The following is a 57,636-nucleotide window of genomic DNA, read 5'->3' as shown; positions in this document are numbered from 1 at the left end:
AATTGCAGGGCACACAGAGAGGAACAACCATCCGCACTCACACTCATACCTAGGGGCAGAGTGTTCAATCGACCTGCCATGCATGTTTTGGGATTGTGGGAGGAAACCGGAGTACCCGGAGGAAATCCATGCAGGCACAGGGAGAACATGCAAACTCCACACAGGAAGGCCGGAGCCGGGATCAAACCCATGACCGCTGCTGTCTCTCACTGTGAGGCCATCGTGCTAACCAGTCGGGTCACCGTGCCGCCCCACAAACAAACAAAGCAAAAAAAAACTTTGTGGCATAGTATCAAGGGGTTTAAGAATACTCCTACATCTGTGTGGAAATCAAAATCACAGATATCCAAAGTTTTCCCAGGGTGGGGGTTGGGGTGGTGTGGTTTAGTGAGTGACAAGGGGTGGCCATAGCCGCATAGCTCCATCCCTGCATTATTGAATTGAAATTTTTAATTAAATGTGTACATGCAGATCTGACTGGCAGACAAAGCAACTCCTTCTTTTCCTTTTTTTTCTTTACGTTCTTGAATTTTTACCAAAAAGTAAATTCCACTTTGTAGGAAATGTTTGGTAGCCACTAGACAAAAAAAATAAATAAAAAGTGGCAACTTACTTCCTGATTTTGAGGCGAGCGCTTATAAGACAGAGGAGGAGCAAAAGTCTTCTTGAAAACATGCTTCATGTGTGAAAATGAAGTAGAGTCAATGTAATGGAGCAAGGGACACTTCAATGGCAGTGTTTTCATTTTAAAAGGCGACAGTAACCTCCAAGTGCCAAAACTGAACAAAAGAAGTCACAAATTGTCTGACAATCAACTTCCTCTGGGTGTTACAGGGAGTGGTACTTACTTCCAGCATGATTAAATCAGCACCATCTGATTAAAACCAGACCATGCAACAGACTTTTAATTAGGGCATTTCCAACCTGAACCTGATTTGGGCTTGAATAATTGTCCATGAAATATTGCTTGATCCGTGGGGAGAGCAAACATTGAAAATGCTGGTGGTCACAGGCCAAGGTCATGGTTTACTTCCACAATACATTTATTTATTATCTAAAAATGTTATGGGCATCAAATATTTGTAAGTTATTGAAAAAAGACAAAACCTATATCATGCCGGTTTGAATTCATTTTAATTTTCTAAATATCCCAATATAACTACCATATTTTCTATTAAATGCTTCAAGCACTTGATTTTGATTTTGGTTATTTCAATAGATACATCCTGTCTTTTTTACCTGTATTTTTCTTAATAATACATTATAGTCCTTCTGAAAAGTATTCACAGGACTTTTTATTTTTTACAGCCTTGGTCCCAAGTCGAATAAATAAGTTTTTTACGGTACGTCTTCATGCTTTTCCTTGAGTGTCGCACACATTATTTGGTGGTGTTTTCACCTCAGTTTTGGTGTCTTGGAGTGTCACGTCAAACATAACGCACAGCTTCAAGAGAACCTCACCGTGATGCATCCTTTCTCCTACAGAGGAGAACGTTTGAGGGACCTTTTAAATTTGAAAAAGCAGTGGAGCAAAACCTCCCTTTGTCACCCATGACTGCTGTGAACTCATGCAGGACTGAGCATCAGTCCAGGCTGCCAAGCTCCGCTGGAGCCAGGGAGGCCCATCAGTCGGGCCTGTGGGCTGCTTTCACACCAGGTTAATCCACGGCATGGCGATCAGGGGGATTAAAGCAGTAACTGATAGTAACAAGCCTACTCACCACCTCGTGAATATGCTGTCAACGCTCCTGACTGAAAACACATGCACTGAGCAGTGCTGGAAAAGCAGACACTGGAGGACGAGTGTCTTCAGGAAAGGTGTGAAACTCCGGTCCTCAGTCTTTCTCCAATACACCTGATTCAAGTGATCAGGATTGTCATCAGGCTCCAGGAGAGCTTGCTGATGAGCTGGTCATTTGAATCAGATGTGTTAGAAGAAGGAAACTCAGCAAACGGGAGGGAACAGGAGTTTGACACCAGTGGTCTTCAAGTAAGGGTTCAATTTCAATCAACTTGTTTTTTTTATTTTTTATTGATTCTAATACTTAAATTATTTTTTGGGGTGGAAGAAAGTCAGCAGTGTGCTAATGTTATGTTGCTACTATGCTTAATGAACAAAATATTAGAAAGGAACTCTGTCTGATGATTTCCACACCCCTAAAAATTACAAATAGCAATGCAGTTTTGCCTATTATTACCTCCCTTACCAGCATTATTAACTTTGTAAATGCAGATTTTATGATACAGCTCTTATATTGATTTCAGTGCATTGTGTACGTGTACCTCACATTGTGGCTATATACGCCGTATGTTAATTCATTGATAATTTGACTTTAAAATGAAAATTGTATCTTGAGAATTATCAGCTAATCTTAAGAGTCAGCTAATAGCAGTAAAAAAGGAAAATCTCTCATTCATGACAAAATTCAAAATGAGATTAGATGATGGGATGTTTCATGATTATGGTTTAGCCTATATTGGACACAACATAATGGCCACATGTACAATAAGATGTCCTATCGATAAATTGGATAAAAAATATATGCTTCTATTAAGATAGAAATACTCACATTTGATTAACATTGTCAGTGAGGTATTCAACACTTTTTTATGATGTTATTATTATTATTAGGAAGTTTGCAGTGGTACTGAGCTGCTGAGAGTTCTCACATTAATAATGGTATTATAAAGGCTTTTTGTTTTGTATTTGATCTAAATTGATGGTGCAAGAGGTCTTCTGCAGATTTAGCATTTATCATGTAGAAAATTGGATTGAAAATTTAGATTGTCTAAGATTATCCACTTGCAATTGCCACAAAAAATCTCCTGTATTACACTTTTTTAGCTAAGGTAACAATCTATTTCAGTGCCATTTAGTACCTTTTGAACTGAAGAGCATTGATGAAAGGTAACATCTCAGCCAGTGATTTTCATCAATTTGTCCCTGAAAGAGTACACTCAAACACACCGTACATACACGTAGTACATAAGAATCTGTTGTCTTGATTCATTTTTGTATAACATCAATGATCAGAGGTCACATTTCAACCATCTCCATCTCCTACTATACGATATGTTAGAGTGTGTGTGATTATTGTGTGGCCTTGCACTAATTCCCCTGTCCCTGTGTAAACAGAGCACGCAGAGTGGAATAGGAAGTGTCCCCTAACCCCGGAGTCCCTCTCATCCCTCCTCCCCCTCTGGGAGGTTTTGTAAAGCGGACAGGAAGCTGATGGCACCGGCTGACCTCTGCTTTGTCTCTGGACTCATCTCACATCTGGGCACCCACACAATGTAGGAGACAGCAGCATTGAGAGTATCACAAAGCCCGCGTCTTATCTTCAGAGCTGCACATCAACCAAAGTCGAATTAATGGAAATGATATGAGACGCTGCATTTGGATTACAGTGATCATGATGCACTCGAACAGGTACTGCGATAAAATATTAGTCCCTTGTACATTCTGTTACAGCTACTGTATTATCAAAACCATAACATACAACTGGTCAACTTCATTTTCACCTCAGATTATGTTTATGTATTTTTATGGAAATGCATTAATTGATCTCAAGTGTGAGTATCCACATCTGCATGGAAAATACAAAATAATGTATGTAAAAATGAAGCCATAGTATATCAAACAGTATCAAAACAAAAAGAAAACATTTGAGGTTTTGTGTTATTTTTATGTATTTGCCCAAAGATTTAAAAACAATTATGACTGTAAGTGACGCAAATAAATGTATTGGCTCAAAGGTTTTCAGAGAAAGAGTTGATTTAAAAAATATATTACCTGGGTGTTCATTTTTTCCTGAATATTGTGACTAATGATTAAAGTTTTTAAATGTAGGAACTCATGATATATTTATTAAATATATTTACACTTCATCAGAGAAAAGAAGGACGATAGGTGCGTCTTTAAAAACACAAAGTAAGACTTTACAATGTAAAAAGCTGCTTTTATTTCCAGTGTACAGGCTTAGTAAGTTTTGGATCATCCTTTATGATTTGAATGCTTGTAACACATTAAAAAAGACACATCTCAGTATTATTTTCCAGATTTGATAACTTTGAAATGTGAAGAAGGTTGTCTTAAGTAACATAAAAGTAAATATTTAAACCAATATCTCCCATTATGTAAGATAAAACACAGTACAAAGTCTTGACTTTGCGTGAACTGCTTTAAGAGATTTGAAGTTATCACCTGAAAAACAACTAAGAGTTCACAAAAATATTTGTATTTTTTCCCCCAATACTTTCTGCATTTTGTTTTCTAAACAGTCTACAAATTCACCATTTGATCTTTTTCATTTTGAAGACGTATCAGAGGTGAGATTCTTTGGTTGCAAATAAAATCAAACGATACGTGAAATATAAACGGATACCTCCAATAATACGATAAAATGGGTCAGATAAAATGGATTAGTAAAAAAAACAACTGTTCCTTTATTTTTCTGCACGGCTCTTCAGTATAGAAGTGGAGGTGTGCAGGATGCGACTTTTATTGTATAATTAGGTCGTGTAAAAATATATATTTAAATAATAATAATAATCAAAGCAGGTATGGCAGCATTGACATAAAAACATGTTATTAATTAATATCTTCCTGTCGCGAAAATTATACGTCAAACTGTAAAATGTCCATTCACTTAGGACCGTCGGAAATGATTATCATACATATCACACATTGAGACAGTTCTACAATAGCTTTTGGTTCGTTTTCGAGTTTGACTGAATCTGGATCTTTAGTAAGAACTATTGATGCCAAAGTCACGACATAATTTTGAAGGCCAAGTTAAATTGGCAAGTTTAAATGTGTGTGTTTTTTTTTTTATTAAAATGAATCATCTCCAAAACGGAAAATCCCCCTGAATGGAGTGAAGCGCATCGATGCACATTATGACGTTTAGTTGTGGGCCAGTTTTGTAGCCTTTTAAAAAACAATATTTATCATCAACGTTTCTGCTACATCTTATAGCGCCCCGAATTAAACAGTATATGGTACATTTTAAATGGATGACAAATGTACGCGTATTGTGGATATGTGCCTTTGTTTGTTGCGCGCATGCTGCAGGCGAGCATCAGTAAAGAAGCACACAATAATTCAGGTGCTTCCTGCCTGCACACAAAGGGGAGGCCCTTGCACATCTCGTTGTACAACTGCCAAATTAGCGTTCTTTATTTTGCACACAGAGTTTAAAAAAAAAGTCAATTATGAAACTTATAGAAGAGTTTTACAATAAATTTGAGGTTATGGTTGATTGGAATAATTTGATTTTGACATGTGTGCTTTCCATTCACATTTTCTTGGGAAAAAAAGAAAAAACGGAGTTGGATGGCTGAATTAGCATATTTTTTGTTCTAAATAATGTACATGAGTGAAACTTGAAATGCAGCGGATTTATGTATTTATTGTTTGTTTATTTGTCTGACTGTTTGTATGATTGTTTGCTTGCTTGTTTATTCGTTAGTTTATATGGACACAGGAACAGACCCGCCTGCATAGGCTATCGCAAAAATTTACACTGAGACTGTCACCTGATTTAAGGTTTAAGTTCCGATAATGGAAGTAGTTGATAATTAAAATTTGTAATTTGCAAAACATCCATCAGCAAAAGAACGTAAGTGATAACGCACTCAGAATTAACTGAAGCGAGATTATTACGTCATTTGAGTTTTCGGTTTCCAAGCATAAGAGTGTGCGTGCGTGTGCGTGTGCGTGTGAGTGTGCGTGTGTGTGTGCATGTGATCGAACTGAACTGGCCAGGCCTGACGAGCTGATGACGGGTTGTGCTCCATAGTCACGTGCTCCATAGTCATGTTTTATTTATGTTGTATCCATTCCACTCAGAGCTGTTGCCTTCGACCTCATATTGCATTTTATATACATATATATATAAAAGGTGTTAAAGCATTTAACTTAGTATTGGTCTAGGAAAATAACCACACACATTCTTTCGACAGTGGGATGGGGAAAATATTCATGAGAAAGTTAAATTGTTGTTTCCTTCCATGTTTAGCCCTGTACATTATTATTTTCTTAAAAGGCTAATAATGAATTATATAAATTATATATATTTATATTTATAAATATATAAATTTGTATCAAAGTCGCGGCCTATATCATTTCATATTAAAATGTGACGAATTTACATGTGTATTTTTGGTGACAATTTGAAGATGTCAATAACAACACAACAGTTGTGGGCTTCTTAAAATAAAATTCAAATGTTTATCTGATTATTATATATTATTAAATAAGTTCTAAATGTGTGGAATGAGCATTAATACAAATCATTAAAATTGATTATTATTACAGTGTTACATATTGATTATTTATTTTTTTTAATCCATCCATCCATTCGTATTGTTTTCGTTTAGTTTTTTTCTCTGCAATTTGCAATAATGATCTACAAGGTTTGTTTTATTTTCCACCTATCATTTGAGGATATTTCGTCGGCTTTAAAGTTAACAGCGACATTTTTTCGGGTTAACTGAACCGAGCAAACGTAGGGGCTGGACCAATTCAGCCTCCAAGGAATTCCGGGAAGGTCACGTGATAGGATCACGGCATCTCTATTGGTCCAAGGCACGTGTCCAAAGCGCCGTAGTACAACGAGTCTCAGCCAATCAAAATTTAGAACCAAATCCTTAGTGAAAGTATTTGAGCGTCGACTGCTTCAGAACGGTTTAACTGCTGAGCGCATCAAAAAATGTGCGCTGGGATATCGGGGAACTCTTAAAAACAAAGCAAAAATCACTTTTTATTAATTTGAAATCGCTTAACAGAGCAAATGCGGAGTAGAATATTTATCTGAAACTGAACTATGATTTTTCTCACTAAAAAACGGCGCGCTTTTTGAGTAAATACAATTCGTTATACTCTACCCAAAACCTTTTTGCAGGTTTTTCTCGCAGTAAATATCTTGAAAATATATTATATCATTAGATTGGAAAAATACTTTGTTGCACAAGTTCTGAGGAGGATCAGTCTTCATCATCATGGAAGAAAATGCTCGTCGAGAACCGGAGCGCCCAGAGGACTCCGGTGAGGAGTCAAACAGAGCCATCCTGCCTCTTATCCTGCCACCTGGCAACCAGCACAGGATGACCAACTTTTACATAGACAACATTTTAAGACCAGATTTTGGTCGGAAAAGGAAAAGTGGGATTCTGACCCAAGAGGGGTTGACAAGAAGAGATGAGATCAGAAACGACCGGAAACGTGTCAACCCCGATGTGCAGGGAAGAGCTGCTGGAGTGGAGGACGACTCTCAACCATCCGACGACAACCACCCGGACATACTAAGCCGGAAGAGTGAGACGATAGGCGGTGAAGAAAATGAGAAGGTCCGAGCAGACGACGAGAACCGCTGTAGCAGCCTCCAGGCCAGCGCAACATCTGAGGGGTCCAAACAGATGCTGTGGCCAGCCTGGGTTTATTGTACACGCTACTCAGACCGTCCGTCGTCAGGTTGGTGCAAACATATGCACGTATTCGTTTTAATAAAGAGGGAAAAAACGAATTTGAATATGATAGATTAAGAAAAGAATAGGATTACATTCAAACAATTATCTGTATAAATAATGTGCAAAAGCATGTATTCTGAGATTAAAGTTTTTCGAAAGTTTGACTACCCCCCAAAAAAGGTTATGAATTATGTGTTTCATGTCAGAGCAATATATTCATCCCGACCGACTTAATAGACATATCACTTGCAACAATTGACAAACCAATTATTGCACCGTCATAGATTTACAGACCTTACTTTTAATGTGATTATAACAATCGAATAGTTCACTTTTAACGTCTCTAAATCTCTTTTTTTTTTTACATCTAGTTGTCTTTTCAAAAACCAGAAGAAATTATTATAACAATGGCTTATTTCAGAATATAATTTCTCATACATAAATAAAAAAATTCGACGGTTTTGTTTAGTAGTTCACTAGAAATAACGGTATATAAGAATATACTGTGGAAAAAATGAAGTTAAAATGTAGAAAATTAAGTAAAACCAAGTTTAACGCCATTGTTCCCGACTCTTCTTTGTTAATATTCTATTAGCATATTTTTGACAATGGAGGGTGCCTAAAAAGTGAGAGTGGTGAGTCCTGAAGAGGTGGATTAGATGTGAAATGCGCGTCACAAAATTACAAAAAGACGAAAACATGCACATAATACCTATATTAATGTAATTTTGAATAAATATGCAACTTTATTATCAAGTATTTGGCACGACGTGAGACCCTCAACCAAAATGTTTGAGGCTACGTTCGCTTGCAAAAATGTATAAAAAAAAAAAATACGTAGTTTTCCTCCACTTAAACAATTATTTCTCACTCTAAGATAGTCAACGCAAATATTTTAAATGCAACTTTTTCTTCCTTTCTTTTTTATTGTGTGGTGTATGTGAAATTCCGTTGACACCCCCACCCCAAAATCTCTCTCCACAATAAACAGATTGTGACTAAGACTGCTCCGGAATTGTGATACAAGGTAAGAGTGAGACCCAAAACAATATGAAATGTTAAAATGTAGTTCTATTGCACTTTGGAGCGAGAAAAGTTTTCCTCAAGCTAAAGGAGGGCTTATGGAATTCACTACATTGGGCCTTTAAAAGATGAAGGGAGCTGCAGCTTTTCTGCATTCGGCCTACAAAAAGTGTCTAGAATGGGAATAACGACTGACGAGACAGAAATGCATCTGTTTTTACAAGTGATTCTAAATGGTCAACATCTAAAAGAAAAGTTATTTGCAGACAAACTAAGCATGCAGATTTGCGGTTGAATGATCCTTCAGACTTTTCTGATTTTAAACAGTTGGATAGCACAATTGAATTACAACAAACAATATTTTGGCACTTTAGAACTAAATGACACTCATCGGCTAATTGGACTTTCGTTTATTTGCGATGTCGATAGCCCAGAAATCAGTAATAAATGGAAAACATGAGTTAATCGTATCCTTTTATGAAATAAAACGAAAATGTAGTTGAGGAATAGAGGGCATGGGGTGCCTTCCTCTCCCTCCTCCATTCCTCCGGCCCCACCCCCATCTGTGGACCAGCTCCTCCTCCTGCAGGCTTCACTGTGCGCTGCAGCGGCTATGGAGGACATCCAGACACCTTGTATCATGCGGCCTCATTCTCATTTGGTATATTCTGCAACCCCCCCTATACTGGAACAAAAAACATAATTGTGTGGTGTGTTTTTGGACCCGACAGAATTCGCCTTGCAGGATCATGTTTCACATGGCTGAAGTGGATTCTATGATGATGAAAATTGATATTCAATCATTTGTATCTATATAAAATAACTATCACGTATTTTTGGGACAAACTATCCAGGATACAGTGGCTGACAGCTGGCGTTTAATTACTTAGCTACTAACAGAAGTAAGCGTCGATTTTGGGTACATAATTAGTGTAGGCTTATATTAGGACTAATTTAAACACTGCCGCGTTTACCAAAATGAACTAAAACCACCCAACAAATGTCAAAGTCCTATAGTTGATTCAACTTAATTAAAAACACATGTGTTCACAGTAGATGAAATGAAATGTTCCATTTGAGGCAAACATTTAATGTCAAACCAGTATTAGAATACTTGATTGAATAACATTTCTCCGCCTCCATTCCCACCCCACCCAAGGGCCCAGATCCCGCAAGCCAAAGAGGGCTCGGACTCCGACTAAAGAAGACAAGCGACCCCGGACAGCCTTCACCGTAGAGCAGCTCCACCGGCTAAAGACGGAGTTCCAGAGCAACCGGTACCTGACTGAACAGCGGAGGCAGGACCTGGCCCGGGAACTTGGCCTCAATGAATCCCAGATCAAAATCTGGTTTCAGAACAAAAGGGCCAAAATAAAAAAGGCCACAGGGAATAAAAACTCACTGGCGCTGCATCTGATGGCGCAGGGACTGTACAACCACACCTCATCCAAGGACGCCAAATCGGACAGCGATTAGCCGAGATGACGCGTCTCTCGTTGAACCATGCAATAAAAACCACGTCAACACCAGCATTCATATTTAAAACAGAGACAACTTTTAGATGAATCAAATGTGTGTATGTGTGCGCGCGTAGAGGCTGCGCGTCCTCAGGGCTATTGATGGTGATTGAAACAGATGGTGCTGGTAAAACTAGAGGCAGAACGTTGCAATGTTGGATTTTCGGTATCTGCCGTACACCCCACTTCATATTGGAAAAATAATGAGCAAATGTGTTTTTATTACAATATTAACTATCTCTTTGTTAATAAATAATTTAAATTGCTGTTGCGTGCTCAGACAAAAATGTAAAATTTCATTCGTTTAATTGAAACACCCAGGCACGCTTTATTTAAAATATCTCGCAGGTCACATGACCTGGACATTTTAATGCGTGCGCAGAAAAGTAAACTCGGAGTCAATTGGAGTTGAGAGACTTCTGTGGACTGACTTGATGAGACAAGTGGCCTCCATGGACAAAGACGCGTCTCGCTCAGGACCGAACCTCTGTAGCCTGCTTCACACTAGTGATTATAAAACAAACAAACAAACAAAACCTATATGCTGAAGTCCAAAGATTTTTTTGCTGCATTCTGATATCTCCGTGAAGAAATTTATAAAATGTGTTTTTGTTTCTTTTGAATTTCTAATCGATTATTTTACATTTTTCTTTTGATCATCAGCCGTTAGTGTCTTTCGTTTGCTTGTAGTGCAGTCGCAGTTTACCTGCAGGTCTGGTTGTTTAGCTCTGAATTTAGCCTGCTACAGCCTTTTGTGGGTGCCTAAGCCGAAATTCGGAAACCACGCATTTTGGGAACATATACGAGCGAGCGTGAGCACGCACACGGCATATATATATATATATATATATGTGTGAGTGTGTGTGTCCGTGTGTGTGTGTGTGTGCGGGTACTCTTGATTAAATTTTTCTATTTCATAAGAAGGCTGGTGAACAGAGCTGCTCTCCAGATCAGAATTGGCATAGAACACACTGCACAGAACCGTCGTTCTTAGTTTGAATGAGCCTACTTTATGCAGCAGACGTTGACCACTAAAAGTTTTGATTTTGTTCATTCTTTTAAAGGAGAACGGTCCTCACCAGCACCCTGAAATTCAGCTCAAATGTATGGATGAAATCCCTTTAAAAAGTCCCATGAGTTGATCTCCATGCATGCGTTCAGGGAACATGCTTTTCATTCAAATGTAACAAGCTAACGAGGCACCGAAATTTATGGACCTATATGGGCTATATTTACATGCATCCACGAATGTTCAAGCAACCTGTTATTATTCGTTTTAGAAACAAACAAATAAACAATGTAGCCTATTCATATTTATAATAAAACAGCCATGTTGACTCGCGTTTACATAAGTTATTTTTTTTTCTGTAATGATTGTTTTTGAATGCAAAAATCTCAAAGGCCTTTTGCTGAGTAGAGTAAATGGAGTTCCAAACCAAATGGTGGTCTTACTATGCTGTGAATGTTTTTTTCCTCTATTTTTCTTGACTGCTGAGAAAGTTGTCTGGCAAGTCAACTCATTTGCCTTAAATTATGTAAATATAAGCTGAAATATGTTGCCGTGTTGTGAAGAGAGAAGGATTGCATTTTCTATGCGGTAAATGGGACTTTGACATACAAAAAAAAATAAAAAGAATGAAATCAGTCATTTGCTCCTCTGCCAGTTTAAGTTCTTTTTCATGGTCCTAAATGTAAATTTTTTTTTAAAAGGATGGTATGTGGGTGAATAAAAACAGTGCAAAGGGCTTGTTGGGATTTTATTTGAAATAACAAGAGAAACAAGAAAACATGGAAAAAAAAGAAAGTTTGTATATAGCAGTAAATCGAGTTGATGAGTCTGTCATCTGAAAAACAATTTGCATAACAATAAATGTAGCGATGGACACAGAAAATAGCTCTACCAGGTGCACTACTCGGCAGATGGCCTCAAAGGAGAAACTTTGAAAAATATTAACTATTATAATTCCGACAAACACAGTGTGCTATATTACGCATGTCTTCAAGGCTGGATAAAGTGCATATTTTAGGGTTTCCAGAGAGCCCGATTTTGGTTAAATGAAAACCAAAACCTTTACATAAATCAAGTGAAAATACATTTCAGTAGAATTTAATCTTTAAAATCTAACCATATACTAAAAGGTCGGTTATGATAACCCATATCTCCAAAAGATGAGGAAATATAAAACTAATATACAAACTCGATCATAATAAAATGTACATTATAATCAAATGATAAAAAAAGGTGAACAAAATCCACAAATATTAGCAATAAGAATTTGAGTGAAAGTTACTAACTTCTTTTCAGGCTGGCATCAAATGAGTCTTTAGTAAAAATCTATTTCAATTTGAGTAAATAATAAAGGATTTCTTGTGTATTCAAAATTGTTTGGTCTTATTAAGCCATCAGTATTTACTCACTTACCAGGTTAAAATTCTCTTCTTTTTTTCAAAGTCCTTCAACTAAGTTTGTAGCACACACAAGAAAAAAAACCTCTTTCTAATATAATATGACATGGTACCTTAAAAAGATAAATATTTCTTGAAATTCCATTTACTTGAACTTGGTGGTGAAAACACAGACAAAATCAAAAATAGGCACCCCAAAAAAGGATATAAAATTTGTTCAAAACTAAAACGCCAGAGTTCTCTATGACACCTCAGAAGCTTTGACTTGGCCTGTGTGAATGGCTGTTCGAGGACCTCATCTGCATTTTCTTTTATTAGCTGTCTTGTATATGGAAGTAACACCCAACGCTCGCTGACTTGATGAGCTGAGCTCTTGACTTGGGACTGGGAAAGGGGGAAGGCGGCGAACAGAGCCTCTGTGCACAGTCTGCGTTTGTCAGTTGAAGGGCTGCAGGATGTGAGGAGACGGCAGAGGGGAGAGGAGTAAAATCACCAGAGAACCTGGACCAAGGTCAAAATACTTTGAGTGTCCATGCAAATAGCAGCAGGTGCCTGAGCTGCTGCCAAGATCGGTGAGAAAAGGACATCAATCTCCTCAGTGGCTTCAATTGTGAGGATTATTTCATATTCAAATGCTTCCTGGAGCTAAATACGCTGCACTTGCTCTTTCCCTGGCTCCCCAAATGTGACCAAGTCAGACGTATTACATAAATGCATTCAATATAAATGTTTTGTAACTGCAGCATCATTGAAGATTCAAGCCGGTGAAGTTTACTGAAATACTTTTAGAAGGAAAAAAATGGTCAATGGATAAAAGGGTAGCACATTTTGCTGGTCTATTCACAATGTTTGCTTATCAAGGCAAAAGAGAAATCCAAACTTTTCAACAAAATTGCACATATCCATTTGTGATACGGAAATGCTGTAGTTTCTGAAGCTGACTGAGTTACACTTGCCGTTTTAATGCAACACTTTGTAGGAAACATATAGTTGTATTTTCTGTTTGTGATTAACTGCTTCTGTTTCTTCTCAACGTTGGCAACATTGAACAAAATTTTACAAATCTAAATAAAAAATATTGCAATTGCTTTTTCCTTGCGTCACCAAGTCATCACGGTCACTGTGATCATTCTACAATTTGTCTTAACCTGCTATTTGTAAGCTGTAAGGACAAATATTTCTGAATGTGAAACAGTTCAGTTTTTTTTTTTAACCGTTCATGCCCTTTCACTTGGCCTAAATGCCTCTCCTTCAGCAAGAGGCAAATGGCAGACAAACAGAGAAAAGAAAAGTACATATACAAGTGCTGATGTCCCCTGTGTCTCTGACAGACAAAAGATGACCCATCAAGTTCCCCTTCCCCCACTGAGTAATTTAGCCATAGTTCTCTAAAACGCTTCCTAGTCAAACCTGAAATATGGAATGAAGGGGACGGGGGCTTTGTGGCGGAAATATAATTACGGCCCTGAAAGCTGCAAAAGATGGAGAATGGGGGATGACATCAGACCAATTTCACACCCAGGCTTTGGATGGCCAGGCCAAGCCTGGGCCTTGCTGCGCAACACTGATCAAAGCCTGCTGCAGCCGCCCCAAAAGCCAAAAAAGGGGAGACTTAACTATGCTAATCTCCAGGACAAATATATTTTAATCTTGTTAGAATACAAGTTAATGCCACAGCTCAGTGATCAAACTTCATACCATTAGGATACAAAATCACACTTTGTCTCACAAAGAGTTTTTTCTATTCACCAAGAGTGAAAATGGTGTAAATTTGTAAACCAGTGTCACTAAAAGCTTAAATTATTTCCCTCTCAATGAATCACATGTTGTTTCCTTTATGTAACAAACAGTGGGATACACATATATTGCTCATTTATTTATTTATTATTATTTTTTATAAATCAGCAATTTGGATAAAAACTATATGTCTGAGCCAAACCTTTGTTATCTAAGTACAGTGTATGATGGCACACGATAACAACAACATAATCAAAATATGCATCTAGCTTGATTTGACCTAGAATACAAAAAAAGTAAAAACAATAAATAAATAAAATAAATTGTTGGGCTACTTTCTGTTTGATCTTACTTAAAAACCTAGCGACTTACATACAGTATAAAATATTGCAGTAAAGTCGCAGTCAAAGACTAAGGAAAGTTATTCAGCAAATTTATGGAACAGTACATCTTTGCTCCTACAACTATGAATGACATGACCCTGATATTGCCAGTATTTGAACATACACTGCTCATTTTTTTATTCATGCATTATACTAGCCTAATTTAATGAAAATCAACTCGCACATAGATCTGCTTTCATCGGAACTCTACCATAAACATTGAGAGTACCTCAATCACGGCCCATGCAAAGATAGTTTGTGGGAAATCGCCAACAACAGCTGTGAAGAGTGTCTGTCAGCCCTTTGTCAGCACTTTTGTAACCCTTGATCTGTCATGTGTAGAAGCTGAGCTCGCTAACATTTCCAGACAGGCAGCTACACAAAGAGTTTGCATGGATCCTACCGTGACTTTAATTACAGGATCGAGAGGAAACTTAAGCAGCAAGGAGGGAGCGAGGGAGGCTGTGAGTGGAGCAGAAACAGGAAACCAAAAGGGGTGTCTTTGCACTCGTTCTTTTTTAGGATGAAGAGTCATGTTAATAATTTTGGATTAGTGAGTGAGAGGCATGTTTGATCAAAGTTTGACGGTTTGTTTGTTGGTAGGATTATGCAAGACTCCATGAAGCTGTGTAATGTGGGTATCCAGTAAGAACTCTTGCATAATACTGTTATGATGTTATGATTTATGTCTGTAAATTCTTATATTGACTTCTGTTGTGTTTTGATTACAAGATGGTATAGAATATTATGCACAGCATACAGGAAATATAAAAAGTCTACAAGTACAGATCCATATTAAAATACCAGAAAGAGGCAATCATCCCATCACAAAGTTGCTGGATGGATGATGAAAGCATGTCTAACAAATGCAATGCACTTACTTTATCACTTAAGTAAATATTAGAAGTTGTTTGTAAGACTTGCACTTCTGTTGAAGAAATTGGTGGTATGCTTGTGAAGGTGTGGTTTCTCTGAGGCACTGAAGTGCGCATGCTTCAAAATGCACACGTTTCTAACTTTGGTCGTTGGATTCTTTTAGTTCACCACTAGATGGCAAAGGATTTGACACACTATCCCTTTAATGCAGGGGTCTTCAATCCTGTTCCTCGAGGGCCGGTTTCCTGCCCGTTTTCCACCTCTCCCTTGTGCAACACAACTGAGCAATCGTTATCTAGCTTCTGCAGACCTTGCTGATTATCTGATCATTTGAATCAGCTGTGTTTCAGCCCTCGAGGAACAGGATTGAGGACCACTGCTTTAATGTGACGTACGGCATGTCCAACTCAATTCATCAATCCATCCGTCTAAGACGCTTATCTTCACAAGGGTCGCGGGCATGCTTGAGCCTATCCCATCTATCTTCAGGCAGTAGGCGGGGTACACCCTGGACTGGTTGCCAGCCAATCCCAGGACACACAAAGGTAAACTGTTAACCATTCGCGCTCACAATCATACTTATGAACAATTTAGAGTGTTCTCTCAACCTACGGTGCATGTTTTTGCAATGTGGGAGGAAACAGGAGTACACGGAAAAAACCCACGCCTGAACGGGGAGAACATGCAAACTTCACACAGGAAGGCCGCAGTTGGGATCAAACACTGCACCTCCAAACTGTGAGGCGGTCGTGCTAACCAGTCGGCCCCAACTTCATGGACTTGGATTTTTATTATATATTTTTTTGCTCTAATTCCAAAATATATGTTTGGTGTGCAAACACAACACTACTCATCACCAAAAGAACACCATCCCCACTGTAAAAAGTGGTGGTGGCATGCTCATGCTTTTGGGTTCTTTTTCTTGAGCTAGAACTGAGGCGAATCAAGGTCAAAGGAATTCTGAACAATTCCATATATGAGTCATTGTTATCACAAAACATTCAGGCTTCTGCAAGAAAGATAAACTAAGAGCATCTTAACTTTATTTGGGGTTAAACAGAGGTACTTTAAATCGGGATTTGACTACCATTCAAACATGCACTTGGGTTGATTCTGAACTCAGACGATGGAGGAGGGTATGCACGCAGTTGTTTTTATATACAAATATTTAACAATAATATTTTTCTCTCTATTGTGTCAATAGAGGTTGGAGGTCAAATTAATGGTGAATCCAATTTTGAAAGGATTATTTTGGTCTCATTTTGTTTTATACCACAAGAGTCATTCAAACAGAGGTGTGTAGACTTTTTATATTCCCTTTATATGATTGTATGATGATTACATTTTCTTTTGCGTTGAATGAAAGGCTACTTTAGTCACCCAAAAAAAAAATCATACAACTGAAATTAAATTTGAAAAAAATACTTTCATTAATGAAAAACAAAATCAGTGCTTAAAAAAGAAAATAAACTATAATATTCTTTAAGTTCATAAAACTATAATGTGTCCTTTGTTTTCATCTGTCAGTGGAAGGGATAATTCATATATGTCAATTACAACAGTAAAAGTTAATATTTTGTCTATAATTAATTAAATAACCAATATTTTTCCATGTACATTGACTATCTTAAAAAAGTACTATATGATAGCTGGCCGCCATGTAAATTAAACATGGCACTAGATAACCGTTGCATGTGTGTCAACTTTGGACCAGACAGCAAAATGATATACACACACAGTTATGCTGAACAGAATACATCTATAGCATTGTTCCTGAAAGAAAGAAGCCATATCGTTTCAAGACAATACTATGAAATAGGGCTGGGCGATATGACCTAGAATCAATATCGCAATAAATTGAGCAATTTTACCTTGACAACGATAAATGCACAATAAATTTCCGCCCGTGGACCAAAATCAAAATAAATGCAGGAAATACATATTAACTGTTTTTTTTATTGACCAACTGGTACACATTACTAAAAGTACAAAAATCATTTGCATAAGCATTCCAAATATCTTACTTTGCATGAATTGAACAATGTCACAAAGAACAGGAGAAAAAGGGTACCTCTCGAAAAATATTTTCTGCAAATTGATTGGCCAAGGTGCTGTAATGCCATGTGCAAAGGCCTAGATTTGTGTGAAGGTCTCTTGTAAACAATATCAATAATGCCATGTGCAAAGGAGCTAGTGGGGTCGGTAAATAAAATGCTAAATAAAATGGGGAAAAAAGTCAATGCAAGTAAACAAGTGTGCATCATCAGGAAAATGTGCAGTCTCGAGTACTCTGGTGCGCAGTCGCCACTTGTCGTCTATGTAATGCACCGTCAGGCTCAAATAGGGATCCATGTTGCGACTCGACCACAAGTCGGATGTGGATGCAAAATGCTTGACATGTCTAAGCTCCCGTCCCGATGTTGTCCATATTAGGGAGTACAAATATTTTCGTACCTCTTGTCGACTACTTTCATGAGGCGTTTAAATCCTGTGTGCTCCACTATAGCTAGATGAGCTATATCTTTAACTATGTGCTAGGCTATCGCATCCATCTCTGAGACGTTCTGTCGTATGGCGTCGCCTCCGTTAATGGGCTGTTGTCACTTGTCAAACCTTGCTTTTCACTTTGAACTTTCAGCACAGCGTGGTTGTGTTGTGGGTGGTGAAAAAAAAAAGGTTGGACGCCGTGTTTTGGGTGCTTACGACGCACTTTGTAGTTTGTGTTCTTTTCCTCAAACATCGTCTTTATGGAACCCAAAACATTTCCAAACGACAGATGTCGAATTTCTTTTCGGGACAAGCACAACAGGAACAATTTCAACTAACGTTACTTCGTCCTCAGCCGTGTCAGCCGCTTCTTGATTTGAATCGTCTTCTGTTTTCATTCTTGTTCGGATGGGTGGAGTCACGTGACTACAGCTGCTGTAGCCGTCTTAAAGGGGGATGAACAGAGCCGCAGACAGAAAATACAAATTTTTTTTTTTTAAACACCGAATTTACCGACATGGGCAAAATGATGTTGGTCATTGTATTAAATTTCGGTAACGGTAAATTTTGGGTTTATCGCCCAGCTCTACTATGAAATACATTTAAAGGGTACAATTCCACTTTTGCTGAGAAAGATACAGTGCCGGATGGCACAAAATACACATTGGAGAGCAAGTGGATCAAAAAGTGCAATAGACATTGTGCTCGTTCGCGTGCTACGTACGCATGGACAATGACGGAAAAATGTCCTCCTACCTTGCTCACATGATGAACAGAGTACAGCTTTGGGCCGGTGTCTCAGTGGCTTCATGTACGAGCGTGGACTTCACTCACATTGTAGACATAACCACCTAGAAGTCACCTGCGCTGGGGATGGCGAAGGTGTGACAGGAGGCATAGATCCTCCTCTGGCTCGTTAAAAATACTCGGCACAGTGTTGGTTTTATTTGTTACTTGCGTGGCGTGTCCTTTCTCAAATTGTAAATGACTCCTTTTCGACTAGATGTTTCCGGCACACGGTACACTTTTGGTAAAAAAAAATAAAAAATTGTGGAATAACAGTCCATCTTGTTTGCTGCCACTGTGTTAATGTTCAATTTAATCTTTTCTCTATTCATTGCAGGGCTCGGGCCTTAACCCTTATGAATAGAGTGGGATTACAGTATGTATGTATATGCATTATTGTACGGGCCACTGTGTCCCTCAAAGTACAACAGTCTTGCCTAGACATGTGCCTAGCCACAAACCCATTGTTGGAGAAGTTTTTGGAGTGAAGCAATGTGGCAACCCCACCACTAGGGTAGTTGATGACATCAGCATTTGTTGCGCCCATATATCAATAACGAATGAAGCACAGGTGGGGGAAACGCTGGTCAGATACCGTTTTTCAACCGCACTTACTTAAGACGCATTACTTACTATACACAAACGTGGTGAAGACAGAAAATAGAATGTTATATTGATTACCGCTTATGTGTGTATGTTTTTGATTTGAAGACAGTACGCATTTATTTATTTTACCTGACCACATGGCATGACATCTGGACTGAAATGACAATAATGAAGACTAACCCTTGACTGTTTGACGACACATTCATAACCACACATCAACATCAAAGACCAGTGAAGCCAAGCGAACATCATCGCAACTTCAACCCATGGTAAGAGAGTGCGCGTTAAAAACTTTCTTTCACCAGCGTATCATTGAAACAGGCAATAACACCCATCTCTTAACTCCTCAGGCACTAACTTGCCGGTATGGTGTGTTTTTTGTTCTGATATGCTTTATGTAATCGCATTCACCTAATCACACTGCAAAGAAAATTAATATTATGCAATGGCAGAGTCAGTGGTCATTCAGGCACAGCAGGTTTTCTTTTCTTTACAGAGGACAAAATTGAAAACATTCGCACAAAGACTCACAAACTAGCTGCATGTGAAGGTGGCTGCAGTGAAGGCATGGCAAACGTCTCCAGGAAGCAAAGAGGTGACAACCATTTGCTCCAGACTTCCCACTGGCATGTGGAACCTCGGTTTTCGAACGACTCACAGTTCGAACAAATCGGAGTCCGAACAAAAAATTCGAGAAATTCTTGCTTCGTAGTTCGAACAAAAATCGGAGTTCGAACGCCGGTACGACGCGTGAGTGTGTACGCGAGGGTGGGATGCTGAGTGGCGTACGGGTGTAGATCGCTCTCTTCGTGACCAACTGTTGTTGTTGTTGTTGTTGAGTCACTCGAGTCGCCTGAGGATGATCCTCAGAAGCGCTAGACTCGCTTGTGGGAGGCGCCTTAGTTCTTCGAAAGAGAACCCCAACTGGCGATGGTATCGTGCTGACTGGAATGCAGGGCACCGCAGCCATAGATGCTCGGCCGATTCTTCTTCCTCACCGCAGATACGGCACCGATCATCTTCGCTTTTCCCCGTCAAATCCTGCCATCTTCGGAGGGCAGGATGGTGACCGGACCGGAATCGGATAAGATCGACTGTTGTCGCGTGCGGACATGCTGCGTTTTGCTCTCGCATTTTCGAACAGGGTTCTGGAACGGATTATGGTCAAGAACCGAGGTTCCACTGTACTATGGATCCCCTGTAAATGGACGTACTTTGCTTAAAATGCCTGAATGTCTCTCTCTCTCTCTCTCTCTCTCTCTCTCTCTCTCTCTCTCTCTCTCTCTCTCTCTCTCTCTCTCTCTCTCTCTCTCTCTCTATATATATATATATATATACATATATATATATATATATATATATATATATATATATACATACATATATATATATATATATATATATATATACATATATATATATATATATATATATATATATATACATACATATATATATATATATATATATATATATACATACATATATATATATATATATATATATACATACATATATATATATATATATATATATATATACATACATATATATATATATATATATATATATATATACATACATACATACATATATATATATATATATATATATACATACATATATATATATATATATATATATATATACATACATACATACATACATACATATATATATATATATATATATATATATATATACATATATATATATATATATATATATATATATATATACATACATACATACATACATACATATATATATATATATATATATATATATATATATATACATATATATATATATATATGGGGGAAAGCGATATGTGAGGGTCTGTGAAAAAGCAATTGAGAGCCAAATTAATCAGAATCAGAATGGCCTTTATTGTCATTGTACTCAGTGTGCAATGGGATTAGACATTTTAAATTGTGTTTAATGTCAGCAAAAGGGATACATTGCATTAAATACAACCATCTCTACAATGCGACCCCGTTCTGAGCACATCTGTGAATTTGCCTCGTGTGACAACAAGTTTCTGAGAAAGATTCCGGTATATAGATGCTTTCAACGTTGATAATATAGATAATATCCCTTTTAATAACATGGAGACCAACAGCTATTCCTCCAATGCGGCTAATGTATGTACAAATGTGTTTTTATGGCTAGGTTTACCTATTGCTAAAATTGGCCTTATTGGATTTTCATCAGGTCTGTTTTGTAGTCTGGAAATTCCGGTAAGGCGGTGTGAATAGGAAATTAGCCAGCAAATACTGGTTACGAATTATTAAACTTCTGCCGAACGTTTTTTTTTTCCTTGGGTGGTGGATTTGACCGGTGATATGCAAGGACATGCAGAAGTGATTTAAAAGGACAAAGGAGGGACAGGTATGCAGAATTATTTTATGAATAAGGACGGAGGGGCAATAACGGAAGGGTGCACAGGTCGCGGACGGATTGGCAAAATAGCACAAAGTGCCCATCTCTGGCTAAAACACTCTTTGAGCTTTAAAGGCTACTATACTTCAAGATTGAAGCACATTGAGGGATTTGATTATCCTGCTGTTTTGACAGGCCCATTTTTTAATTTAGGGGGGAAAAAAGTATACAAGTTGACATTGTACACAATTTACTACTTGAACTGACAACAAAAAAACAAGGGCAAACAGACTTTGCAACAGCTTTTACAACGCCTTCTGTTATGTATTTGTATAAATGGTTTGTGAGCAATAAAGTAATTGACCAGTGTGTGTCAAACAAACATTCATCCCACTTAGTCTGCTTCTCCAGGTTTGAAGACAGAGACAGTCAGAACATATTCATACAATTCACTATCCTAATTACTATTATTGTTCATGGAATTTATGGGATTCTAAGATTAAATTTAGATGTCCTGGAATACACCTAAAAAGTGATGATATTTGTTATATCTGATACTAAAGCAAGTCGCTGTTTTTATATTTTTTATTTATTTTATTTTTATATTGTTACCTTTATTTTCTGCTTCGGTTTTGCAACAGTTTAAGTGCATATGGCTAGATTGCGAAACAATATTTGTGCACAAAACAATGCCCCCCCTCAAAAAAAAAAATCAAGGAAAAACTTACAGATACCTCCTAGTGCCACTGTGATTTTGTGAAGTTCTAGTCTCAGCGTAACCAAACGTCTACTGTTTCACCTGAAAACATGTTGTCAAAATGCTTTATTGGAAGATGGATTTACATGTTGTGTGCCAAATCTGTTATCGGCCAATGAGGTTACAAAGCAGGAGGTTGCTGCACCCCAATGGCATCCTACATACAGCCATTTTGACATGCAGTTAGTTTCTCCTTCTACAATGCAAAATTGGAGCTCATCAATGATCCAAAGACTGACTTGGAGCCAGTCAAACTATCACATCGACCTGTGGTGCTTTTTATTTTAATTAAGTAAGTAGTAGCCACAATATCTGTGGTAACTCCCAGCAAATTGGGGTCTTGGTAAAAAATCTCAGGCTTAATAAATCCACCAAAAGTGTGCGCAATCTGTTTGAGCAAACACAAATGTCGTTTGAAGGGTTGGGAATGGCAGTCCTGGGTTTTGTGCAGAAGCAAATGTGAACATTTAAATTATTGAAAGTGTTTTTAAACGAGTCACTGAGATGTTCACACACTGATAAATGGCCAATGTTGCCATAAAAGGAAAGTAAACGGCGAAAGAAATGTACAATACCTTGCTCAAAAATACATAGAACAGGGGCTCAAACCTTACAACCTTCTATTTGAGGGATGGCAGTGATGACCACAAGTACATGTTTTTTCCTCCCTTTTCACATTATAATTTTCGACACTTAAACTGAGTATTTATGAACTGCACTTAAGACAGGCAACCACATCAGACACACCATGGCTCCATCCACTGTGCTGTAGTACTGCAACTACAAGTATGTTATATGCTAGGCAAAACCAAATGAGCAACACAATGAGCCAAGACTACATATTTGCATGAAAATAAAAATAACAACAACAAATCTGACAAAAGTACCATCATACTGCTAATATTGCACATGAGACCAAAGAAAACAAGAGCATTCATACAGAACAATGCTTAAAATATTTATTAATTCTATAAATAGTGAATAATTTCTGTATTTTTTAAAATTTGAAGTCCTGACCTTTAATTTGTGAATTATCTTTTGAATATTGACTGACTTTCAGAAAAACAAAAGGTGACAGAAATATATTTTGGGTGGTGGATAAACCGAAACAAAACAAAACAAACAGATTTAAATCAGCCGATATTTGCACATTAAGAGTGGTTAAAAAAAAAAAAAGCAAAATTAATGGATTTGATAAAAAAAAAAAAAAAGCACACCACATAATGCGTGCACTGTTCAAATTGCTGAGTGATACAGCTCTGTAATCCCTTAACTGACAACTGAACTGCCTTATTGAACACACATATCAAAATAAATGACTATGGAAGAAGGGGGGGGGTAAGAAAAAATAAAATACTGCTCGCATACACTTGGAATTACGACCTGACTGATTATTGATTTATTTTACGTGTTTGCTAGTTAGGTGTTGGAATTACACATTAGCAAACAAAACGTCCATTATTTTATACACATATCCATTTCACAAAATGTGTCCACCGTAATTAACGTAAACATATACATGTTCTTCATAGAACTACCAATGGCTACATTTTAAGTATAGTAGTTTATCACTAAGTTGGGTGTGCAAGACGATCAATTATAAACCTCACACAAATGATGACAAAATATTTTTTTATTTTTCAGAAGTTCGTTAAAAAAAAGTCTAATTTTCAACTTGATTGAAACAAAGTTGGTCATACTGTTCTAACCCTAAAAAATACGTAAAAATTATAACTCATTTCTGTTACCAGTATCGTGACAGTAGTCTGAAACAAAAAGCAGAAAAAAAACTGAATAAATATTTGCCAGCAAGTTGATCAATTCCTTATGTCTAGGTACATAAACGCTATACAAAGGTTTTATTTGCGATACCACAGTCAGAATATTATGGAACTCTATTGTGGAGCTCATTGCATTTCTTTTCAGCCAAATAACTGCTCATCAGCAAAAGCATTTTTTGCTATAACAATAATAATCATACACTTTTTTTTAAAAAAGGATTTAAAACAGAGTACAGTGCTATCAGCATCTGATTTATAACTTTGGAACTCCATTTGTAGTGGTATCTCTTCAACTAGGTGAAATAATAATAATAATAATAATAATAATAATAAAAGAAGAAGAAACAAAGACAATTAATTTAAAATAAAGATATATGTATATTAAAATAATTATCTACAAAGTGTTCTCTTTTGGATCATAACAACACTGAAATAATTCATTAATTTTAAATACAGCAGAAACTAATAGAAAAAAAATCATCTAAAAATATCAATTTAATAATTAAAAACAAGACTAACAACATTACCAAGTGTCAACACTGAATACTGCATTATTGTACTGAACTGAACTTGGTGAGATATTTGAGGGCCTTCATCATTCAACTGCTGCCATCAAGCTCTTTTTCCTTCATGGAGGCTTAATTTTGAACTATAGATTTTAATCTCACATAGCCCCTGAAGTGCCTTCATGTACCCGCAGGCATGCGTGTACCCAAATTTGAGAACCACTGAATTCAAGAACTCAATATGATTTCATTTAAGTAAATACGCACGCCAAAAAAGGTAAATGTTAATTTCACTTCAGTACTTACATGCATTTCGTCAAAAATATTTAAGGACTAAACAGTATTGACGCATTGCGGAGCTGCGCTGGCAAACTGATAGGAAAATTGCAGCGTGAATATTCAAGACAAATGACACGTGGTTTGTCCTCCTGATTATGTTTAGATGGATGCATACACATGTAATGTTAAAACCAAACTTGAAGTAATGGATCATCGCGATGGGCAGGCAGATAAATAAAAAGTGGAGTCATACATGTGGTAAATGATGTGTGAAGGAGCTGTGGTACCTGAGACAATGTTGCATAACTCCTTTTGCGGATCCTCTGCGTTCTGGCTGAAAAGAGCGATGATATCATCCTCTAGCTCCTCGACGATGATTTCACACTGAAACGAAAAAAAAAAACATAAGAGCAGAACACAGACTTGGCCTGGAGGTAAAAGTAGCAGCTTGGGCATGCGTATGCTCATACACACACAGTATTGTCATGTTTTTTTTCACAGTTTTTTTACACAATGGAGGGTCGCTGTTTGCGGGGCTGTGGCCATTTTCCCCCCACTGCTGGCCCAACTGTTCGGCCATTTTGACTGTACCGATTCACAGCAATATGCTACTGCCTTTCACGCAAATGGCACATGTTTGTTTCCAGGCTATTACCACAATAACTAGCCACTGATGGGACAAAAAGCAGCTAGATTGTGTCAGGGTAGCCATCCAGCATGAAAACGTGTCGCTCAACTTATAAATTAATAAACAAAGGATTAAAGTACAAACCTAACCTGCTGAGCCGCTTTGAATAAAGAAGTGTACATACACTTTGAAACGTGTTTGGGCTTAAAACTTCACAGTGTATATTTCCAATTTTTGCCCTGACATCAATTCACCTTTGAACTGTGTTCAAAGGTCAGAGTAGCCATGATTTTGCGTTTTCGTCGCTGCTTTGCTTGTACAGTTTTTTTTCCGTAACAAAGCTGAATTGCGTTTGTGAGTATATCCTCACTAAAGTCAAATTTAAAGTGCTGTGTTGGTGATGTTTAGTATAGAACATGTTACTCTGAAGTAGGTTGAATAATGAGCGTAGCATTGTCATGCAAGAACAATGTGGGCAAGCCTGAAGTCCTTAGGTACAAGCGCTTAACGTGTTCTTTGTCTCAGTTTTCAGGAGAATAATTTATTGTAAAAACGGATTACTGGCCCATAATCAAATCAATCAATCAATCAATCATGTTTTCAGCCTTTTGAATTAGTATAATCTTATTATGGCATTCAGCCTACTGATTATGAATTAGTTCAACATCTAAAAACAGATTTAAGCATAACAACAGTGATTTCCATTACACAGGTTTAACATTATGATATCGTTGATAATATTGTATTTAAGAAGCGGCCTCAACCTTGATTACACACATTTTGGACTAAAAACTGATCAGATAAACAATGAGGCGCTCGGTTATAATAATTTTTTTTTTTACGTATCTACCTATATTATATGAGGTATGGCCTTCTCTGAGATGAAGGTTGTGAGAACTGTGAAGTTTTGTGGAAAGATGCCAAAAGAGGAATGAAGATGAAATCATTTTAACAATTCTTTGGTAAAAGGAGAATGTTACCCATCAATATAATTGTGCTGGGATTCTTCGGTTGAAAAACAGTTCTTTCATCGTTTCAATTAAATTAGCCCTTGGGAGAAATACTTGGATGTTGAATATATAACTATTACAATATTAGCAATTATTAATGGTCAAGTCTAGACTGGCGACTTCACCATACAAACATAAATTGAACCAGAATAGAAAATCCAAGTGTACTATTCCAGCAGATAATACATTTCAGCATGTCATTTTTTTTTTAATTTAAATGCTTAATTTAACCAGGATGTAACTTAAACATTTAACGGAGACACTTTTAAAATCATAATATGGACTTGTGTTTTTAATGATACAAATCATTGGGTCTACCTTTGTTCTAACTTGATTGATGACCTTTGGACATATAGCTCAATTGTGCAAACGCATAATTTGAAAAATGCTTTGAAAAATGCTTTTCTTTTAGACAACATTGGAAAGTAATTAGAAGTTTACCCCTAATAATAAACTATACTACTTTATCAAGTTAGTTTCTTAAAATCTGTCTAAATGTCGACCACAACTTGGCGGGATCTAAGAAAAAGCCTCCAGAAACTTGTCCAGCTTTTGCACTCACTGCGAATTTCAAGGAATTGGGAGCTTCAGGTCCATCAAACTGGAAGTTTTTAAGGTCAGGGAAGTCACCAGTGCTCCTCGGTGCAAACCTCATGTATTGCTTTTGCTGGGTGTCAGGGTCCACGTGGAGAGCATAGTCACTCATAGAATTGCAAACCCCATCCAAGAGCTCGCTGAGGTGAGTCTCAGAACGAGCCAGAGGCACCTGGGACAAAAAAAAAAAAAAGGGAGACTTAGATTCTTATCTAGCGTGTTATAATACTTAAACCCTTAAAATGTCATTGTTTTCGTCACATAATTTCCTTTTGGGAAAAATCAAGCAAGCAAACCAGTTAACGCTGATGTAAAATGGAGACCCACACAAAAAAAAACCCAAAATATTAAAAATGTTAAAAAGAAAATAATAATAATATTCACAACAATAACCAGAAAATAATAAATAATAGTAAACGGTAGCGGTATTGACAATTGAAAATGTTTAACTAATGCAGAGGAGGAAAAAAAACTCTTAAAAACTATAAAATAAACTCTTTAAAACCTTGTGTCAGCTGTGTTACACCAAAAGACTCCTTAGGTCAGCAGTGTGACCTCCTAGGTCTGCCTTGTTTTCTTCATCCGCACTAACAAACGTTACCCTCCAACTCTGACTTTTAACCTGTGCCGATACCTCCCCACCGCTCGATCGGAACCCCACCGTCTTTTTCCTGTGCTCTCTCGGAAGACAAAACAGAGAGCAGCCAAGTCTAGACGGGTCAAGCCAGGTGCAGCACCCTGACCAGCCCCGGAAGGACACCCGCATCTGGGGATCTGTGGTAATGTGATGCATGGGGGAATAGGAGGAGGGGACAAGGCAATGAAAAGGGCAAAAGCGAGAGGTGCCTTTTACAACTGACCAGGGCTGGGAAAAAACACAGAGGGGTGTATTTCCTTTGGAGGATAGTCGTCACAGCGGAGACAGAAAAGACAGGAGGCCTCAACAGAAGCCAAGTACACACTTTTTCAACTGCCTTTGTGTCCGACATATCGCCTGCACCATCCTCCAATGATCAAACGGACAAAATCTCCCTTGTCTTTCATTCAATAGTTGACAACTGTTACTGTGGTAACTAGAATTTGCCGGGGAAGATGGAAGCGGGCAAGACAACATTCAAAGACGCATAAAGACTTGGATATGTTCATTGACCCCTTCGTCACCTCAAAGTTCACCGTTTCCTTCAGTGTAATTTGCTGACACGACGTGTCATTTCCACAAAAAATCCTTCATTCATTTGCATTTTTAATTTCTGCATCACTTCCTCTACTCAACAAACTTCGTACTTCTACTTGGAATAGCAATACCTCCTCATCACTAATCCACCATCTTTAAGGTCAACCCCACCTCTTTCACATGTGTTTCATTGAAGAGAAATGTGACTCATTCAGAAGAGGATCCCTTGAGCTTGACAAAAGTTGTTGTGCTCAGGAGAAAGGAAGTTGGAGGAACAACAGAATGTTACAGCACGAGGGCAAAGGCTGAAGGGCGAGCAATGAAGGATGTAGGTCACCTCAGCTCATGACGATGAGGTTCATCTGTCAATCATTATCTGCCTGCAACTTTTTTCCATATAACATACTTACATTGTGAGTTCATACAAAAAAATGTATCTGTATTCATTGTAGTGGACTTTTGTAAAATTGTCTAACAGCTCATCATCATTTTCACTATGAGATTGTCACAGTGAGACAATTCTCCAAGACCATGGGTAATATTTTTTTATTTATTAAATATTTAACCAGAGATGGACACTGAATGAAAAATATTTCATATGACTGACTATTCTTCAACTTCATTACTTTCATCTGGAAAAAGAGGGAAAAAATCCTGTCCAACATAACAAAACCATGTTGGTCTATTGCAGCCCTGGGGCTTGTGTCTGAGTCATTATCATGCCATGCTACAAAATGGTTTAGAATTAAACCCCTTCCTTGCCAGTTGCAGCCCTGTGAAAAGGAGCTGTCAGTCACTGCGTTGTTTGAAGAATAAGGTGGAGGGGGGTGCATCGGGGGCAATCGGTTGGGCCAGAGAATAGGCTTCTCAGGGATGCTATCCTCCATTCAATTCCCATTGGACAGGGCGGCATTATTACACTGCTGTGGACGGGGGGCCTTTCAGTTTCATTGTCCTGCTAAAATGGGCCAATGAAGAACCATTAAACAAATAATAATAACATTAACTCCAAAGCAGATGGATGTAAAAATAAAATAAAATGTAGTTGAGTATACAAATTAAAACAGTTGAGTAAAAAGGTTTGATGACAGAACGTGATCATGCCCATTGGGTGATGTGTAATTTAGTTACTGCTGTAGTTTATATTCAGTCTTCGAAAAGCTCTAAAATACTGCATAGCCTACAGCTATTTAATGTCAGCATTTCAGAGGAAGATTGGAGGACAGCTGTGAGATATACAGTGCATAAAGCAGTGGTGTGACGCTTGAGGATATTTTTCACTAGGGAAGTTAATTTGGTTAATTTATTTCTTTTGACTAACAATGGGAGTTGGATTTTACCTATAAAGTCGTTATCCTTGCTCATTATAGTATAAGAATCAGCGTGCAAGTTGTATATGCTTGAGAATGAAAAAATAAACATACACTTACAAAGAAAGATGAGCTGCATGATATTGGATTTTGATAAATGTGAAATGTTAAAGGCTTTGAAGAATCAAAATGCAAGACACACTGCATAAGTGGATCTAAATTAGAAAGCTCTAAAATCACACAGCCAACTGTTCGCTTAAATATTTTTTGACTGTGTAGAGCAATTATAACTGAGCTTTCAATGTGTTTATTTCCATGGCTCCATGATTGGGGATTGCACAAATAGTTCAAAGAAAATTATTTAATTTCATAATGGATGCAAATCACTTATGGAATAGAGATCCGTACATCTAAATCATCATTAACTCAATCAACCAATGAAAATTAGATATTTCTTTTGAATTGTGGTTCAACTGAATCCATCCATCCATTTTCTAAGAGCCACTTCTCCTCACAAGTATCGCTGGGGGTGCTGGAGCCTATCCCAGCTGTCTTCGGGCAGTAGGCGGGGTACACCCTAAACTGGTTGCCAGCCAATCGCAGGGCACACAGAGACAAACAACCACCCGCGCTGACACTCGAACCTAAGGGCAATTTAGGGTGTTCAATCAACCTATCAGGCATGTATGTCTTTTGAATGTGGGAGGAAACCGGAGTACCCGCATGCATGGGGAGAACATCAACACAAACTCCACACAGGGAGGCCGGAGCTGGAATCGATCTCACGACCTCTGGAATGTGAGGCCGTCGAGCTCACCAGTCGGCCACCGTGCCATCCTTCAACTGAATCATTTTTTTAAATAAACTCATGAAACAAGCAATGCACTATGACAGTAAATGACAGTAGCTCAAGTATACACTGAAAATATTTTGACCATGCAGGGTCATGTTCAACCAAAGTGTGTTCTCTAATTAGCATCACACGTGCCTTCAAACATGTAATCAATTATATTATTTTAAAGGTGACAAGTACTCACTGTGCATTTTGGTCATATGTGTGTACCACACTAAGCATGGAGAAGAGGAAGTGAAGTAGAGAGTTGCATTTGGAGATAAGAAAGAAACTCATAGACAAGCACTGTAAAAGAAAAGCCCAAGTGCTTTGTGACTACAGTTGCAGATATTATTAAAAAATTTACAATCCACCTGTCTGTCGTCAAGCTCCCTGGATGTAGCCACAGGAGGAAACTTAAAGACAAATTGAAGAGAGAGATAGTTCAAATGAAGAGCCCAAAACAACTCCAAAGAAATTCACAGTGAACTCCAAGATCAAGGTAGATTCGAGTAAGATATCACCATTCATCATTCTTTGAGCCAAAGTGGAGATGACTGAGGAGGACACCATTGTTGAAAATAAATACATAAAAATGCAAGTCTGGAATTTGCCTAACAAAAGCAGACAAGTAAATAGCTTCTGGGAGAATGTCCAAGGCACAATAGCTCAATGTTCACCGACACAATGAACAGAACACTATCCCTACTGTGAAACATAGTGGAGGCTGTATTTATGGGCTGAAATATAATAATTTGTATCCTATGTAAACTTAAATAAGCACATTGAAAAACAGAATCTGAATTACACAAATTGAAATAGCATCGTTTAATTTGAGTCCTTACTTCGAAAAACTGAAACTTGAATTGTACCATTTGAATTTTAATTCCTACCTAAAATTTGAATTCTGTATACTTTTTCATTTTCTGTTTTACAAATACAAATTCCAGTCTTTTCCACAGATTAAGTTTGCTTGACTTTTCACTTTCAGTTTTGCAACTACAAATCATAATTTTTAAAGGGCATATTCAGTTCAGGTAACAAATATTTGAAGCAAATGGTTACAGAACTCAGAACCCCGCTCTGTCCAATCAGCATCTTTGTTTTGAGCATGTTTTTTTTTGTTGTTGTTGTTTTTTTTAAGAGCTCTTGTACCCCCCCCCCCCCCCCCCGCTCACAAAGCAGGTCACACTAACCAGCATGCTGATTTAAAAAACAAAACAAAAACGGCTGTAGTCCCGGAAGTAATTTATTTCGCAGCTGCTTGAATGCTGGGTGATATGCTATCTTGCAGCGCAGCAGTACGGAGTTCACTTGTACCGTATACAAGTCTTGATTTCCGTTTATTTTCCAAACAATAAGATAATGGCTGCGTTGAACTCCGTGCTTTAGGCGTTACTGACACCTAAGAACAGAAACAGCACGCAACACATATCAATAGACAGTGGGGGCTCATCATCTCAGGTCTCTATATTCTCTGAAAAATCTCTAAAATAAATTGAGCACACATTCAACAGAAATCGAAATCTGCATAACAGGAACATCCATCCATCCATTATCTATACTGCTTCTCCTCACGAGGGTCGCGGGGGATGCTGGAGCCTATCCCAGCTATCTTCAGGTAGCCGTTTGCCAGCCAATCGCAGGGCACACAGAGACGAACAACCATCCTCACTCACACTCACCCTCATACCTAGGGGCAATTCAGAGTGTCCAATCAACCTGCCATGCATGTTTGTGTAATGTGGGAGGAAACCAGAGTACCCAGAGGTAACCCAGGGGGAGAACATGCAAACTCCACACAAAATGCCGGAATCGAGCCAACGACCTCTGCACCGTGAGGCCATCGTGCTAACCAGTCATCCACTATGCCGCCATAACATTACAGAACATTACATTATTTATTGACTAAATTAAGGGTGTTGGCTGCTGCACTTTGCATCTCATTGGTGTGAACAGGAAATATGCATATTCAGCAATTTACACTATCTATCTTATTCCTTCATTCCTTGGGAAATAGAAAATTACTTTACTCTCTGTTATTCAGTCACATTTCTGGACCATGATGTGTGTCACTGTGTAAGCACACCATTGTGCATCCTCTCATTCTCAATGCATGACTTCCCACCGGTCGCTATGAGATCAGCTTGCTTTCAAACTAAGTTCAATGTCTTTGGAAATCTTAAATGTGTCATTGTTACAGCAGGCAGGTTTAACTTTTGTGTCACAGAGCAGCCCCATGCCCCCAGGAAGTCCTACTGTGAAGAGGCCAAAGAGCAGAGACTTAAAACCAGCAAATCCTTCTCGCTGATGGCATCTAAGTTGTGACATCCCTCCCTCTCTGATTCACTGGGTCAAAAGCTGCTGAAAAAGGAGGGAGCTGCGAGGGCATGGGATCAAGGTTTGGCTTCTTCTGTGGTTCAGTAACATTTGATTGACTAAACGACAGGTGGAGGATTGTGTCAGCAAAGGGCAAAGGGGGTGCTCATTTCTAAGTGAACTAAACTCTTCTTCCCTGGTGACTAGAATGGTAACAATTCCTCAACAATTCAGCAATTCTTCTTTATGATGACGCAAAAAAAAGATTTTATGAATTGAATGCTCAGATGGCTCGTATTAACAGCATGCACATAATTTTAAAATTTAATTACAACCATTAGGTTTCATTTTTGATGAGTGTTGCAAGCAGCGAAAAAGCAAGCAACCTCAGCCACGATGGCCTACTGGCAAATTGAGATACTGGCACATTGGAATTGGGAATTTGGGAAAATTGAAGTACATCAGATTAACCCTGGTTTGACAAAATCTGATTTCTACCAAATGCTAAGCAAAATTAGAAAGGAAATTAAAAATGTCCGACTTCCTTATGAGTTTAGAGCAATGCTCCAGAAATGTTTTTGTTTGTCTTGGGATGTTACATATGCCTCCAACTTTTGGTGGATCATGGTGAAACGTTGAACTGGAGCGTTTTCGTTAAAGAAAATCGCAGTGGTTGGAACAATGAAGTTTTTTTTTTTTTAAACTAAACAAAGTAAATCAATAAATATATCAATAAACATTGATTATTTTGCCATGTGTGATGTGTGTACAGTTTCATATTTTTGCATTATGTTAAGAGAATCAAATTGCATTTGAATAATTCTTGGCAAACAATGTGTCACAACAGCAACAGTTTTTGATGAAACAAAAAGCTTTATCTTTTCACGTTGAACATCTTAAGATGAAACAACCCCAATTTCAATACAATAAGAAAGCGTGTCATGGTGAAATTCTGTAAAATGTGGCCTCTATAAAAGGTAAGAAATGTGGCCATATTCAAAAGAAAATAGCTCCAAGAGACGTTTTTGTTTTTCTTGGCTGTTACATATATCGCCAACTTTTCTCAGATCTTGGTGACAAAAAAACACAAAAAAAATCAAGGGAGTTACATTAAAATTTTGTAGGGGGCACTAATGTGACATTTTTTAAAAATCTTATCAATTATTTTGCCAGGCCTGATATGTGTATACAATTTGATAAGCTTTTGTGTGTATTTAAACCCTCAAGATTAGCCTTGTTTTCTTCACCAACACTGTTCTTCTTCAACACACATTTCAACAACATGAAAGCATAAACTCTCTTACCAGCAAATATGAGGTAGATCTGGTTAACCCATGAGGATTAAGGAAATGAATTATCTTTAGCCAGAATATGTGGATTTTGACAAGTTATGTGGGTCAAGTTATAGCAGCTTTTATAGTCACAGCAATGTAATTTCAAAATGGCAGACTTCTTGTTGGGTTTAGCATATGACTCCAAGTAAATTTTTTTGTAGGTCTTGTGCTGTATAATATACAACCACATTTTCACAGATGTATGTTACAAGTACATCTGGTGCTGCTTTGTTAAATATTTGTAAGGGGGTGCTACAGAGACATTATAAGAATCAGAATCAGAATCAGAATCAGAAATCCCTTTATTGTCATTGTACAGTGTGCAACGAGATAAGAGAGCTCCCCTCTCCAGTGCAATACAACACTAATTTAATCAAATCTATAAATTAGATAAACAAGAGAATAAATAATGTGATGGAAAATAATACGACATTGGATAAATAAAACACATTACGTCGCTGTTCTGCAAGGTAGGGGTGGTCGTGTGTGTGTGTGAGAGTTTAGAATGGTGATGGCTCTTGGAAGGAAACTGTTTTTCAGTCTATTAGTCTTTGATTTTATGCACCTGTAGCGCCTGCCAGAGGGCAGCAGGTCAAACAGGTGTGAGTTCGGGTGAGTATTGTCTTTGACGATATTGAGAGCTCTGCTGAGGCACCGGGTGGTGTAGATGTCCGACAGGGAGGGGAGAGGGCAGCCTATAATCCTCTGCGCCGTTTTGACTGTCCTCTGGAGCCTCACTCGGTCTGCCTCAGTGCAGCTGCTGTACCAGGTGGAGACACAGTAGGTCAGCAGGCTCTCGATGGACGAGTGGTAGAAGGCCAGCAGCAGCTTCTTGTCCAGGTTGAATTTCCTGAGGACTCTCAGGAAGTGCAGACGCTGGTGGACCTTCTTTACCACTGCTGTGGTGTTGGGTGTCCAGGAGAGGTCATCGCAGATCTGTACTCCCAGGAACTTGAATGTGTGGACCCTCTCCACACATTCACCTCTGATGTAGAGGGGGGGTGGCACAGTCTTGTTCCTCCTAACGTCGATGACAATCTCCTTTGTTTTTGCAATGTTGAGTTGCAGTCTGTTGTCCTCACACCAAGCCGTTAGTCTCTGGACCTCCTCCCTGTAGGCTGCCTCGTCACCTTTCGAGATCAGACCGACCACTGTCGTGTCGTCGGCAAATTTGACGACGGTGTTGTTACCGTGGGCCGGGCTGCAGTCATAGGTGTAGAGGGCGTATAGGAGAGGGCTCAGCACGCATCCTTGAGGGGAACCGGTGCTCAGCGTTCGGGTGGAGGACATGTAGGGGCCGAGCAACACAGTCTGGGGTCTGTTGGTCAGAAAGTCCTTAATCCAGATGCGTGTGAGGGCAGGGAGGCAGAGAATGTCGAGTTTGGAGATGAGGATGTCTCGTATGATTGTGTTGAATGGCGAGCTGTAGTCCACAAAGAGCATCCTGGCATAGCTCTGCTGTTGTTCCAGATGGCCCAGCACAACATGCAGAGCAGTGTCGATGGCGTCCTGGATCTGTTTGCTCGGTATGCAAACTGGTAGGGGTCCAGTGTGGGAGGAAGGCAGTCCTTGATGTGCTAGAGAACCAGTCTCTCGAAGCACTTCATGATGACTGGCGTGAGAGCAACAGGACGGTAGTCATTCAGGAGGACTGCGGGTGACTTTTTCGGGACAGGAATAATGGTGGAAGTCTTCAAGCAGGAGGGGATGACTGCTTGAGCCAGGGAGCGGTTGAAGATCCTGCAAAAAACATGTGATAGTTGGTGGGCACATGCTCGGAGGACCTTGCCTGGTATTCCGTCGGGTCCAGTAGCTTTCCTGGGATTAATAGCCGGGAGCACACGCCTCACATCGTGTTCCTTTATGGTAAGTGAGGGGGAGTTGAGGCATGGAGTGCGGGGGTGTGACAGTTGGGGTGAGTCAAAGCGAGCAAAGAAGCAGTTTAGCTCCTCTGCTAGCGCAGCACTCGAGTCTACAGATGTCATCCTGCCGCCTCGGTAGTTGGTGATGCTCTGTAGAACCTTCCACACCTCCCGTGGTCTGTTGCTGGCAAGGTGGGACTCCAGCCTCCTCTTGTAGTCCGTCTTGGCTAGTTTAATGCCTTTTTTCAGGTCAGCACGAGCCACACGGTACAGGGCTCTGTCACCTGACCTGAAGGCAGTGTCGCGGGCCTTGAGGAGAGCGCAAAACTGACTGGACATCCAGGGTTTCGCGTTTGAAGAATTTGATGTAGTCCAGTACACATTGTGTGTAAACATCAAGGTCCTGATGATCAAAGATGTCCCAGTTGGTGTCTTGAAAGCAGTCCTGTAATTCACCCATGGCAGTCTCCCGCCAGGTTTTCACAGTCTTTGTGGTGGGCCTGGATCTGCGTCTGAGAGGGGTGTACGCAGGTGTGAGCAGCAAGGCCAGGTGGTCTGACTGGCCGAGGGGGGCGAGTGGGAAGGCTCTGTATCCGTGCTTGATGTTTGAGTACACATGGTCAAGAGTGTTGTCTCCCCTTGTTGGGCACTTGACATGCTGGTGGAACTTTGGGAGTACAGTCTTTAAACTGGCCTTATTAAAGTCACCCGCTACTAAGTGAACGCCGTCAGGGTGGGTCCGCTGTTGTTTATTGATGACGCACGCGAGTAGCGAGAGCGCCGTGCTAGTGTTAGCATCTGGAGGGATGTAAACAGCGGTGACGAGCACTACTGTTAGCTCCCTCGGGAGGAAATAAGGCCGGCACTTAACGGACATGTACTCGATGTCGGGGGAAGAGTGCTTCTCAACGATCACGCTGTTATTGCACTAGTTCTCATGCACATACACACAGAGCTCCCCACCCCTGCTCTTACCGGTGTCTCTCGTTCGATCCGCGCAATGTAGCGAGCGCCCAGCTAGCTGGATGCTAGCGTCGGGAACTTTGGCGTGCAGCCAGGATTCTGTGATGATGATCACACAGCCGTCTCGCACATAGCGGTTTCCCAGGATTTGTATTTCCAGATCGTCGGTTTTATGGACTACGGATCTGGCGTTGGTGAGGTAGAGACTCGGCAGTGGTTGCTTGTGGTGCTGCTGTCGTAGCTTTAGTAGGACACCGGACCTGCAGCCCCGCTTCTGCTTCCTCTCTCTCTCCGTCGTCTGCGTTGCCTCCCGGTCCCGATGACAATCCACAGTGAGCCGGGCGGCCTCACTAGTTCGTCGGGAAATTTGCGCAAAATTCCTCTGAGATGGTAATTTTGTCTCGATATCCAACGTCCACGATGTACTGACGGGTATATCGATACTGTGCCGCAGTTGGTGTTAATAAGACCGAGCAAACGTAAAGAAGAAGTAATAAAGAGCACTGGGAGGGAGAGCCGTTAGCCGCTGCGTCTATGCGCGCCGCCATCTTGGCAAAAAAAAAAAAATCACACAATACTGATGATGACTTTGCCAGGCTTGATGCAAAGATTCATTCATTTTCATATATATTTAGACCCTCAAAAGATTGCCACGGCAACAGCATTTCACAGACAATCAAAAGCTTTGTTTATCCACATTAAGAAAGCCTTAACACTCTTCCCAGCAAATATGCGATAGATCTGGTTAACAAGTTACAAAAAAAGAAAGATTAAACATGTATTCCCTTTCGCCAGTACGTCACACTAAATTAAGTTAATAAAGATAAAGATAAAGATAAAGATGTCCTTTATTAGTCCCACAATGGGGAAATTTGAGGTGTTACAGCAGCAAAGATTATAGATCACACAGAGTCGGCGGCCTAATGTAGCCGTTAATGTATAACATTAGCAGCAGACATTCATAAAAAGCATGCAAATATACACAGTATAAACGTATCTAAGTATAAGGAAACACTCCTAATGTCCATTATACAGAGCGGGAAACGCTGTAATGATAAAAACTAATGAATGATTGAAAATACTGCAATGATAAAAATATTGCAATGATAAAAGTACTGTAATGGTAAGAGTACTGAAATGATAGAAAAGTACTGCAATGATAGAAAATACTGCAATGATAAAAATATTGCAATGATAAAAGTACTGTAATGGTAAGAGTACTGAAATGATAGAAAAGTACTGCAATGATAGAAAATACTGCAATGATAAAAGTACTGTAATGGTAAAAAGTACTGCAATGATAAAATATACTGCAATGGTAAAAGTACTGTAATAGTAAAAGTACTGCAACGATAGAAAAATACTGCAATGATAAAAGTACTGTAATAGTAAAAGTACCGCAATGATGGGAAATACTGCAATGATAAAAGTACTGCAATGATAAAAGTACTGTAATAGTGAACGTCCTGCAATGGTAGAAATACTGTCCAGGTGAAAAAGTTTTCGTAGAAACAGCAATGCCAAATTTAACTGACTTGCTGTTAGGCTTAGGATATGGCTCCAAGAGACTTTTTTTGGAGACCTTGGGCTGTTACATATACCTCTACATTTTTGTGGACCATGGTGAAATATAGAACTGGGACTCCTTACTTCAAAAAATTGTTGGGCACACAACTGTGCCCTCCCACAATAAACTAATAAAGTATTGAAGATGTGGCCAGGCCTGGAGTGTGTGCAAAGTTTCTTTTCTTGGAAAAGAGTGCATTGCCACTGCAACAGTGTTTCACAAAAACTTTCAAACATTGTCTTTCAACATCATGAAGGCCAACACACTGTAAGATGGGCTGAGGATAGGTAATGAGTTTGTGTATTTATAATCATGTTTTTATACAATATTTATATCAATGATAATTGCTTTAACACACTTACGTTGTTATTTTAACACACAGACACAGTATCCTGAAGATGTGTTTAGTTAAAGTAACCTTTACACCGTGAGTTGTTATTTTCTGCTTGCTGCTGTCTCCTGATGATTAGTTATTGATGTTTTCTGTCTTCTGTTGATTAGTTTAGTCTAAAACAGACCACCATTGTTAAGTAATCTCCTGTCTTCAGGTGATTTAGTTTAGGCTAAACAGACCTTCATTGTATTCTAATTTCTTGTGATTCTTGAGTCAAACTAATAAAAGCCGAGCCGGTGAGAAGAGGAGTGAGAGGAGTTGCATGGAGCGGCTGCGAGCAGGCGAGCTGCTGCTCGCGGCCTCTGTGTCCTACTCTTTTCCCCCGCCGGCGGTGAAAATGAACAACGGTGTCTGGTTCCTCCTGGCCTTTCAGCTAGCGTTGTATTTCGGCCGTTAGATTTAGTAAGTTATTTCAGTAAGCTCTCCCAAAATGGGCATTTAAACCTGACATTTTCCATCTCTCCCGGCAGCAACACACATGATTTAAATGAACAGGATACTTATCAGGCTTCTTCAGAGCTTCCTAATGAGCTGATCATTTGAATCAAGTGGGTTGCAACCAGGAGAGATTGAAAGCGGCCCTCCAGGACTAGGTCTTGACACCCCTGCCATAAGACCTTCACGCTGGCTTTACGTTGAAGGTGATGAACGCGGCTTGCGATTGGATACTCACTCATGAGGGGGCAGCGCTATGCGGAATCAACATACCCGAAAGTGGGACCTGGCGACCGTTCAAAAATCTAAAATATATTCTTGCTTTTTTTAAACCACAATGGCTGAAGGAGGGAAAACTGTGAATTTAATTGCAGATACACTTGCAAGGCCATTTTCAAGACAGACCTTTCAAGAGAAACTAGGTCGTCCAAACACCCAATAGTGGGTAAGTGTGTGTCGGACTAGCTTAGACTTCATTGAAAGCCTAGGTGTCAAATGAACAGCCCGCCACTGATACACACGAATGAACGGAAGAATATTCTTAAAAGACATATTTGTTCAATAAAAGATGACTTGATACGTCTCTCGGTAAAATTTACATTTGATGCACTCGCGTCTTTTAAATCAAAAACTATTTTCCAATTCAAATAGCTATTTTGCTCCATTCCTCACAAAATCCTAGAATTGTCATGATCCGTCTGTTTCTCTGTCCAGCAGTGGGCGTTCCCTCCGCGCGCTCCCCGTCGCACGTCACCGGGCAGACGCGCCCAGTCGCGCAGCTGACGCTCATCACCTGCTGATTACCGTGACTACATAAGCCGTCGCCGAGGATCGCTCGGCGTCGGATAATTATCCCGCAATGCTCACGCTCATAGTTTATGCTCACGTTTGCTCCATGTTGTTCCGTGTCTTGATTTTCTCGTTCATAGTGTTTCTTGATTCAGCTACTTTTCGGCTCGCCCTTGGTTCTCGTTTTAGTTATTTGGATTCATCTTTCCCTTCTGTGGTAAGACCATTATCGTTTTGTAGTTTATCCTTGCTATGCAAGCGCTTTAAGTTAAATCTCGTTTTTGGTTCCTGGTGCGACCCGGTCCACCAGCGTTTTCTGTTCTCGTCGCTTGTAATTGTATATATACTCCTAAATCTATGTTTGTCACTAGTCCATATCCTAGTGAGGATATGGATTGATTGTTCTCTGTCGGCCCCAATAAACACCTGGTCTGAAACTCTTCTTGTGGTCAGCGTTTGTGGAGTTCACTCTTCGCTTCCGGCCTCGGCCGGACAGCGACCCTATCAGAATTATCCGACCATGAACTCCGCTGACTGCGAAAAGATTTTTTCGGCCGTGGCCAGTCAGGGACATATGGTAGGGCAGCAGGGATCCGAGCTCGCCTCCCTGCGCGACGCGGTTGGACATTTGGTCCAGCGTCTCGACGAGTATGACACTCGCTTAGGCCCCCCTGTTCATTCCCAGCGCACCTTACCCGGCACTCGCCGCCAGGGAACCCAGCCTGCCTCATCCCGCCCGGTACGGGGGGGAGCCCGGACTATGCGGCCCCTTCGTACACCACTGCGGATTGATTTTTGACCAGCAGCCCCTCACTTACTCCCACGATAGCTCTAAAGTGGCTTTTATGATGAGCCTCCTGACTGGTCCAGCCAGCGCGTGGGCTATGGCCGTGAGCATTGCTCGCCCAGAAATTCGCTCCTCTTTTCCCGGTTTTCTTTCCGAGTTCGAGCGAGTTTTTCACCACCCGGTCCGGGGAAAAGAGGCGGGAGCCGAGTTGCTGGACTGTGCCCAGGGCTCCCGATCGGTCGCGGATTACTCTATTGCTTCGACGACTGCGCCCTGAGGACCGTCTTCCGCCGAGGGTTGAGCTCCGCCCTGAAGGACGAGCTGGCCGTGAGGGAGGACGCCCAGTCGCTGGAGGAGCTCATCAACCTGGCGATCCGGCTGGACAACCGCCTTCGAGAACGTCGCAGAGAACGGGACCTCGAGCAGCAGCGGGACGAGCCACTCGCCTTCCGGGTTCCGGAGCCACACCTCGCCGACGAGCCGATGCAGCTGGGAGCGGGTCGGCTGGATTCTCTCGAGTGGGAGCGACGACGTCGGACGGGGGCCTGTTTCTACTGCGGTCTCCAAGGTCATCGCGTGGGCTCCTGCCCCCGGAGAACCACCCACCGTCGGCCGCCCGTTGTGAGTCCCTCCTTGACACGCCTCTGATCGACTCCTCCGGGCCGAAGCAGCCGGCTCCCGCGTGGCCTGAAAATCGGCACTGTCGACCCAGGAGCGCGCTGAGACTGGAGGTAGAGGGGGAGATAGCGTCCCAGGCCACCTCCATCCTGATTCGCGCGTTGATTGACTCAGGAGCGGACGATTGCTTCATCGACGCGGGGCTAGTGGCCCGGCTGGGCTGCGCAGTAATAGAACTGGCCCAAGCCGAAACGTTATACGATCTCGATGGACAGCTGTTAGCCGACATACGACGGCAGACCGAGCCCCTGACCTTAAAGATTTCCGGGAATCACATCGAGCAGCGCTCGTTTTTTGTCATGCCGTCCAGGGCGGCTCCGGTCGTTCTCGGAATTCCCTGGTTGCGAGCGCACAACCCAGTGATAGACTGGGAGCGGCTGTCTATCCAAAATTGGGGGACTCTGTGCTACGCGCACTGCTTGCGTTCCGCAGAGGAGGGGTTACGGGCTAGGGTCACCCCCGCAAAAGAAATAAACTTAGAGAACGTGCCACCAGCCTACCACGACCTCCGGGCGGTTTTCTGTAAGGAGCGCGCCAAGTCACTGCCTCCTCACCGACCTTACGACTGTGCGATCGACTTGTTTCCGGGCGCGGCGCTCCCTTCGGTTCGGTTGTACAAGGTCTCCCAGCCCGAACAGTCCGCGATGAAGGATTACATCACGGAGAGCTTAGCCGCGGGGTTGATCAGACCGTCCACGTCCCCCGTCGGTGCGGGGTTGTTCTTCGTAGAGAAGAAAGATAAAACACTTCGGCCTTGCGTGGACTATAAGGAACTGAATGCAATTACTGTTAAGAATCGCTACCCGTTACCGTTGCTAGATTCCGCTTTCGCCCCCTTGCAAGCGGCCACGGTGTTCTCGAAACTAGATTTGCGCAGCGCTAATCATTTGGTCCGCATAAGGGAGGGGGATGAGTGGAAAACGGCCTTCAAGACGCCGCTAGGGCATTTTGAGTATCTAGTAATGCCTTTTGGGTTGTCAAACGCGCCCGCGGTCTTCCAGGCCCTTATAAACGACGTGTTGAGGGATATGCTTAATGTTTATTGTTTTGTCTACTTGGATGACATCCTCATTTTCTCCCGCTCCATTCAAGAGCACGAGCAGCACGTTCGGGCCGTGCTGCAGCGCCTGCTGGAAAATAAGCTCTACGTGAAAGCCGAAAAATGCGATTTTCACAAGACTTCCGTGCAGTTTCTAGGGTTCCTAGTGGAAAACGGTCAGCTTCGGGCCGATCCGGAAAAAGCACGCGCGGTAGTAGACTGGCCCACACCCACGACACGGAAGCAGCTGCAGCGCTTCCTGGGCTTCGCAAACTTTTACCGCCGGTTCATCAAGGACTACAGCCGCCAGGCACTGCCCCTCACTCGCCTTACGTCCACTAAAACTCGCTTTGCGTGGGATAGCCAGGCTGAGGCCGCGTTCGCTAGACTCAAGAAAGCCTTCACCAACCCGCCGGTCCTGTACCACCCTAACCCTGATCTCTCTTTTATTGTAGAGGTGGACGCATCCGATTCGGGAGTGGGGGCCGTGCTGTCCCAGCGTTCCCCGGTCAACCAGAAACTCCACCCCTGCGCCTTCTTCTCTCGTCGACTCTCCCCGGCGGAGGCCAACTACGATGTGGGCAACCGGGAACTCCTGGCCGTGGTCTTGGCGCTGCAGGAGTGGCGTCACTGGCTCGAAGGCACTACTGAGCCCTTCACGGTATTCACTGACCACAAGAACCTCGCCTACATACGAACCTTGAAGAGACTGAACCCCCGCCAAGCACGCTGGGCGCTCATGCTCAGCCGTTTCAATTACACCCTAACCTACCGTCCCGGCTCGAGGAACACCAAACCCGACGCCCTCTCCCGCATCCACGACCCGTGGGAGGAGGAGGAGGGCCCGGCCAACGTGGTCCCGAGTCATCGCCTGGTGGGGGGCCTCCAGTGGAAAATCGAGCAACAGATCCGGGAGGCGCAATCGGAGACCGACGCCCCGCCCGGGTGCCCCGCGGGCCGCCTGTATGTCCCCCTCCAACACCGCGCAGAGGTGATCCAATGGGGCCATGCGTCCAAACTCGCCTGCCACCCGGGAATTCGCCGCACCCTGGGACTGAGCGGCCAACGCTTCTGGTGGCCATCCCTCAAGGCCGACGTCACGGACTACATTCGGGCTTGCCCCGCTTGCGCAACCGGCAAGTCGTCCCACCAGCCGCCGGCCGGCCTCCTACGGCCGCTACCGATTCCGGCGCGGCCCTGGTCCAACATCGCCCTGGACTTCGTCACCGGTCTTCCCGCTTCCAAGGGGAAGACGGTCATCTTGACCATCGTAGACCGTTTCTCCAAGTCCGCCCATTTTGTAGCTCTCCCCAAGCTACCCTCCGCCCTGGAGACGGCCAACCTGCTGGTGCAGCACGTCGTCAGGCTGCACGGCATCCCGGACGACCTGGTGTCCGACCGGGGTCCACAGTTCATCTCGCGCGTCTGGAAGCGCTTTTGCCAGTCGCTGGGGGCCACGCCGAGCCTGTCTTCAGGGTACCACCCACAGTCAAACGGCCAGTCTGAAAGGGCAAACCAGGACCTCGAAGCGGCCTTGCGATGCGTGTGCCTCGACCAGCAGTCATCCTGGGCCGACCACCTACCCTGGATCGAGTACGCCCACAACACCCTGGTCTCGTCAGCAACCGGGCGGTCCCCCTTCATGACGGCGTACGGCTACCAGCCACCACTGTTCCCGACCCAGGTGGGGGCCGCGGAGGTCCCGTCGGTCCAGCACCATCTCAAGAGGGCTCACCGGGTGTGGAGGGAGACCAGGGCGGCGCTCTCCCGCACCACGCAACGCAACCAGCAAATCGCGGACCGTCGCCGGCGACCGGCACCCGCCTACCAGGCCGGGGATCAAGTCTGGCTGTCGACTCGGGACCTCAACATCGCGGCATCCTCCCGGAAACTGGGCCCGAGATTCGTGGGTCCGTTCGAGATTGGGGCAATCATCAACCCGGTCTCCATGCGCCTGAAGCTGCCCCCCGCCATGAAAATACACCCGGTGTTCCACGTCTCCCTGATCAAGCCGGCACCTACCTGCTCCATGGTCCCTCCATCCGCCCCACCTCCTCCTCCTGAGATCATCGACGGTGGCCCGGCGTACAAGGTTCGGGAGATTCTGGACTCCAGGCGCAGGGGAAGGGGCTTCCAGTACTTGGTCGACTGGGAAGGCTACGGTCCAGAGGAGCGTCAGTGGGTCCCCCGCTCCTGGATCCTGAGTCCATCTCTCATCCGCGACTTCCACATCACCCATCCGTCAAAACCAGGTGGGCCGCCGAGAGGCGTCCGTGAGAGGGGGGTACTGTCATGATCCGTCTGTTTCTCTGTCCAGCAGTGGGCGTTCCCTCCGCGCGCTCCCCGTCGCACGTCACCGGGCAGACGCGCCCAGCCGCGCAGCTGACGCTCATCACCTGCTGATTACCGTGACTACATAAGCCGTCGCCGAGGATCGCTCAGCGTCGGATAATTATCCCGCAATGCTCACGCTCATAGTTTATGCTCACGTTTGCTCCATGTTGTTCCGTGTCTTGATTTTCTCGTTCATAGTGTTTCTTGATTCAGCTACTTTTCGGCTCGCCCTTGGTTCTCGTTTTCGTTATTTGGATTCATCTTTCCCTTCTGTGGTAAGACCATTATCGTTTTGTAGTTTATCCTTGCTATGCAAGCGCTTTAAGTTAAATCTCGTTTTTGGTTCCTGGTGCGACCCGGTCCACCAGCGTTTTCTGTTCTCGTCGCTCGCGACGCTTGTAATTGTATATATACTCCTAAATCTATGTTTGTCACTAGTCCATATCCTAGTGAGGATATGGATTGATTGTTCTCTGTCGGCCCCAATAAACACCTGGTCTGAAACTCTTCTTGTGGTCAGCGTTTGTGGAGTTCACTCTTCGCTTCCGGCCTCGGCCGGACAGCGACCCTATCAAGAATGACATTTTCCAAGCATTCTCTCCGTATTGTCATTACACCAATGTACACACATACATGAATTAATCCTAAAAAAACACAACACACAATTTATTATTTAAAAAAAGGAATCAGCCCTCTGCCTTTGTCTTAATACAGTAATAATAGTAAAATTTGAAGGGCCTATTTTATCATCATCTCCCCTTTTCTCACTTGCTCCAACTAATTAATGCAGATATCACTGCCAGTCTAACAGGAACTAATCCTGGGAAATCAATACTAGCTGTACACTTTATGATAGGCTGGCCTGAAGGGAATAAAGAATATCCATGCGCCAGTGTGACACAACCTCATTAGGCCAGCAACAGTAATCTGAATCCATTGCCACTGTATCTGTCATTCTCTCTCACATGCACAAACAGACACATGCACACACAGTCATGGTCCCATTGTGTATTTTATTTCTTCAGGTGCCGAGGTAGTGTAGCCGATTGGAGCATTCTGCACACACCTGATCTTCATGACAATCAGTCTGTTTCTTCAGCTCGGGAGAAACAGGAGACTGACGCCAGACTATTGCCTATTGCTTAATCTGTTTCATATTCTGGCGTTTCCTTTCTTGTCGTCACTACCATAGGTACAAGTAAGTAGTTTTCTGTTCATCTTGCTTCTTACTCTCTTCAACATGTTTTGTTTAGATTGTGATCCTTCAATGTTTTTCAGAGTTATTCTAGCTTTGTTGACTTGTGCAGTTAAGATTTTCTTTTTGATGTGCTAGCAATAGGTGGTTCATGTCTTGTATAGTGAAAATTTAATTCCTATATTGAATTGTGACTACCTCCATCTACTTCGGGTTGTTACTACCAATTCGTAGTTTACCGGTTGTCCATCTTGGTTGTTGCTTACTTACTAGTGTGCCCTTGGTTCAGTAAAGGCTTGTTTAATTCCTCCCATTTGGTTGTCTGTTTTAGAGTCTAGCATTCAGCATATTCACACTGTCACGCATGCACATGCACTTGTCAAAAAGGATTGGAGTGTATCCATCCCAGTACTGATCAAGGTCTCAGTTCTAATATTGATCTAGAGAGACAACACATTCCTGAGCATCTGCATTCTCATGGTCAGGAGAAACACTTGAGCCCAGGTATTCCCAAACTGGGGTATGCACACTCCTACAAGGGGTGCATGCGAATAAGCGTTGCAAGTGTTTTCACAAAATAAAAACATTAAATTGTATCCTTACCCAAGAGCTACTGCTGCTACAACACATTTTTTGGGGTAATATTTAGATAACGCCTGCTCAATTAAAGTATGTTTTTTCTTCCACACATTTTTTTTTACACTTGCTATAAATCGGGTTCTTCGCATGCACATACATGTTAATTTCTCAGGTCATGCCAAAGTTTTTAAATTTCACTTATGCAGGTATCAAAATTGATTCTAATCTGCACCGACTTCTTCAAGTGTGTCGTGTTCACTAAATATACAGCTGTGGAAATGTTCCTCCATATTCCCTGAAATACACAACAGGCAATAGGCCAGGGGCGCCCAACCGTTTTTGACAAAAGAACTACTTTTCAAGCAGCCAGTCTCCCACGAGCCACCATTTTTTTTTTTTGTCAACGAGGTTATGAGGTATATTGCGGATATGCATTCATTCACTTAAGCAGGCTCGACTTGGGGATCAAATTCACGCCGCCAACACGTTTCCAATTTCGGAGGACAAAGCTCGGACAAGTGAGCTAAAATTCTGGGCCCCGTCAACTCAGCTCAGTACCATGTATGAAGAGACAGCAAGTGAGATTTTACAAAGGTCAACCAGTAAAAAAAAAAAAATTCCTGATGTAAAGACTGATTGGGCGCGTAGGTTGTGGCGTGGCGTACACTAACACAAAATGCATTATAGTAATTCCAACACACAACTTTCTTTCCCCTACACCTCCCGTGGTCGACTTGGGAGCAGTCTGTGGACTGCTATCGACTCGTTGGACAGTTCTGCAATTGACGTTTCAGAAAACATTTCATTTTGTACCCAACTCACAATTAAAACCAGTTATATTTAGCTTTACCACACCCAAATCGGTTTCTCCCTTTTTGTACTTCGATCATGATTGTTGTTAGTTTCCAAACTTCATACAAGCTTTCTGAACCTTTCCTCTCCCAAATGACTTTGCTGGATTTGTTCATTTGAACATTGTTTGTCCAGAGTGTCACATTTTCACTCTAACCATGCATGAAAATGCACATAGAACGGTAACGGATTTCATCAGAGGTTGAAGTCATACGTGGCAGTGATAATTAAGTTTCAAGTCTTAACCTTCAAGTTTCCAGCAACACCCAAGTTACTGTTGCAAAAACAGCATATCAAGTTGGGTTGCCCCAATCTCATCACAATTGGAAATCAGGGCTGATCACGTAATTTTCAGCTGATTGGTTAAATGCACAGCCACAAATATACTGGATCGTTACATACTGATATGTTTGCCATTCAAGTGAAGTTACACAGAGGTTGTTCGTGCCTTTTTGAATTAATACCACATTTTTTATATAAACATATGCTAAATTTAAACTGAAATGTATTTTTGTTTTTGAAATTGGCTCACTTAAAAAGTTTCTCGACAAGAAAATACTGTTTAATGCTTTGCACAATGTGAATTTAAAATAAAAAAAACAGCTGATTATATATAAAAGGAAAGCAATTGGTCATTCGTTATCAGGTCAAATTGATAATTTTCCGTTTTGTATTAATAATTGTTCTTTAACCGAGCAAAAATTTATTTGATCCCAATACTTGATCATTCAATAGACTTTTCAGTAGGATGCTCAAATTCCAAAGTATTGGATAGCTGCAGCCCTACAACTCCCCTGTTACATTGTGGTACTATTATTGTTTAATAAAACTCTTGCTTCAGGTCCTCGGGATAAACCTGCAAAAAGGGTGCTCCTCAAATAAAGCCACTAATTAGCAAAACGGCTATTCAAAGAAAAAAGTTATTTCGAGCCTTGGATTTTAGCCAAGCAAGATGAGTTCTAAAATTGGCGAATTGAGTTTGATTGATCATGTAACTCGAGTACCCCACCTTCGGATTTCATTAGAGTGTTTAAATAGGGTGGCACATGTGAGATAGAATAGCTAACACTCGTGTGAGATAGAATAAAAAAAAAATTAAAATGGAATTTTGTTCACATTGAGGGTTTTTTAAAGGCATTCCATCTTCTTAAAAACACGTTACTGAGGTTAAGTGAAGACTTTGTACGTAGGTGGGAATGTGAGTGTGAATGGTTGTTTGTCTATGCTCTGTAAATTGCCCCCCCCCCCATGTTAATTGGGATAGGATTTAGCTCACCCATGAGCCGAGTGTGGAAAAGTGGTATAGGAAATGGAAGAATTATTTTAACCACTAGGTGCATCTGTGTATTTTACTGTACCTTTTTGTCTTTCATGCTTCCATCTGGATTGAGTCTAAAGCTGCCAACGGTAATGGTTTTCTTTGGATCCACCTGGTCGATTGAGTGATTCAATTCATCTACAATTGCATGGCAAGCTGAAAAATACAGGTTAAATTCAGTAATAGCATGGGATTTGGTTGCCAGAAAGCTTCGGTGAGTACCATTCCTAAAGGATCTCACTTTAGAATAGATTTATCGCTTTCTTGTGCACTTCTTAAAAAGGGGAACCACCATGCCGGTCTCCCAATGCAGAGGCACTGTCCATGATGCGTGTCAACCAGGGCATAGCAAAAACATCATCCAGAAAAATAAAAAAAATGTTCAGAAAGTCATGTCACGAATCGTCATTATCATCGGATCATAATTATGGATTTTATATATATATATATATATATATATATATATATGTATATATATATATGTATATACATATATATATATATATATATATATATATATATATGTGTATATATATATTAGGGGTGCAACGATACACAAAATTCACGGTTCAGTTCGATACATTAGTGTCACGGTTCAATATTTTTTCGATACAATTTTTTTTAATTTATAGTTTATTGAAGCTACTTACATTTGTTAAAACTCAAAAGCACACATTTTTTCATTTAATTAAATCTATTTTAGCAACACCTGACTCGTTTTCTGCTGCCTGTACTTAGCAACATATTAAAAAAAACAGCATAATGAAAAAAAACAAGAATATTGTACGAATACAAAATAAATTACCTGAGAAATGACCCATCTTCTGTGGTGTATTCTAAGCAACAGATTACAGTATATTTGGCAAATAAACAGCTCCTTAACAAATACAATTTAGACTATACTTATCTTGTGAAGTATATATTCAGCACCATTAACTTATTAAACAAAAACAGGACCTTGAACTTAAACTCTTGGGTTAAAGATATAGGCTATATATGGTATGTAAAAAAATACTCAAATATTTATTAGAACATTTCTTTATTTTATATATTAAATTAAAAATATTTTTCTGCAATTCATATTTATCAGTCGAGTATACATAAAAAACAATTATCTTCCTTAATATCAGATAATTTGAAACATCATTGTTTTTCAAATTTGAATCATTGTAACACAAACTCATCCAAATCCAGTAGTGTATCATCGTGGGTGCTCGACTGTATTTTCAGAATAGGCAGAAAATAAACACTTTATCCCTTAAATATTTTTTAAACCACTATACTTTGTATACAAATAAAGATGTATTGGAGTGCATTGTACAACTACAAAATATTTTAAATTAAATAAATAAAATAAAACAGGTATAGTTGCGTTTGGGCGCACTAATTTCCATCCTCTGCAACTTCTTCCAGACTTTTCTGGTTAAACCATCAGTCGTGTGACTTTTGAGCAGCTGTGTTTGAATAACGTTGCATTTGATGTCCCACTCCGCAGTGACGTTAAGTGCCATAACGGTCAGCTGGCGCAGCGGGGGCTGCTGACAAAGCCACTGCTATTTGTCTCTCGTCTTGTTGTACAAATCAGGAATTGCAGTATTGGTGAAAAAGGTCCGCGCAGGAACCTAGGAACCTTAGAACGTTCCACTCATTTTCACATTGAAGTGATGTCGGCGTAAATGTGACCATGTTTGTTGTACTTCCACCGACGTAGTTAGCATTGTGTGACACTTGCGACCTACTGTTGAAGTTGTTGTCCACGACACGCTTTCCGTCTGGTGCATACTTGAAAACTAAATTACTTCCGAACACTAGACGTGAAGTTTGGTGGAGCTTCTTCCGCTTCAGGTATGCTTGTAACCATGTTGCAACCGCTAGCGAGCTTCCCATGCCTCTTGGGCCAAAATGAATGTGGGAGGGGCAGTAACGTACAGTGAATGGGTCTGCGCTCGCCAATCCAGCATATAAAAGAGTAGTCAGCGTTGCTCCTCATCGTCATAACATTTTGCGTATTGTTTGATCCAGTGCGCACCGAACCGTAATCACTGTATCGAACGATTCAATACAGATACACGTATCGTTGCACCCCTAATATATATATATATATATATATATATATATATATATATATATATATATATATATATATATACAGATTACTTTCTTTTCGAAAATCTCGAAAAATCTTGAAATTCCAAACAAAAAAACACTTTGGCGGTTAGAAATCCTATGATTTCCAGAACGCTATATGGTTGCTACTAAAATGTTGTGTGGACCATGTTAATCAGTCAAACTATGTTAAATAAATTTGCAGTTGAGGAGTATAGTGTCATACTAAGTAACTAATATTAACATATATTAAGTAACTTACCAGAACAGTATAGCGTCTGGTCCCTCTTTGCCTGGTAGCGGCTGATGAGGAGAAACATCACAGTCATCTGAAGAATCCATCGGCCCATAGTCTTTTGTTGACCTTGGGAGAGGGTGTCACACTCTTAAGATAACCCTTTTCGCAAGTGTGCATTGCCAAGTGTAGAATTATGGGAAACACAGAGATTGATAAATCGGGTCTTTGTATTGAGAAGACAACTGTAATGAAGGTTTCAGAGTAGGTTGATTGGACACCTTGCTGGCAACCAGTCCAGGGTATATCCTGTCTACTGCCCGATGACAACTGGAATAGGCTCCAGCACACCCGGGAACCTCGTCCAGGAGAACTGGCTCAGATAATGGATGGATGTTATTAATTAGTTCACTATAGTATAATTATGATTACTCGACTTGCGAAATCAACCACTTTCATTTGGTGTATCATCTATATAATCCGGTCCACTCAAACTCTGAGGCCCCAAGAACTCAGCTTCATTCATTTTCTTAAAAACGGATCAAAGGCTACTGTATTGTTTCGAATTAAAAACAAAACAACAATTTTGTCCGCTTTCTGAAGCCTATAAAATGCAGGGTTTTTTTTAATCAGTCACGTAAACACGTGCGTTAGGCTAATAGACTTTTTTTTAATTATATTTTTGATTTATTTATTTATTTTTTTTGGGGGGGGGGGGGGTACAAAACAAACGGTTTTGCAAAGATATATACGACATCCTTCCAGATGAATACCAAGTCCTTTATGAGAACTGTAAAGGTTACTTGATGAAGGTGAAGATGGATACGTGATTCAACCTTAAATTTATTGACGAGCAATTAATGGACAATCTATTTATTTTATCCCCACGACTATGAATTAATGACTTCATGGATAATGAATTAATGCCGGCTGTGTTCAGCTCAAGTGGAAACTTCGTCCCCGAAATTAACACTCCTCCTGACCATGTGTGAAAAGTGTGTTGCTCTTTCGAGATGACAACGAGCAAGGAAATCAAACGAAAACCGTCTCACAGCGTACAAAGACCTGTTTGTAATTATATAAATGTCGTGTTATAACAACAACGATGAACTGTCATACATTGCAGTTTCGGCTTTTACCTGTTTTGGACTTCACACGAACTGTCAAAACAACTATCGATTGTCTCAGGTTTCATTCATAAGACGCTGCAACGGCTTGACTTCCGAAAAACTTTCAGACTAAACGAATTGTGAAAACAGAACAACGTTAGTTGTTTTAGTATGATCGCCTGCAATACCACGTATATGACGGAGGAGACAATTACTGTCTGTAAAAAAAGGTAAATTGTATTAGTATATGTCGTTGGGTCAATACAAAACAAAATGTACTTTATTTTGAAAGCAAATTTACCAAGGCTGACTACACTTCTTTCCTTCTGATTTGACTTGCTGATGTTGACGCAATTGTTGCAACGTGCTGGACTAAGGTGTAGCCACGTAAAGCGTGACAGAATCCCTTTAACCAATCACGTTCACCATTGGAAGACGTAACCACAAGCACAACTTTTTGTGACCGATTATAAACCCCTACCGTTTGTGTTGTCACCCCCCGATTTCAGCACATCACAAGTGTTAACAGTGTTAAACTAGGGATATATGTCAGTCAGGCAAAGCTGTCATCTAGTAACAAAAACGGTTACTGTTGGCCGCAACCACGCCGAGACCAACACAACGCTAACCACATGCGGAGATAAAAAAAAATCAGTCTCTGTATTCTCTCCTTTCCTCCCGCTTTCCGCCATCCACCCCCTGTTTGCTTTACAGCAGCCATCACCAAATGGCGGACCGCGGTCCGGATCCGGACCGCAGGATGGTTCGGACCGGACCCATGGCCAATCTATGATGGATTTCTTTCAGGGCGCTATCGCAAACGTTGGCGCTGCAATTTTAGTAAATACGGAAAAGACGTCACTGATTTGAGCCAATCAAATCTTTTGTTTACAATCCACTGCCAATTGCGCAGCAGACCGGAAAAGAGTGCTGCTGACAGTATGCCTTGATAAAAAGTTAGCGAGGTCGATGCGTCTTGTTTTAAATGAATGGACGGAGAAATTTAGTTTCGATCTGGCTGCAGCCAATTTAAAAGCAGTGTGCAATATATGCTCCGAAACCGTCGCAACATTGCGAAGCGCCACAACGAAACAAAGCACCGCCCTTTTGTGCACAGTTATCCGCTGACGTTTGAGGTGAGCGCAGGCAAAAACATCGAACTTCGAGTGCAGTACAACAGATTTTTACATTTTCGTTTACAGCCCAGCGGCATGCAAACGAATATTCAGTAAAAGTATCATGAATTCTGGGGAAACATAAAAAACGTTCAAGTGATGGGAAGTTGTGAAGGAGTGCTTAAATGTGGTTGCACAAACATTTAAAGGAAAACACAAAGCCCAGATGTGTGAAATAATCTACCATATCCCAATGGTCCTGACTCCGTTCCAACCCAGATTTAAGTTATTGGCAGGGCAGTCACAAACTCATTTTTCTCATGAAGAGAAGTTAAAAAAATATTCAAAAGAAAAGGTGATGTCAAAGCTCATTTTGAATTAGTTTTTCATGAGGACAGCCATTTTTATTGATTGTGTACTGAACATGTTGACCTGGTTTACTCGGATAATTAGGCTGATAACTCTTTGATTTCAGAAAAAAAAGGTAAAAGGTGTTAAAACTCAATGCTTAGCACTTGATATATTTCTGCAGGAGATATGTTACTGTTTTTTTCTGGAAGTGGCACCCTTAAATTCCTGGAGCCACATTTTCTTGAATGTGAAATAAACGCCTTATATTTGTTTGACTGGCAAAGGTGTTTAATGGGAACATTGCTAAATATTTAGTATATAAGTGCGCTCTGTTGAAAATGACTAAATATTGAAACTATATAAAAATGTGAACATAGGCTAGAGATTTCGGGAAGTTGGACTTTGGTTCGGACCTTTTAATTAGAAGAAATTTTCGTTGTGGACCTCTGTGACTTTTAATTGAATACCTCTGCTTTACAGCCTCTCCAGAGAATAGGAAACTATAGAACTTGTGAACTATATACAAGATCGTTAGAATATTACAGTGAATGGGGACCGAGACCATCCGCGAAAACTGAAAATCCGCGAAGTAGCGGCGCACCTTCAAAATGCTTATATATATCTATATATATATATCTATATATATCTATCTATATATCTCTATATCTCTCTATATATATATATATATCTATATCTATATATCTATATATCTATATCTATATATCTAGATCTATATATCTAGATCTATATATATATATATATATATATATATATATATATATATATATATATATATATATATATATATAGATAGATAGATAGATAGATAGATAGATAGATAGATATACAGTGAACCCTCGCTACTTCGCGGTTCACCTTTCGCGGGTTCAGTGCTTCGCGGGTTTAAAAAATATTCGGGGGCATTGTAGTTTCGCCGAGCGGCACGACGGGGCGCTGGAGCGGTTAGACGGCCGGCGTGCGCCGAAGAAGAGCGTGGGCGAAGAGGAGAGTGGACGAAGAAGAGCACGTTCCCCCGGGCACGATCCGGGGCGACGTTTCGCGCGGTTCGGACCGTACGAGAGCTCCGGAGGAGGCCGGCCGGCGTGCGTGACAGTTACGCAGAATAGGAGCACCTTCCCCGGGCACGGGCGGTGTCAAGCGGCCCCTAAGTTTAACCGAATGGAAGCTCCGGAGGAGGAGGGCATGCTCGCGTCACAGTTAAGCCGAAGAGGAGCACATTCCCCGGGCACGGGCGGTGCCAAGCGGCCCCTAAGTTTAACCGAATGGAAGCTCCGGGGGAGGAGGGCGGGCGTGTGTCACAGTTAAGCCGAATAGGAGCACCTTCCCCGGGCACGGGCGGGGCGAAATGAAACCGAGTTCAACCGAACGGAGACACGCTTCGGGGGAGCAGGTCCGGCGTGCGTGACAATTAAGCCGGAGAGGAGCACCTCTTCCGCCCGGGCACGAGCGGAGCGCGAGGCTGTCAGTTATGAATGAATAAATAAATAAATGAAGAATGCCACCTTTCATTTCACAGGGCACACCGGACGGCGTACCAGCAGGTAAAAGTCGAAGTAATTAAATAAATACAAAAAGAAGTAATTGAATAAATACAAAAATAATGGCTGGGGAATAAAAAAATAATAAGTTTTAATAATAATTTTTTTTTTTGTTATAACATGAATTTCACTCTCTCTCTCTCTACCCGTATATATATATATATATTTATATATATATATTTTTTTATAAGCATTTTTGAAGGTGCGCCGCTACTTCGCACTTTTTTTTTTTTAACCATTTTTGAAGGTGCGCCGCTACTTCGCACTTTTTTTTTTTTTTAAGCATTTTTGAAGGTGCGCCGCTACTTCGCGGATTTTCAGTTTTCGCGGGTGGTCTCAGTCCCCATTAACCGCGATAACCGAGGGTTCACTGTACATAAAAATGGGGGGGGGCATGGGAAAACGGGGTAAACACACATACACCCGCATATACTGAACAAATAACTGGCCCGGGCAGATCCCAAAAATTATTCCTAGGGTGAGGACACATGGCGAGGCTGCATTCAGCCATTCTGGTCCTCGTCTATGGAATAGCCTGCCGGAGGACATCAGGTCTGCAGAGACTGTTGATATTTTTAAAAGGAGGCTCAAGACTCACCTTTTTAGTTTGGCTTTTAAATGATTTATCTTAGTCTTTTATTTCAGGACTGTCATTTTATCTACTATCATTGTCTTTAATTTTTAGCTTCTTTGTCTTTTAGTATCATCATTTTTCTTCTTTATTTTAGCTCCGTCGTTTTATAGTATTGTCTTTTAATTTTTAGCTTCTTCTTTGTCTTTTAGTATCATGATTTTTCTTATATACTTTAGCTCCGTCATTTTATATCATTGTCTTTTAATTTTCAAATTCTTTGTCTTTTAGTATCATCATTTTGTTTATATATTTATATTTTAGCTCGTCTTTTTATATTATTGTCTTTTAATTTTTAGTCTCTTTCTTTTAGCATTATCATTTTCTTTTATATATTTTATCTCCAGTGTTTCCTCAAGGGGGGCCTCCGCACTGGGAGGGGTGGCTGGCCTTCTCACATAGGGCTTCATCCCAGGGGCTCCTTAGGCCCGGCGGACCGGGGCCCTCTGCACTATGTGTAGGGGCTACCCCGGTCAGTCTGGGCCGGGGGTCTATGTGTTGGCGGAGCTCCCTGAGGCCGTGGGCTGTCATCCTTTTCAGCGCGGATGACCTACCCTGGGTACATTTTCTCATATGGTTTCTCTGTGCCTTGCCATGTCCTTCTGTCTTTCTACTAAGACAGTTTATTAGAATCAGAATCAGAAATCCCTTTATTGTCATTGTACTCAAGTGTGCAACGAGATTAGAGAGGTTGTGTGAATGCGAGTGTTCTGTGTGTATGTAGTTCAGGCGTGTATGTGGATGTGTCTTGTGTATATGTTGGGTGGGTGGAATGGGTTTTAGTTTTTTGTTGTAATTTGGATGTTTTTATTGTACAGCACTTTGAGCTGCATTTTATGTATGAAAAGTGCTACATAAATAAAATTTGATTGATTGATTGAAAAAACTGAGAGGAAAAAAAACATGATATAAAATGTAACAAAGATGAATAAAAACATGATTACAAGTCCAAGTAATGCTGATGCAACTAATTTGCTTTTATTGTAGCAAGTTTTTTTGTTCAATCTTGAAGGTGCGGCATTCTCTGATGTTGAGTGCTACAGTGTTGCAGATGTTGCAGCCTCTGACTGACAGAACCGACTATCAAAAAGTGCTTCATCTGTTGGGCGCTACATACTCTCCACTGACAACGGACCGAGTGGCTCTGCCATTGGTGGATTTCAGTTTTACTAATTTCCTTCGCAGGGGTGCTGCCAGTTCATGAAGTATTTTGTATATCAAGCAAATTTCAAATATTTCAAATGATCAAAACTCAGAGGATTGTTCATCTCCAGAATACGACAGTGATGGTACAAAAATGTTTTTCTGCCCAAAATTGTTATCGCTTTTATATAATGATTCTATTTGTTTGAATGTGGTTTCATTTGTGAGAGACCACTTTGTAATTGTAAAATAACGCTGGGCAGGTAAAAACACCAAAAGATGCAAAAACACAACGCTGCTTAAATGCCATTGATGGTTAAATGTAACTGTAATTGTGCATGTTGAATTTGATTGTTTTAGAAATGTTCTTGACGTGATTTTTATGATTGTGATTGTGG

At 40.8% G+C, this 57,636-nt stretch overlaps 2 protein-coding genes across 5 annotated transcripts; one reads left to right on the top strand and one right to left on the bottom strand.

The window, feature by feature from the left end:
- Nucleotides 1-6,669: 6,669 nt before the first annotated feature.
- On the top strand, nucleotides 6,670-11,755 carry en2b (engrailed homeobox 2b). The gene is made up of 2 exons (XM_088311235.1): nucleotides 6,670-7,474; nucleotides 9,653-11,755. The coding sequence occupies exons 1-2, from the start codon at nucleotides 7,003-7,005 to the stop codon at nucleotides 9,967-9,969; spliced, it is 789 nt and encodes a 262-aa protein (XP_088167361.1). The 5' UTR covers nucleotides 6,670-7,002; the 3' UTR covers nucleotides 9,970-11,755.
- A 9-nt stretch (nucleotides 11,756-11,764) lies between these two features.
- Nucleotides 11,765-53,244, bottom strand: cnpy1 (canopy FGF signaling regulator 1). Of its 4 annotated transcripts, none has more exons than XM_088311238.1 (6): nucleotides 52,921-53,244; nucleotides 51,358-51,459; nucleotides 49,030-49,145; nucleotides 27,197-27,400; nucleotides 25,284-25,380; nucleotides 11,765-12,864 (listed from the first exon to the last, which is right to left on the bottom strand). In XM_088311238.1, exons 2-6 carry the CDS (start codon nucleotides 51,443-51,445, stop codon nucleotides 12,731-12,733), a joined length of 639 nt encoding a protein of 212 aa, XP_088167364.1. In that variant the 5' UTR covers nucleotides 51,446-51,459; nucleotides 52,921-53,244; the 3' UTR covers nucleotides 11,765-12,730. The 4 variants fall into 4 exon arrangements, with proteins under 4 accessions (XP_088167364.1, XP_088167363.1, XP_088167365.1 ...); XM_088311237.1 differs by lacking the exon at nucleotides 52,921-53,244 and adding an exon at nucleotides 52,470-52,860 and having other exon boundaries at nucleotides 11,766-12,864; XM_088311239.1 differs by lacking the exon at nucleotides 52,921-53,244 and adding an exon at nucleotides 52,470-52,854 and having other exon boundaries at nucleotides 12,801-12,917.
- Between the last annotated feature and the right edge of the window lie 4,392 nt (nucleotides 53,245-57,636).

Source organism: Idiotropiscis lumnitzeri, chromosome 12, assembly GCF_059441095.1.
Source record: "Idiotropiscis lumnitzeri isolate Australia: NSW breed Sydney's pygmy pipehorse chromosome 12, RoL_Ilum_1.0, whole genome shotgun sequence".
Lineage (NCBI taxonomy): Eukaryota > Metazoa > Chordata > Actinopteri > Syngnathiformes > Syngnathidae > Idiotropiscis > Idiotropiscis lumnitzeri.
Note: the sequence above shows the minus strand (reverse complement) of the source record. Positions and strands in the feature narration are given on the sequence as shown.

Excerpts from the sequence above, each read along its gene's own strand:
- cnpy1 (XM_088311238.1), bottom strand. The coding sequence starts at position 51,445 with ATGGGCCGATGGATTCTTCAGATGACTGTGATGTTTCTCCTCATCAGC. Across the intron at positions 49,146-51,357 it reads CCAGACGCTATACTGTTCTG|CTTGCCATGCAATTGTAGAT; the intron begins GTAAGTTACTTA and ends TGTATTTTTCAG. Across the intron at positions 12,865-25,283 it reads GTTATGCAACATTGTCTCAG|CCCTTCAACTGACAAACGCA; the intron begins GTACCACAGCTC and ends CACATCCTGCAG.
- en2b (XM_088311235.1), top strand. The coding sequence starts at position 7,003 with ATGGAAGAAAATGCTCGTCGAGAACCGGAGCGCCCAGAGGACTCCGGT. Across the intron at positions 7,475-9,652 it reads CTCAGACCGTCCGTCGTCAG|GGCCCAGATCCCGCAAGCCA; the intron begins GTTGGTGCAAAC and ends ACCCCACCCAAG.